Below are 54,832 nucleotides of genomic sequence, written 5' to 3'. Positions count from 1 at the left end.
CTCCTAAATGCGCATCTCTGTGTTGTGGTTTCGTGGTGCAGGTTGCACAAGTTTGTTTTTGTTGCTGTTTGCGGAGCCTGGGCTGTCTACAGAGACCACGTTTTTTTACAGAGGACAGGCAGCTAGCGGATACTGAAATGTTTGCTGTATGTGACAAAAAATGTTTTAGCCTAAAAAACGCTTGGAGCACCTTTAATAATAAAACAAAAACAAGGCAAAATTTTTTTGTATTAGACATGACATTCATTACATGAAATAGCACTTACATTCTATGGATCAGTGCTTCCCACCTGCTGCCCATGTGAAAACCTTTCCAGAATACATTATATTTCATTTATAGGCCTGTGTTTTATGTAAAACAGAACATATTCATAAACTGTGATAATTATTGTGACTTCTAAGTGAGATACAATCAAAGGTGTCAGAATAAAACATTGACTTTATTCATCCTTTTATTTTACATATTATATTGTTCTTAAAACAAAAAAATATACACATTTATTGCACATGAAATAAACTCTGAACTTCTTAATTATTCATTGAGTGAAACGCAAAACTGACATGCTGGAAGTACAAAGTAAAAGTACTACAAGTGTATTACACAATATGTTCTCTTTACATTGGATCAAAATGCCTTTTTTACATACAATTTCGGGGAAAAGTCAGGCATGGTCAGTGAAAATGTATTTTGTAAAATTAATTTTCACAAAGTAATGCCACACACTTCCTCAAACACTATTCACATTTTGAAGTAGTAGGATGATTTAAGAATGCTAAGATTATTTAACACAATATTGTTCTGAATATAACCATCATTACAAGCATCTGTCAACAGAGGACAACATACCAGACAGAAAAGAAATGCCTTTTTTTTAATCAGTGGAAATAATAGTGACCTACCTGTGCTTTATCTCCATTTACCAAGACTCATATGCATGAGGGTTATAATGATTTATATGACATCTGGTAGATGTGGTGCATTCTTTAATTGGACAAGGGCATTTAATCATGAACTTTTCCATTAAAACCTTGGGGATTGACACAATGCACCACTGGGCACGGCCAAATCATATTTTACATATGTCAGTAAAACAGACATGTTTTACAACCCCCACCCCACCCTACACACACGCACGCACGCGCACACACACACACACGCACGCACACACACACACACACGCGCACACACACACACACACGCACACACACACACACACACACACACACACACACACACACACAATAATAAAGATAATAATATTGCTTTAACAATGATTGCAAACTATACACAACTAAGATTCCAGAATATATAGTGTCATGCTGGATTTCAGGACGAATGTTTTTGTTGTTGTAATTGTACTTTTGTGACTTTGAAATGGTGCTGCTGTTACATTCCACATAAAGAGCCTTGATATACCTCAGTACATGACATTCCTCTGATGACGGGTATAACAGGTGTGGGTTCATTGCCCACATTCACTATTTTTAAAAATAATTAAGTCTTCCCAATTCCCAGTTTGGCTTTCTGCAGAGTAAAACAGGAAAATACAATGTCTCAGAATAAACTAGTATTCAATTTGCATTAGCGTAAAAATAACGAAATAAAAAAACTGCTATGAGAAAAAGACTCACGATTCCAGAAGCTTGTTTGGGTTTGACACTATAAGTGGCCTTCTCCTTCACTTGCTTGAAGTGTTCCTTTTTCAGTTCCTCTGCAGCTTTCACTCTAAAGGAAAACCAAGAAAAACTTAGTGATGGAAGGAATGTAGAAGGAATGTCTTAACCAGCAGAAAAAGAACATAAAAATGATTACCGGCAATGTTTCAAGAGTGAGACATTAGGCAGGGTTCAATGTTTTTAATCATCAATTGGAATATCTCCATCAGCTCTGCAGTGAATAAACCTTCTTGACTCCTTAATGGACATGCGATATGAATGGACATGTGGTAGCACCCATGGGGTTTTAGCCTCCCTGCTAGCATGCCTGGCCCGCCTCCCAATCAGAGTGGTGGTCCAAACAAGATCACAGTCATGGACTATTCTAAAACTTCCAACTTCAGACAATTACTAGGGAGGCCTCCAGCTATATATATATATATATATATATTAAACCTCAGCATAAGCAACCACAGGCCAAAAGATCAGAACTATGAGAGGAAGTAGAATAAATATGCTGTAACTACAATTTGAGTCTGTGAGCTCCCATGTGCATGTCCCCAGAGTGTAGCACTGTAGCTGCCTGGCTGCATTAGCTGATGGCTGTAGCAACTCAATCTAGGTACTCGTGACCTCGAGAAACGGATATCTATGTGAAAACTCAGCGGATAGCGGATTTCTCCTTTAACTTTTAAGATAAGGACCTGGTCTACTGAGAGTTAACATTTCGATGCAAGTCAATTTTACAGAACATGAAAACAAACACGATCTGATTACAATAAACACATTGTACACACACAAACACTTACACATTCAAATGCTTATTTATCGCAGTAAAACATACGAGTAGAAAGCAGAGAGAAAAGGTTGACACAACTTGTTGATCTCCCCAGATTTAGTTTTGACCGGGTGTAAGTTAATTACTTTCTTTCTTAATTTCTCCAAGGCCCTGTGTACATTTTTCAGAGAGACAGACAACTATACAGGCTTTAATTTACCTTCAACTAAAACAAAAGCTGCCAACCTCAGATTGAAAAAAGAGATTACATGATCACTCTACATAATCCAGATAGATGCAGCAGGAGCCAATTTATTTCACACATCAGCAGGGCAAAGCTAAAGGCATCTTAATTTTTTTTGACAACATAAACAACATACAAACATATTACATATTTAAAGCAACACACAGTTCTTTTACCTTAACATAAAGGCTTCAAATACATTTTAATGATACGGTGACTTCTAAATGGTATAACTGACTAAACTAACTAATGGTAAATACTCATGCGTCCACAGAAGGCCTGGTATCGCTGTGATAGTATATTTTTACTACCATATTTCTCTTGAGACTTAATCAGGACGATGCAGGTCAGAATCCAGGCTTTATTCTTTTCAATGAGGGGCCTAGTGCCCCTCAAGGGAGAAAAGTACATGTTTGTGTCACCCCATCATGGGTTTCACCAGATTCTCAATATTTTCTTCTTACTTCTCTGACTAACAGAGACCATATTTAAAGTTACACACAAAGAAGGAGTGACCTCTAGGTCCAACCCAGTTTGAATATGCAATAGAAAGGGAGGATGAGGATTAGGCCTTCATCAGGTCTGGTCAGCTTCTATTATCTTTTAATTAAAACTACCCCCTTTCCTGGGAAGTCCTTCAGAGGCTTGGACACATGCTGTTCTACAAACATTCACACCTTGGTGATGGGCAAAAGGCATAAACAATGGATACACTGGATACAGACCAAAGACACACACACAGGGTACACATGGGTACACAATCACAAATGACCATAAGAACTATACAGTCTTCAAGTCATAAAGACTTGAATCATTAAACCATTCACATAAAATATGAATACAAAATATTCCCTTCAGCTGGAACATGATCCTTTTCAGTTCTCAACGAATTGGATATCCCATCAGGATGAAATGGGTCTAGTACATTGACGACGATGGAGAAAAGGGGAATTCCTACAATGTGGTAATTTAAGTCATAGTTTGGAGGAGTGGATAATTGTAAAGATACAAAACAGTATCTGAATAGCAGAACTGGTATGTCTCTTTAATGCTATGAATACATAATCCAGAAAACATGCCCCAATCCAGAGAACATGCTTTATCCAACTTATCAACTTTGAGAAATGAGTAAACATGCCAAAAGCAAAAGAAAACGTTTATGGAAAATGTCTGGCTCAGCCGAGGTCATCACTGGGGTAGGTTGCCATGCACAATGTATGAGAAACATGATATGGAGGGTACATCTTGAGACAGATCTGCAAAAGATAGCTATGGTCCAGTGAAGACGGCAAATTAGTAGAAAAGGAGAATTTCATCTCTTTTTAGGAGAACACATAATATATTTGTTGACTCAGTCTTATCAGCAAACCACATCGAACCACTGGAAGCTAAAGGTACCAATTAAGTATTCATTATATTACCAGGGTTAGAAAAAGGTTTAGGTCATTTCACCAGCTATCTCCACATTAAATGACTTCCAATTTGACAGATATAATCTAATATTAAACATATGGTGCATGTTCAGAGAGAAAAAAAAACTTCTGACAGAAGCAGCACACAGCAGGCAATGTGCAGTACTCAGGGCTTAAGCAAGCTTTCTTACCTAAAATGTTTTTGTTCAGAGAAATACCATGATACTAAGCTACACTTATATGCTCAATATACCTGCTCAAACAAAATACAAATGGAATATATTAGAGACAGTTTGGGGGTATAAGCAATGTTGAAAAGTATGAACTACTGTTACATGCAATTAAATCAGTAGTTTAATTTCAGTAATGTACAGGAAAAAAGGCTAAATTCCTGGTGCTATTATTGGTTATGGACTTCTCACAGCTGCTGATCGATCTACAACCAAGCCTAATTAAAGGCGCAGTCAGGGATTTTACACGATTTCAAGCCCATAAAATGTTTTGTCACATTCAGCAATAATTTCCTAACGACTGCTAGCTGCCCATTCCGTGATTACACTGTAAAAAAAACAGTTTCTGTTTTCAGTTTTCAGAGCCTGGGTTGCCCCCAAACAAAAACTAAACCCTGCGTGGGATTTCTCTGGGAATGCTGAAGGTAGGGGTGAGCTACCTCTCTGGTGTGTTTCGTTTGGTCCTTGGTTAAAATATACCGGTAATGTATGTTTTTTGCAAGCATCTTCTAATGAATGTAAACACAATCACAAACAAATGTGACTTTCTGCAAAATCCCTGACTGTGCCAACAACTGTGTAACAACATAACACAGGATACAACCAAAAACAACTGGCTGGTGGCAGCCACAACGCCTGCTGCATATTGTACCTGTGATCCAAAGGCCCTCCTTCATTGTACAACCAATATTGAAAGATAGTGTCCAATTTTGCTACAGTGTCCATTAGCATTACACCCAAATCAGAAAAAGTTGGGATGTTGTGTAAAATGCTAATAAAAACAGAATGCGATACTATAAAACTCTTGTAAACGCATATTTTGCAGCAAAAAGGAGATAGACATATCAATGTTGTCCACTGTGCTGCTTCCTCTTCATCTATCTATAAATTGCAGGAACATTGTTTGGATAAGAAAAGCAAAATATATCCGTAAAAGGAGCACACAGTGGCTTTCTCCGCTCTACTGTTTCCACTCCCCTTCATACACAGCACTGTAGGCTTGCATATCTGTCGAACCGTTAGTCCAATTGATTTCAAACTTGACAGGTGTCTTGCTACGGGCACGAGTAAGTGCAGTGCCACACAGCACAACGCAGGAGAGAGTCAGAGACAGGCAGTAGGCTAAGTAGGGTAAGCAGAGCTTTGGGAACACTAAATCACGGGTCAAGATGCAAAATGTTTGGATGATTATCATGTCTTACACATCAACAATAAAGACTCCCTGTATGCCGTTTGCTTGCATAAAATGATTCTGCGGATTTTGCAACAACACGCCAACAAACATGGGTATGCAGTGGCTATTCAAAATGACGTAAATAGTTGTGCAAAAACCTGTCAGATCTAAGTATTATTATGTTTTTGGTTAAGTTATTATTTAACATGATTCTTTTTTTATAATTTATTATTTTGGAACAAACGAGGGTCTGTTTAATCTGAACGCCGGCTCCCAGCTGCAGGTTCTGCTTTAGAGCACTGCAGCGCTTAATATCTTCAAGTTTAGCCTAACTGAACGTCCAGTTTAACTACCACAAGTTATTCTTCTTGTAATAAAGATCTCATTGAGAAAAAACACTGCAGTATTTTTGTATTTTCATTTTTAAATTTATAAAAAGTTAAATAATTAATTTTAATATAGGCCTAAAAATATTAATGATTAATCGCTAGTCGATCGTTCCTGATTCTCCCGACGATCAACTAAGAAAATTTAATCGAGAGCCCATCCCTATGCCCTACCATAACATTTATTCCTTTATTTATTCATTTATCAGACACTTCCAAACTCTTCACTGCACTGTAGGCAATTAACTGCATGACACTAGTCTATTTATATTTGTCTGTACAATAAACACATTTATTTGTTCAACTTTATGCAGCAGAACTACGCACTTATCACATAGTTTGCACATGAGAGAGAGAATGATAATTCACGTACACAAGCAGCAATTACTGCAACAACAATGTTTAGCTAATTCAGTAACTCGTACGCGTACCCCCACTATCCTATTGACGCATTCCAGGCATCATGTTTAATTAGCCGTCCTACATGATAACAAATAACAAAATCAAAATGTGCAACTGGTCTATGAGCTCTTACACGAAAACAGTGTGGAGAACATTATGAAACACAAAGAACAAAGAGAACATAGGCTTAAGATTAACACCTTTCCGACATTGCCCTTTTCATCTCGCGTAGTACGCGTACCCCCTAGTGGAAGCTCCCGTACCACCGGTGATACACGTACCACAGTTTGGGAATCCCTGCACTAACTTAACACTTCAAAGCCATCATATAAAATGTTTTTAAACAATGAAAACAGAAACGATGGAGGCCGCAAAGGTAGAAGAGGAGAGAGAAGGAGATGGTCTGCACACTGCACACTGTATATGGGCTCCAAGAAATACTTTATTTATTCTAAAATGGCAACGTTTCGATCTCAACAGATCGTCATCAGGCAAAATAAGAACAGTTCTGAGAGCTGGATTATGGTGCTGAATGAAGCACAATGCTTTACTGTTAAAGCACACATTCTGTTTAAAGTCATACACAACGGTAAACTAAAGGTAAATGTAGCAAAGGTGGCAATAGGATATTGTTGCAGGTGAAAGTATGCTACTATGGCATTTTTATTTCAAAAGCACCCGCCCCCCTGTTTTTTTTTTTTTTTTCACAAATTACACCCTGCATAAAAGTGTGTTAAATTATTGGTTCCAGTTAAAAAGGATTTCTTTAGCCTAGCCATAATATAATAACCTTTTGCCAATAATGTTATCAGTTATCACATTATTGTGATATTGTGACATTATTACATTTTCAGCTTTATTATATTGAAAAAGGAGAAACTTATTGCACTACTGGTGATTATTACATTATTGGCTGTTATTACATTATTAGCTGCTACAAAGCCTTCTCCCCAAACATAACAAAATTGTTCCAGCCAATCACTGAAAGGGGGGAACAGGAGTTTGGGGAGGGGACTGGTGAGTTCACTCTCTGGTGTTTTGTTGGTGTTTGGTTCAAACATCAATGGATGTGACACCATCCAGAATCTCTGACAGTACCTTTAATCAATTGATTGATGTAGGAAATGAAACCCAACCCATAAAAATAATACAAAATGATATAAAAGAAAAACTGAGGGAAACTTGCCTTTCCTGTAGCATTACTGTGGTCTCCTTCTTCCAGTGACTCTTGAAGTCAGTCGAAAACTCATGCCAAATTGAGAAGAAGGTATTAGGCGATACCTCCTTTTCCCCAGATTTAGGCTTCACCAAAAAGTAGACCGTTAAATCTAAGAATCTGAAAAAGATTTTTTTTCCCCAAAATGAATCCATTTACAAGTATTGGTAACACTTTATATTACAGAACTCTTGTTACAGTATATCTATACCATGAAGTAATAACACATATGTTGTACATAAATAATGGAATAATGGATATTCTTAGTACATGTGTAATAGGACACACTGCAAAGTTAACCAGCTTATTGAGGCTGTATCCAAATGTAAAGGGAAAATGAAGAAAAGGTTCATGGACACACGCTTGCATTAAATGCAGTGTACTTTGGCAGAGTAGTGTCGAAAACATTTCCTGTTATGGGTGATTCCTGTTTTGGATCAAATTTCCATGTCCCAATGATTTCCTTACTCTTATTATGACCGCCGCGCAGCGAAGCTTTTTTTCTTTTTCGCATGTCCAAATTTCCGTCAAGGATACTGTAAGACCGGGGTACACGAAAGGACACTGTAAGACCGGGGTACACGAAACTTGGTGGGCATGTAACCCCACATGGATAGCATGGAACCTCCTGTTTTCGTTTTGATCTGTAGCCCCCCCGCTGGACTGGACCCCCCGAAAGGAGGGTAGGGCAGACACAGTTTTCTGTGAATATCTCGAGAACCGTAGAGTTTAGGAGGACCATTTTTTTTTGTATATTGATCTCAAAGGGCCATGTCAACCCATTCCATAACCACTCATTTCATGTATAGCGCCACCTAGTTAAACACAAAAAAGTAAAAATGAGGTGTTGTAATCACAGGTATCTGTGACCTAACATAGGCAAAACATTAGGTGTTTTCATCACAATATCTTTGGCTGACATGGTCAAAACTGCATGAAATTGAAAGTGTAGGATCATTATGACACCCTCCGAATGCATGCCAAGTTTCGTGGACTTTCGTTCATGGGGGGCCTTACAATAAAATCATTTATGTGTACATTTAGTGACCGTACACCAACAAGGATTCCCGGGACACTGAAAGACCGGGGTACACGAAACTTGGTGGGCATGTAACCCCACATGGATAGCATGGAAGCATCGCTTTTCGTTTTGATCTGTAGCCCCCCCGCTGGACTGGACCCCCCGAAAGGAGGGTAGGGCAGACACAGTTTTCTGTGAATATCTTGAGAACCATAGGGCCTAGGATGACCAATTTTTTGCGTTTGTTTGCCTCCAGGGGTAATGTAAACCCATTCCATATGCACACATGTGCATAAACAGATACACACGCACACACATACTTTCACAGTAATCCTACGTATGACACATACTCACACAGTAGACATATATACGCATGCATGCACATGCACACACACAGGCACATAAACAGGCAAACACACAAGCACATGCACGCACACACACACCCACACACACATAAACATAAACATGTACACGCACACATGCACACAATTCAAGAATTTCTCAGAATTATGAACAGGCAAGATGGGGGTGGGGTTGTATAAAATGTATATTACATATGAAATCGATGAACTAATCATGTTTTGATACTTGTTGTCTAGCAGATACCAGTGAGAATTGAGTGTGCATAATGCAATTCAGTGAGACAGTTAGAATCATATATGCCTTTCAGCGTGTCTTAGTTTTGTGGAAAACATGTGCTGGACTGGGCGGCGGTCATATTTTGTACCGCTCTGCGGTACATCTAGTTCTTTGATAAAGTTAGATAAATATTTAACAAATCAATTTTATTATGCTTTTCGTTGTTTTCTATTGCTTTACATAGATAAATGACTTTTTATGTCTCTTTAAGACACCTTTTTCTGTGGTATATGCGTTCAATTCAGCATGTCCACAATGCAATGTACCATAATTTTCCAACTATAAGCCGCGGCTTATACTGTACATTGACTTTGCAAAATTTCTTCAGCTATGAGGTTAATACATAGGGGCAGTTAAACCATTAATATGGTTTTGTTTCTTTTAACTTGCATTAAACACTGTCCTGCGCCTTACACAGGAAAAGGCTCAGGACAAATTGAGGATACAAAATCAGTTAAGTTTGCTTCTGTTGCAATTTGTTCAACGTTGGCCCCTATTTTGGCTTAAGAAGACTGGACTAAGTGTGTGAATTGATTTCATATCTATGGAGTAGGCCTAAACACTCGACGCAGATAAACTGCTAGAAGCTGGGGAAAAGCTAGCGACCAAACCAGACCAAACCCTCAAACTCTGGTGTGAACCTGGGTGAACGCTTTCGAATATCGAAACGCCTATAACTATCTTTTGTGAGCCTTGGTCTGAAGATCATCTATACAAAGTTTTGTGAAAATCGGACCAAATTAGTGACCTGTGAAAATTTAGTTTTGCTATCGATTAAATCCAATATGGCGGAAGGTCCAATATGGCAGAAATTGATGTTATGGGGTGCGTTGAACTTGCCATCATCAAAAGATTCCAAATATATCTCAATGTTCTGGCCTAAAAATCTGGGCTACGGTTCAAACATTAACCGCATGGATGTAATGCCAACTTTGACCCATTGGTGGCGCTAGTGCACTTGAGGTGCATACATGAAACTTAGTGAAAGGAATCATGGGACTGTCCCCAATCAGTGTGCCAAATTTTCACCCGACGGTTCTATAGGCTGCCATAGACTCCCATGGCAAAAGAAAGTATAAGAATAGAAACACAATGGGGTCCTGCACCTTCGGTGCTAAGCCCCCAGTAGCTTGAATTGTCTGAAAATTGCATCCAAAAGAGGAATCACCCTTATACAGGACCTGTATTTTTTATGTTGGTGAAATTGCATGTAATTTAGGTGGCCAAACAATTTGTGGACTGTAAAAAAGAAGAATAAAGTATTTGTATGTTGCTTCCTGCATGAGGCCCAGTGACTTAAATTGCTTTACCAAACCATAAATATGTGAAAATGACCGTCTAGTTCTATACACATGACTTCATACATAATATTCCTTGTGTTCTGTACACATTTCAACATTCTTTATAACATTCCTTACATCTTATGAGTTTCTGCCAGCTGCATCTCTTGAGCCTCCAAGTCAGTTTTGGCTGAAAAGAAAAACATGATTGTCAGTGGTCAGTGAGATTACATTAAGTTTCATTACCATAACAGGCCTACATGCAACAAATGCTAAATCTATACAATTGAGTGTATTTATATGGCTGTTATATTTCTCACAATATCTATGTCCATGCTTTCCCATGTCAACTTAAGTTAAAGTTGATTTAAAGTGTTTAAAATGCCTTGAAAAAGCCAAAAGCTTGAAGCACCACAACAATTTCAGAGACTTTTGAAAGTATTACATGGTATCATCAGCCCTGATACCATGTCATTTCCATGAGAGTAAATCTAAGAGGATGCTAAGAGGGGATTGATTTTATCGGGAAATATTGGGCGAACAGCGGAGGGGTCTTGTTCCGGCCTGAAGGGACCTATTTCCCGATAATGACTGGCGTTCTATACATTATCCCACTTATTACACGGCTACTTGCCAAAACGAAACAATAAACTCCCCACGATATGACTCTTTAGCCTACATAGCCTAGGCCAGGGGTCCCCAACCTTTTATGTACCATGGACCGGTTTTTTTCCTTTTTTTTTTCACGGACCGGCGGTGTTGTGCATGCGCATTACTTGAAAAGAACTAGCTCCAGTTATGTAGGCCTATGAACAGTGAAGGTAACGATCTCTTGAAAACTTGAAAAAGGGAAAATTGAACAATATGAACTATGAATATTGAACAACTTGAAGCTACATCTATAAGTGTGAACATGCTTAAAATATGGGAACAAAACATGGGAACTAAACGTGCATTACGAATATAATCAGTGGGAGCCCTGTGCTTGTTTCCCTGCAACAAGAAGGTTCCATCTGGGGTGATGGAAGTCAGTGACACCCTCAGTGTGTTTGAAATGTCCAGTCGTTTGCGCAATTTGGTCTTAGTTGCAGTCATTGCCGAAAACCCGATAGATACGTGGAGGGAAATGGTAGCAACGTTTTCAGCGCTTTTACGGCTATCTCGGGATATTCTGCTTTGGTTTTGATCCAAAAACCCGCCAGAGAGGTTTCCTTATACACACTCTTAAGACCACAGTCATTTGCAATTTCGATCAATTGCTCCTCCTGCGCTGACAAGTTAGGACTATTCAATATTGACAAATGGGTTGCGGACCCACTCATTGGTTTGCCGTGGATCTTTGGAGGATGGGAAGTAACGCTCAAACTCATTTGAAAGTGCAACAAGGTGATCGCGCACCAGCTGCGAGAGAAAGGGCCCTGCCTCAGTCTCAGTCTCTCCCAAAACTACTGTTTGGAACATATCAAATACACCCCGGTCCACTCGTCGTCCCCACACATCAAGCTTGGCTTTAAATTCAGCTACTTTATCTGCCAGTTTAAAGACAGTCGTCATTCTCCCCTGAAGTGACAGGTTGAGGTCATTAAGCAACCCGAATATGTCACACAGGTAAGCGGGTTTTGACACCCAGTCCTCATCATGTGCAGCTGACGGTGACTTTTTTTCTGTAAGAAATCTCTGCAGGTGTCAACCCGGTGGTTGGGGACCGCTGGCCTAGGCTATAGCCTATTTGATACCGTTTCATCGTGGCTTTTGCTGAGAAACAAATAGTTTGCAACAGCAAACGCTGAACTTGAATCAAACATTCTTTAGAAGCTGATCAACCGTCTGCTTTCACTTTTGAATGAAGTTCCAGTACTTGCGTAGTGATATGAAAGACGTGAATTAGAAGCACAAAACCCATTTTCCTTGACAGCGGACTGTTATATTTAGCAACGGTCTGTTATCGAGAAATAGCAGACCACAGAACGTTGGGAAGGCCCATTCAAGTGAATAGAGTATTCTTCAGCATTATAAAGAGCCGTGTAATAAGTATTGTTGTAGAGCACCAAAGCTATACAACTTTTAATGCTGTGCTGGGAGAGTGAAGTGAGCATTGACAGATGCTCAGACACAAACTCACCTTTGAGTAGGAAGTCCTCCATGTTGTTCTTGAAGGGTTGTAGGTGTTCTTCTGAAGATATTTTGCACACTGATTCCATCTGTGTTGTACATGCTAAAAAACACATAGAACAGGGTTGGAATCTAAGACTCTTTTCCATGTGAAAGATTTTAGGCCTACTACTATTAGCAAAAGAACAAGGATACACTTTAATTGGGGGCTTTTAAATCCTTTAATCTGACAGGACAGTGGAGAGTGTGACAGGAAGCAAGTGGGAGAGAGAGATGAGGTGGGATCAGGAAATGACCCAGACTAGAATCTGGGTTCCCGTGGGCCGTAGACCCGAATATGGAGGTACAGCATTGTTGATGATGCTGACGAAAAAAAATGTGTAAATGCAAACCCCAATCAAATAAGTAAACTGTTGATACAAAAATGTTTTCATTACCAACAAAGTCTTTTCTTAACTTGGAGAGATCCCTTTTAAAGTCTTCAAATTTCATCTGGGAGGACTGAAAAAGATCCTGAGGCTCGGGAATAGGATATGTGCGTGTGTCCTTGTTGGCATCCTGAAACCCAAAAACACACATGCAATCATTAGAGTACCAAAGACATCAAAATAATGCTTTGAAAGCTTTGGGTAGTTGGATTTTGCTAAGGAGAGAGACTTTTTTTATTATTTCATATCAATCCAATGATGTTCGATCATGTAGCACTTGAAGTGAAAACTAAGCCTAAGTTTACAACTAAACTAAGTTTACAACTCTGGCAGCAGGAGGTAGGTGCAAACAGTTCTTTATCAAAACAAGTATGCACAGTATGTAATCTTCAACAACTTTATTGACATACATGATCAAGTAGAGTATCTCTGACTACAACAATATGCCTGTCAAAGAGATTATCAGAAATTAGCCAATATCTGCACAATCTCTTCTGATCTGACAAGAGCCATTCATTTAATATTAGATGCCGCACATTTAACACAGCAATAAAGCAGTGTTTGAAAAGCTGTGTAGCTACTGTATAAGTCACCTGATACTGCACAGCCATACAGTTGGCAACATCATTGGCACGAATTAAAGCTCACTGGCTTGGTAACTAATTTATTGTAGCAATATACTCAGCGGCATCAACCTGTTAAACTGTGCATTTTTATAGGATATCTGACCACATAACACAAGTGATATAGAGACCTATGCAGAGTAGAAATTAGCAGCATACCTCATCAAGGTGCCTCACGTAGTAGGCCACAATATAAGATAAGAGACTTCCTTTATTGTCCTAAATAGGAGGGAGACATTTGATTAATTTAAAACACAATCCACACTACTAAACAATCACACAATGTATGGGATACAACTCCTCTTTCTCTTCAGTTTCCTGCTTCTTTTTATCATCATCAGTAATATTGCATCCTCATTTGGTGTCTAGGCTACATTTTTCATAATCACATGTTCAACTCAGCCATTTATTTAGAGCAAGTAAATTGCAATAGATTGTAAATAAGTTATTTTACAAATTAGAGATGTATTTTCTGAAAGAAATAAAAGTGCATGCACAGTGGTTACTAGGATGTTGGTAGGGTAATTGAGGTGGTTGCTAGGGTGTTGCTAGGGTGTTGCTAGGGTATCCTGATTTTAAACACGCAAGAGTTCAGACTACAATTTAAATGGGCATCTCAAATGCCTTTCCCTTTTGTTTCCATTTCGTAAACTCCATGTGGTGCAGTTAGCTCATTATATTAAGGCAAAAGTCTTGTTATATTAAGTTACATTCTTACAACATAGCCACAACACAACACCAGTATGCCTACATAGCCCGACACGCACAAGTTTAACTCGAGAGAAAAATGCAGATTTCACTTTCCAAATAAAGAACCCTCCACAAATAGCCTACAATGTAACAACTTGAGTTATTTGCATTACATTACATTACATTTGGCTGACGCATTTTTAGCCAAAGCGACTAACAACATGGTTAACAGTTTAAGTTTTAAAGCAATTCTCAACAATTTTAGGACAATTTAAAAAAAACGGTAGAGTACAGTAAGAATAAGTGCATCAGTGAGTGCTGTTTTTAACAGTTACGTGTCAGTTCAAGACGGCTGGTGAGTGCTAGGATCAGCAAGACTTGTTGTAAGTGGTGCTATGAGAGATGTTCTCTAAAGAGCTGGGTCTTCAGGAGTTTTTTGAAAATGGAGAGGGATGTCCCTGCCCTTGTAGGAACTGGCAGTGTGTTCCACCAACGAGGAACAGATGAGAAAAGTTTGGATTGACCTGAGCGTACCGGTGGTAGAGCTAGACGTTGTTCGTCTGAGGAGCGCAGCGGTCTGTATGAGGGCATTCAAGTAGGTGGGAGCAGAACCGGAGACTACTTTGTAGGCAAGGGTTAGTATTTGCACCAGACTATGTTTACATAGGAATTGTCGTCCACGGTGTTATGGGTTCATTTGTCTGCAACGGAACATACAACTTCTCTCTGGAACACCTTATTGAGCTGGTTCTTCAAAAGTAAAAGTTTGAGAACTCGTGTACAAGGCTACTGTACAGCTATGGACTATTTCTATGGACTTTTTTTATTTCACTAATTAATCAAAATGAACGTATTTTTTGACAGCCCTAGTATAAAGATTTCATAAATTAAAAAATACATTGTTCACATGCCCTCTCCTGTGTATATCTGAAATCATAAGTTATTTGACTGTAGGTCTAGTAATGTATCTACATTTTGACTATCTGTATTTGTCATTTTGAAATGTTACATTTAAAAACATTTACATACTATAAAACTGACATGGTCAGTATATATATTTTTTGTATCCTTTATTTTACCAGGTGATGTCCCATTGATATATTCAAATCTCTTTTACAAGGGAGCCCTGGGGCAACATACACAAGTTACACAGAAACATTGATGACAAGACAGACTAATAAGGACAGAATAGCATAGAAGAAAGACATCAGGACTAGACAGACCAAAAAAAAACAGCGACACAAGCCAGTGTCACAACAAACAAAACAGATTTACAGTACATGTAAAAACAATTTAAGAATGACATAAAGGGGTAATTGGAAACATGTGCACTGTTCACATTTGGATCGTTTAAGTGGGATCGTTTAAGTGGGATAAAAACAGCAAGCTTCAAAACTTTTTGGAGCAAATTCCAACACCAAGGAGCAGCATAACTAAAAGCAGTCTTACCAAATTCAGTTGTTATATATGGGATATTTAGAACCAGAGTGTTAACGGAGTGGTGATTGTAAATGGAATGATTCCAGGTCAACAGACAAGTAAGATAGCTGGGTAAATTACCGTTACTAGCTTTATAAATAAAAATGTGCCAGTGGAACCATCTACGCAGACCTAAAGAGCTAAAACCAGTTGTGTCAAAGACGACAGTGATGAGTACGTGACTTGGCATTAGTAATGAACCATAGTGCACCATGGTAGACTACTGTGTCAAGTGTGTGCAGTGTGGTAGAGGCAGCATACTACAGGCGGTGTACTACAGGTCTCATGTAAACCACATAGGCTCCCATTATTACATGGAAGTTATAATACACTGATATGTGATAATTTAATATTGTATCTATGCAGCAGTCTGTCTACTCACACTCGTCTTCACATCCTTCAGTTTTGGGAGGATGTCCAGGGTAAAACCATCAGCTTGGCCTCGACTCCTATTTCCTCCATTCATGTAGTTACCAAAGACTAACACAAGACCCAAAATCTTCATCACACCCGAACCTTTTTGTAGATTCTACATAAAAAAACAGCCATAGAAAAATAGATGCAATTAAAAGAGAAGATACACTTGAATGTATACTGTGTATTAGACAGAAAATAAAAACTTACTGAGCAGACTCTCTGCAAAACCTCCAGCTTGCGATGAATTGAAATGACACTTTCAGTAAAAGTTGACTGAAAGAGGATACAAAACACCCTTCCTGAGAAACTGGGGATTTGGGACAACTGATAGAGGAACCTAAAATAAGGATATGAAACAATTACTTACATTTACAGCAAGATCTGATAGCAGTTCATTAAAATGGAATTTAAATAGAATATAAAAAGTGCCATTTTGAGGTTATTTAGTAATAAAAATGCTGGTGAAAGTTTAAAAAGTCATCCATTTTACTTCAATGATCTACCAATGTTGCTTTAGCACAGGAGCCAATCAAACTTAAATTAGCTGCAATGCTAGTCTGTGTATACCTGTATATCTGAGAAAAACAGTATACTTAAACTTAAACTCTTTCTTACTGTTCTGGTTTATCCAAAGGTTTAGCGCTCTCTTTTCCCTTTGTTGACTTGATGTGCTTTTCAATTTTATCCATCTCATCTTGTTGGGCTCTCTGAGTGAAAATTACAACATTAAATTACAGCATGATATATGCTGGTGAACTCAAATTATATTACAGAGAATAGATTTGTGAAAAAACAACAAAGAGTCAGACTTTGTTGGTGCAACCAAAGAAAGATAAAAGCTTTTGTAATAAGTATAAGTATAACTATATATACTTTTTTGATCCCGTGAGGGAAATTTGGTCTCCGCATTTAACCCAATCGGTGAATTAGTGAAACACACTCAGCACACAGTGAACACACAGTGAGGTGAAGCACACACTAATCCCGGCGCAGTGAGCTGCCTGCTTCAATGGCGGCGCTCGGGGAGCAGTGAGGGGTTAGGTGCCTTGCTCAAGGGCACTTCAGCCGCGGCCCACTGGTCGGGGCTCGAACCGGCAACCCTCCGGTTACAAGTCCAGAGTGCTAACCAGTGGCCCACGGCTGCCCACAATAGCAGTAGAAAAAGAAGGTGTTGTGTGTATGGTGGGTTATTATAATGATATTAATCACATACTGTATCTTTAATAGAATGAATGTACTGTATCAATGGGATGACCAATCCAATGATTTTGACCAATATTATTTGCAAACAGGTGTGTGTATGTTTTATATTAATGTATGTGTGTGTGTGTGTGTGTGTGTGTGTGTGTGTGTGTGTGTGTGTGTGTGTGTGTGTGTGTTACTTTCTCCTTACATTTTCAAAGAGAGCTTGCAAGGTTTCCGTGTCAACCACAGTGTTGTCTAGGTTCAGTATTGCTGTTAGACAGGAAGGACAGAAAAAGCAATATGCTTAGTAATCTGACATAGGAAAAATTAGTATACTGATGGCTAGTAAACTGCCAATTTTTCATGCTGCAGAGAGATTTTGGCCTAATTCTAACAGCACCAAAATATCCAAATATAATACCCAAAAAAGACACTACAATTTAATACAATTTGTTTAACATTCCCCTTCACAGCTTTCTGATGCAAGAAAATTATGAAAATACAGAAAGAAAGAGAACCAATACCAAGTAAGTAAGGGATAATGTATAGAACGCCGGTCATTATTGGGAAAAAAGTCCCGACAGGGCGAACCGGACCCGGACGCGCAGCATTGTGAAGAACCGTGTAATAAGTAAGGGATAATGGCCGCCGAGGTGTCCTGTTATACGGAATTAATGGACGAGGGCGAGGGGCAAAGAACTCCCCGACGCGCAGCGCAGCATTGGCTGTTCGATTGATTATCCATGTAGCAGCTGTCACAAATATCTACTTATTTTCTCCTATTTTCTTTACTTATGAGTTCATAGGTTCATAACAGTACCTGGTCCCTGTGGCGTGGGGGAGTGACAAAATTGTGCTTAATAAATATTCCTTCAAATCATCAATAATCATGATCTACATTTATTCTGTATACATTATTTTATACAAGATTCATATTTAAAATTCAAGATTACTATATTACACCTCATTTCACTTGTATAAGAATACAAATCTTGGGTTTCAGTTTCTCAACATTGCAGTAATAAAATTGACAAATTGGTAGCTACTTTTTAGGAGCCTAATGATACTTTGCGAAGGCCCTAGTTTGTAAAATCAATGGATAATCCACAGCATATAGTTGGTAAAATTAAAGGACCAGTAATAGTGGAAAATAAAAAATTATCACCATATGTCGTCAGAGAGTAAGGAAACACGATGAATTGAAGTAATGGCTTATTTGACAACATTATTATAACCCGTAAAACCCCGTAAAACATGTAACAAAAAATGAGTTACGGGGCGGAATCTCTTGGAATTTTCGTTTATGTTTTGAACGATTAATTCTAGAATAGTGTTTTAGCCTACCCACCGTGTTGAATGTCCTTCATGTCTAGGTGAAGGCTAGACATCAAGATGCCCACTGCCTGAGAACGCTTGTTGTTCAAGAGTTTCACCACCTAAGAACACCAGACAGGGCAGAAAAACTTCTGATAAATGGCTGTGCAATTAAAGAATGCTCCCACTAAGGATTGCTTCTCCCAGTCATATAATTTGTCTTCATAACTACCTCTTATTACATGCATAACTCTGAGTTCAACAAATATGTATTGTGAGTATGTAATGTATTGCATTTGTAGAACATTGTAGCCTACACATATAATTGAAATATTGAATACTGTACGTACATGACATAGAAGTGATAAAATGTGGTTTTCATAATGAATAATAGAATTGAAAACAACTTGGGCCTGGTCTACATGTATATTATACAGAGGTATTGCTTTTCTTAGCATTTGGGCCTTTGGCGTGTAAAAAATGTACACTAAAAATGTATCCTTTGCACTACTCCATCCAGGGTGAAGATTTTCAGAAATCCATTTTCGACTCATAGACAGGACAGTTTTTGGCTTGGCTCTATCTATTAAAGCTTTTTCAGGATCCTGATTGGCCAACATGCCATCTGTTTACCACCTGTGCTTTGCAGAAAAGGAAAAGAAAGCTCCAGGAGAAGAAAGCTCCAGATTTTAAGTAAGGGATAATGGTCAGCGAGGTAACCCAATATACGAAAAAAATGGATGCGATGGAGGCAAAGAATCTTCTGCCAAGTTCATTACTTCCATATATTAACACCTCAAAGGTTTTCGATTTTAGAAATTAGGCCTACATCTCAATCTCAAACTTTGAACTCAAAAGGTAGAATCGGCGTCCGTTTGTTTTGAAAAGTGATGGGGATTATAACCATCAACTTACCTGTGTTTTAAAAAGTGATTGGGACAATGACATTTTTATGTTTTCAAATTTTGGTAATTTTTCAAGTATATTGTATATAAATAATATATTTCGAGTCAACTTTCTAAGCAGTCTATTATAGGCTATTTCACATCATCATCAGTGCATGGAGAACTAGGCCTTGGATTTCAAAGCTTGTTATAGGCTATTGCTGGTTGTGCTTTGGGATAGGGTTAGTGAGTAGACGAGGCGAGTGGCAATCACACTGATCCCGCAACAGGAGATTCCTTCACCTTTAAGCTTCACTTCTCTTAAAAAAGTCTCTCATATTCATAGGTTTTAAGCCTTGCCAGATTGCAAGCTATACCAGGCACTAACAAACACTAATTTCTCGCTCGCACTATGCTCCTAAAGCCACTTTAAATGATGCGTGTGCTTACACTCAAAACTTAATTTAGTATCTCTATCCCTATCAAATACCAAAGGAACAGTTTAAAAAGAATGGGTAGGCAATACCCATCTAAATATCTGCTATGCTCAACTAAATTGATCAACTTTATTCTGCCTTTAAAATAAGCCATGTCACTTTTACTGTGCCTTTTAAAATCAGCAATGTCAATTACAATTGTGAGTGGTATGCTATTCTATACAGTAAGTCACATAATGAGCGTAAAATAACTAGCTATATACAGTAGATGTTCTCAGAGATGTCAGAAACCATGATGGCAAGAATGGACCTAAAAAAAAATTAACCTGTTGGAAAAGGGGTGTCATTACTTGAAAACATTTGGGGCTTTAGCCCAGCATGTGACGAGGGATGAGTCTAAATAATTCCCAGAACCTAATTATGAGCAGTTATGGTAAAAAAAAGTGGCACATCTGTATCATTTGTGAATAATTTGCCCACTGCCCAAAATTTGAAACCAACTTGGGGTTTGAATATATGCAAGTTGAATATTTCAGTTTTATAATGCAATTTATATTAACAAACACATAATTTATTTTGCCTTTTGGAAATGTAGCAAGCACATATGTGTAAAAAAAATACTGATTGGGAAAATATGTGGCAGTATCTTTTATAATCAAATGTATTTGGAATACACCAAACACTGTGGTTATCAAATGCAATCAACAGTGTGAAATCAATCAAGAAAGTAGTCAGAGTGGACTCACTTGTTTGGTTTTGGATTTAGTAATGGTGTCTGAGAGTGGCTTCTTCTTCTCCTTCACAGCACTTTTTGAGAACATGTCCACAAATTCATCAAAGTCCACTATGGGTTCCTCAATCATGTCCCACACCAGAGGACTTGTTTCCCTGAGAGTAGGTATGTGGAAAATGGATATCACAATCACATTAGCAAATTGCTTCTTCGAATTCAGTGAAAGACTTAGTTTGTAGTTCTGTCATATCAAAGGAATTGATATGAAGTCTTCACATAAATGTCATGCTATAAATGTCATAAATATAATCAAAAAACAAACTGTGAACTCTCCTGCTTCAGAAAAGCAGGATATCTATGGAGAGAGCAAAGATGCAATGAGGTAATAAGTAGGGAAGCATGATATATCGGCGGCCGATATATTATTAGCCGATAAGTGAAAAAATGAAAATATTATTATCGGTCCGATAACAGAATTCTGGCCGATAATTTGCGCCGATATTTTTTAAAGTCCTAATTTAGGCCTACATCTGGCTACACTGAGCTACTTGAGCTTGGTTGGCTATACTTTTTCCTCAATATAATGTCAGCGGTGTGAATGTATTTCACCACTCTAACAAAATCTGTGGATATGCGTTCATTTGGGAATCTGTGCATCTCAAAATCCTCTCGTGAATGATCCACCATTTAACCTTAACAGAGCGGAGCTCAGCCCTATCTAGAGCAGTCTTGTGCTGGTGTGTTTGCACTTTACCGCGCTGGTCGGGGAAACAAATAAACAAACTCGTTAGTGGGACGAGTACATAAGTAGGCCTAGTTCTAAGTTGTGTTTTAGTATTATATTTGCATTACTTTAGCTTGGGTTTTGTATTATTACCTAGAAATATGCTAACCATTCGTGCTTCAGTTCCAGACAGGTCATCATAATAAGTTATTAAAACCTTCGGGGCTAACTCCTTTCAGCAGGTTGTGCGCAACAGAGTAGACGGACATAAGATACAGTCTGAGGAGTTGCAGCTTTATTCAGTTACCCGCAGTTGAAACTAAACCTATGTTTCCCTCACAAACTCTGATTTGGTCGCTATACTGTAGCTTATTCCAAGCTGAGCCGTTTAAGAGCGTTTAGTCCTAAATGAAAACGATTCAAACTCTCTAGCCACTCACTCGCAATTCACTGACGTCAGGTTCACTTAAAGGAGCCCCACATACTGTAGGGCTAGGCTACTGTTATGTTGTTGACTGCCGTACTATTGAGGACTATTATGAGTTCTGTCCATCATTTGGTGGTAGGTAAAATTACTGCAATAAAATTATGCTTATTAAATGCTTTCCCCAAATCACTTTTCACAATTTTTTTTCAAGAGTAATATTATCGGTTATCATATCGGTATCGGCCACAACAAACCAATAAATATCGGTTATCGTTATCGGCCCTAAAATTCCATATCGGTGCATCTCTAGTAATAAGGTATACCGGTTTGCCACGGCAGCCGTGGCCTACTGATTAGGGCTTCGGACTTGTAACCGAAGGGTTTGCCGGTTCAATCCTCGACCAGTAGGAAAAATGTGGGCGGGGGAAGTGGTTGAGCACTGCTCTCCCATGCCCACATCCACGGCTGGAGTGCCCTTGAGCAAGGCACCTAACCCCTCACTGCTCCCCGAGCGCCACTGTAGCAGGCAGCTCACTGCGTCAAAATTAGTGTGTGCTTCACCTCACTGTGTGTTCACTGTGTGCAGAGTGTGTTTCACTAATTCACGGATTGGGATAAATGCAGAGACCAAATTGAATGTTATTTATACTTATATATTAAATACAGCCTAAGTGAAACATAGTCTTACACTATGTTAGGGTCAGTGTGCTTCACTAAAAGATGATGCTGTAAACTTTCATCAGGTTCTTGAAAATAATGGTATACATTTCACGACCTGCTGTATCTCCACCATGATGTATTCATGCTATATGAGGTCAATACTATGCATACATATACCATATACATACACTGCTCACAAAAAGTCAGGGATATTCGGCTTTCGGGTGAAATTTCAGGATGTACCTAAAATCCACTATAACCTTTACAGGTGAACTTAATGTGACCTTCTCTAAACTTTTGAATCTGCATGTCCAACAGTTCAATCCTAGAAATCTAGACGCACCCTAGCGGCAGCAAATTTAAATTGCAGCCAGGGCAGTCTAGCAACTCTCCATTGGCTTGCGAGCTGGAAAAATTAAACTTCTATCAGGCCAATCACATCGTGTATAGAGTCGGCGACGGTTACACGTGAATTTCCTGCTACTTGAAAACAGAGAAGATGGATGCTGTTGCTGACGAACAGCAATCTTTGAATCGCTTTTTTTAAATTGGCAAAAGTTTGATCAACTAGCAACTAGCTCCGCTGGTGGGAAAATGCATGGGACTCATGAGTTGTAGGCCTATCGATATCCTATTGCGTACAGAGGAAATTTGAAAGACAACCATTTAACCCGCATCTCGGATTGAGCAGTGCCAATGGATAGTTCCCAGACCCTACATCTTGATGTGGGTATGGCTCGTCAGGCTACTGAAACATTAAATTTCACCCGAAAGCCAGATATCCCTAATTTTTTGTGTGAGTAGTGTATATGACTTTATACTGAATCCATCGAGCTATTTCCAGTTCTACAGAGAACTGTCATTAAAAAAGTGGGAAAGAATTGTTTTAAAAAATATTACTTTTTATCTTGAAGTTGTATTCTTGTCCAGTACAGAGGCTTCATGGGTCTCGGTGGTTCCACTAGACCCTTGCGAGGTGCCTTGTCCTGCTGCATGGCCAATGCATACATTCCTGGAGGTAAAGGTGGGGGTAGAGATCCCAAACCAATGGATGGAGTTAGGTTGAAAGCCCCTGGGGGCAACGGCAATGGTGCTGGAGGTGGTGGTCCCATCCCTGTTAAAGTTGGGGGAGGTGGAGGACCCACTCCTGGTAAGGGTGGGGGTGGTGGAGGTGCAACCCCTGGAAAAGGTGGAGGTGGTGGGTGTCCCATCCCTGGTAAGGGTGGGGGTGGTGGAGGGGGTGGGTGTCCCATTCCCGGTAAGGGTGGAGGTGGTGGAGGGGGTGGGTGTCCCATTCCCGGTAAGGGTGGAGGTGGTGGAGGGGGTGGGTGTCCCATCCCGGGTAAGGGTGGGGGTGGTGGAGGGGGTGGGTGTCCCATCCCTGGTAAGGGTGGAGGTGGTGGAGGTAAAGTGTATCCCTCCCCTGGTAAGGGTGGGGTGGGGGGTGGGGGGGGGTGTCTTATCCCCACTAAGGGTGGGGGTGGTAGAGGTACAGCGTATCCCTCCCCTGGTAAGGGTGGGGGTGGTGGTGGGAGTGGGTGTCCTATCCCCGGTAAGGGTGGGGGTGGTGGAGGCAAATGGGGTCCAATCATTGGAAGAGGAGGGGTTGCTACACATTCTGGCTGAGAAGAAGGTAACGATGGAGGAGGTGGTGGTAATGCTGCATTAGACAGAGGGCGTGATGTGTCTGAGAGGGCAGGCAAGGAAGGTGCTTCAGAAGATTGCAGCAGATTATTCTGTTGCTGCTTCTGCTGGCACTGGCACAAGATGCCTGGTGCAGATGTGGGTAATTGTGGTACTGGCAGATTAGGGATGTTGGTATGGTCAGAAGGCAACCCTGAGGGAGGACTGGTCATGTGGAGCAGAGTGGAGTTTGAAGGCACTGTAAACTTTAAGCCCTCCTCCAATGGTGATGTTTGTACTGATTTGGCTTCTAAACAACTGGTAAGTTGTTGACTGGAACCTTCATCAGTTTGCAGGTCCACATCACACATGTCCCTCAAAAGTCCCTCTTCCCCACCGCATTCTTGATCCTTCGTGCTGATGTCCTTTTCCAGTAGAGGATACTGTTTCTCTAGCTCTGCTATTTTGGTACGAAGGTCTTCGATAGTCTGTTCAAGCTGCTGAATTACATTCACATGTTCCTTCTTCAGCCGAACAGTTTTTAACACTGATTCCTCCTGAATGAGAGATAATGGAAGTAAATGAAAGTATGGAGGTGAACTTGGGGGGCCACTCCTCCCTCTCTCTACTGTGCAACAGAGGAGCAGGCTGTACTTGAGCGAGCAATACATTCATTTAGTGAAACCCATGTCAGTTGTCACGTCAAGTCATTTCTTATTTTAATTTTTATTTTTTTGACTGGTCTGAATGTCCAAAGTATTCCTAGGATACATCAAGCTGACATTGAGAATCATATCATTATAGGGCTGGGCGATATGGCTAAAAAATAATATCGCAATATTTTTAGTCTATTTCACAATATACTGTATATCTCGATATTTTGAAATTTTCTTAAAAGGACTTGTCACCCTGTGCTAGGATAAGTCATACCAGTCCAATCCCTGCAAATTATATCCGTATTAAAACATTCTAGTGTTATAGTAGTGGTCACCCGTGTTGTTCAGCTAGTTAATCTAAGATAAACTGGTTAACTTGGTCATTGAATTGAACATCTATACATGCTATATCTTCCCTTTTCAGGACAGTCTGGGCTACCCATATCTAGGAAAGTATGATGTGATAATATTTTCATATATATCTTATGTCAGCCTTTATATCAAGAAAAACATATTTGTCTTAATTTGTCTTGATTTTTTCCTTCATATTTTTGCATTAATGTCACTAGGAAGCATGCCAGAAGAAATATATATTCATCTGTGTAAGTGGGATTGTCTGGAATCTGGCAATATAAGAACCATGATGGTGGGATACTCTGGCTAAGCAACTTACAAAAATGTTTGTCCTGACATAAATAGTTTACATGAGAATTTAGAGACCATGTAGAAATTTGTTGCAATTTCAAAACCAGATTGGACTTGGAAACTGCTTATTGTACAGATGTGTGCTTTATATCCTCATATTCGGTAAGATCTGCTGGTTATTGCTATGCACAGTTTGAGTAAAGAGTTTGTGAGATATTTCACCTAGAGTAATGGGCGTGCAGATCTGTGTGCAGAATGCAAATGTGATTAAATTTCATGCAATGTTAATTTACTTGTAAACTATTTATAACAGCAACGGTGCTAATATAATTGGAAAGCTTAGATTCCGCTCATTCACGTGATGTGCTGTATGATATCTGTGTGATGAGTACTCCGCATGCAATTTAGTTGATCCTGGACTTGAGGTTTTACTGGGGCACAGCAGTTCAAGTAAAAAGGGTCTAGTGATGCCACAGGCTGGTCTAAAAACATGAATACATTCAGGGAAAATGCTGGATATAAGCGGATATTCACTCTGATGGAAATAATGAATCATTAATATAGTGGCATCAATTGGAATCTGTGGTATCCATGTGTGAAAATGTACAATGAACATTATGTTCTTGAAATTATTAAATTATTATAAATAATCATATAATTAACTATTATCTTGAAAGTATAAATTAATTATTCAATAATTCAAAATGCTGCTGCAGCATAACTGGCATAAACTGGCATGCCAAATACTAATATGTTGCCCTCTACAGGACATTTTATCACACAATATGCTATCGTTATGTAATATCACTAGATATAAGTAATTTCAAGTCATCAACACGTAGCTATCTGATACAAGTTTACTTCTTTAATAGAGTACAATGTGCAGTACCTGCAGTTCCTGTATATCCTGCTGCTGCTGTTGTTTCAGAACAAGAAGGCCCCCCTGGTGTTCTACGACACACAAAATCCACACTTAAACGAGATCATCAGAGGCCATTATGTACAGCATTTCTACCACATAGCTTCATCTTACAATAGTGAAGTAAATACAGCAATGGAGCTTCAAACTACAATACCACCAGGTATAATGACAATGATAAATACTAAGATATTAGGGAATCCTCTTGATTTGCACTGATTATAGACCAATAGAGAGTAATGAGTCATTGAGAGTGACATGAAATGACAAAAAATCTCTGGCTTCCCTAGATCCACATGCAGTGAAAATATGTATACTGCACATAATTAAATAAATGAAATATTCTTGATGTCTGAGATATCAGCCACCAACACTCCCTGAAATCTCTCAACATGCAAGCATCAGAAATGCCAGAAACTGTGTCATCATTAGGGTTGGGTATCGTTTGGGTTTTATCCGATACCGGTGCTAAATCAATACTTTTAAAACGGTGCCGGTGCCGAAACGGTGCCTGAACCGGTACTTTGTTTTTAAAATGTTTTAAATTAAAATGGTCTAAAGCATGAATTGCTTTTTTTTTATTGATAAGACAAATTTGAACATGAAATTGAACTGTTATATTCAATTTACTATCAATATCTCATTGCTCCTATGAATAATACATTTAAATGTTTAAAACAGCTTGCCATGCATGCACACACAATGGTGAGCTCTGCTTTTAAGTTTACCCAGTGTAGGCGGTTGGTCATAATGTATGTTAAAACCGCTTGCCATAAAACTGCCAGGTCATGGACAACGGCATTTGCAAACAAGCTAATCTAACAGGCACTCTATTTTCCAGTTAATTCAGTGTGTTCCCAAATGCTTCAAGAAATTTCTTGTCTTAACCCATAACACGCAGTAGTTTTGAACATGTTAGGCTACATGTCGGTGTTGAAGTGTTTAGATTCCCAGCGCTAGCCTAGTATTTTAACAGCAACTATGGCTTTTCGCTAACACCGGTCAGCTGAGTTTAATTAGCGATAACGTACGGAGATGGTTTCGTAGCCTCTTTGACAGCTCAGTGACATCAGGTATGTAACCTACATATGTTTTTGCCAGCTAACTTTTAACATGATCTTCATATTCATTGTGATGCTATTTGGGCCTCATGCACATGAAAGATTAATATCATGCCATGTTGTTTAACACACCGTGAAATAAAGTTTTCACCTTACAACTTTGCTGATAACATTTCAAATAAATGCCAGTTAGCGCATTAGCGAGGATATTGTGTAGTTATACTGTTGATGTTGTTTCATAGCCTTTTGCTTGTGTGTAGTTAGGCCCACTGCTAGATTTTGACAGGAGCTCGCATGTCGCTTTAAAGTAAGCTACTTGGGCTCACTCAAGCTGTCAAACACTGTCCACTCGCCTATGTGGTGCACCCCTCTGGTATACATCCAGTGTTTATCATATGTTAGCTAACTGTATCTGGATGTGTAGCTATCAGAGCAAGACGTTAGAGATGGCGCATGACATGCAGTGATGCCTCGTATAAAAAAAATAAATAAAAAAACGATATTTAAGCACCGAAATGAGGCACCGAAATCCACGTTGTTATTCGATGCAGTTACTACCGTTTGTGTCGGCACCGGTGCCATATTAGAACCGTGTTTCGGTGCCCAACCCTAGTCATCATATAGAAATTTATGAAAGAGACATTTATTCATTATTAGTATTATAAGTTGCCAAGCAGCATTACTGTATGTCTGTATGCAAAAATAAAACAGATCACAGTGGGTCATACAAAAGAGTTTAAAACAACTAAAAATACTCACCTTCACTATCTTCTACAAGAGCATGTATAAAAGGAGAAATACCCAGTTTATAAACATCAGGAGGGAAATAATCAGGCACTTTAAGAAGGCAGTTTATGAAGCATTAAATTAAAGTGAATTCATAAGAGGGACAAAAAAAATCCCACAACATCTGTATGTTCAAGGTTTTTGTCACACCTGCCTCTGTGTACTTCAGCCCTGGCTTTTCTGCTTCCATTCGGCCTGGAGGCCAAAGGGTTTTAAGGTGTCCAGGGAGACGGCCCTCGAATCCCTCCAAAGAGTGGGGCGGCTGGCTAATAGCAGCCCAGGTGTACAGCTGGTCTTGCTAGGGAAAAAGGTAAGTATCAAAAGCAGTGATAATTCCTTACAGTTATTACAGCATTGTCTAGCATTGAACCAGTGCAACATCATATTGTATTACATAAAGAGTGAATAAGAATAAGACACTTCATAATTAACAAAAAGACTGGTTATTGCATAAACATAAAAGTTAGATCTAATGTTTTTAAGCTATATACAGGGTGACATACAATTGCCACAATCATAAAAATTGGGTTTGCACCCCATGTTGTCCTTCCATAAGGGTCATATGAAGTGAAACCAAAATTACCATTTTGACTCCCTCAGTAGAATTTTTTTTATATTTTCCAACTTCAGACATGTCCTGAGGGGATGGTAAAAGAGAAGAGTTGGATCTAAAATTTTTTAGTTGACTACAACGTGGCATATTATTTCAAGAAAAAAAAAAAGTTTTGCATGTCATTCTGAGAGAGTAATAAAGTTGGTGTTTTAAAGGGAGAGGTCACCATTTAGGCCAAATTTAAGAAAATACAGCATTTGAATAAAACTGTTTAAAGACAATCATGCTTTGTAAGATAATGGAAATAAATCTAGCGAAGTGGGGATTGAAGGGGTTTAAGCAGTTTTGCACCAGTCACAACCAATGTTGGATTTTGAAGTGTGGTTACAGAACACTGCAATTTGTTGAATTGTTGCTTATTGTGTGTGTCAAGTTTGGTAAAAATTGGTCCTTTACAGGAGAAGATATAGGCAAAAAAAGCATAATGGGCCACATCCTGACTGACCTGAAATTTTATTGATGCTTAACTTTGAAACGGAGCAACAAATCAAAATCCAAAAAAGCCAATTTTGCTGCCAGTGTCTTTAGATGGTGTGTACCAAATTCCGTGAGAACTGACTGGACAACCTTAAGACTAGTTTGTTTTACTTTCACTGTCAGTTTTTCAAAAATAGTGGGACAATTTGGCATACAGAAAAGGATGGAGTATGGTGCCTTGGATTAGGGCTTCCAGGGAATCAGAGGTAAAACCCATTGGCGGCCTGAAATATGAGCCAAAACGTAAATTGTAGTACCCCATACAGGTATGGTGAGGTCATTACAATTATGTGAGATAAGTTAACGGGGTCCAAGCAACATGGCAGCAGTGGCAACAACCCAGCAGCAATCACAATGATTTGGAAGTGGCAGTTACGGAATATTACAATTTGACAGTTGTAGGTGTAATTGATTTGGCAATTTATGTAGAATCTGAGGAAACAGGTTTGCATGCAGTTGATCTGAGCTAAAACATTGAATGTGCATATTATCGGTGACCCCTTATGCGCGATTTCTTTCATATTTGGTACATAGTACTATGTGTGATTATGAAGTTTCATGAAGATCAGCCATAGAAAGAAGGCCAGGCATAAATGCTCCAAATTGATATTGACATTGATATGTTGCAGTTATAGTGCCCCCTATGGACAGACTTTTAAAACATTCTATACAATATACACCCTTACAACTGCATAAACAAACATGTGCGTTCCCAATGTATTTCCAATGGCACAGAAAACAACACTGAGCCCCTTGATTTTTACCTTTCCTCAGTTCATCCAGCTGTTCTCTGAGTCTAGCGATGCCACTTTTAGCTCCAACCTAGCATAGATCATTGAATCGGATTAGACCATTAGCATCTTGCCTGCTAGCATCACGTTTAAAAGTGACTACGATTTCTGGTAATTTTTCTATTCAAAACTTGTCTCCCCTCGAGTTGGAAAGTGTAATAAGACCAACAAAAAATGAAACGTGGCTATTTTCTAGGCCGATTTGACATGGAACTATACTCTCATTCAGGGGTAATAATCCAATCACTAACCAATTTGTCTGCTGCAGCTCAACCTTGTTGCTGGAAGTTAGCCTACGGGGACTATTTTCAGATGCTGCATGATATCATTGTGCTGCTGCGCCCATGGTGTTCCTTGATTATCACGCTGGAATGAGAATATAGTTCCATGTCAAATCAGCTTAGAAAATCACCATGTTTCATTTTCCGTTGGTCTCGAGAGGAGACAAGTTTTAAATAGAAAAATTACTGGAAGTCTTAGTCATTTTTAAACGTGATGCTAGCAGGCGAGATGCTAATGGTCTAATCCGATTCAATCATCTATGCTAGGCTGGAGCTAAAAGTGGTATCGCCAGACTCAGAGAACGGCTGGATGAACTGGAGAAAGGTAAAAAACAATTGTTTAACTCAAGGGGAGGTGGAAAATGAGTAATTCCCCAAACGGTGGAATATCCCTTTAAAATAACTATTTTGATGGCGCATGAACTCTTAATAGGGCAAACTATTATACTTTGAGTGAAAATGTACACATTAATTATTTTTATTATGTTTCTCAACTGCTATTTCCATTCTTATAAAGAAAATATTAAGGTTGATTATTTTAAACTTGTGTTTATAGTCTTGTGTAACTAGTTTGCTGTTTCTTTGACTGTGTATTATTCTTGTTCCATCCTAGTAAAAGCAGCTGACATACAGTGCTGTATGTGTATTGCTCCCTTCCCGATTTCTTGCATATTTTGTCACACTAAAATATTTCTGATAATCAAACTAATTTTAATTTTTGACAAAAATAACCCGAAGTAACCGAGTAAACACAAAATGCAGTTTTTAAATGATGATTTCCTTTCTTGAAGGAAAAAAGCTATCCAACCCTACCTGGCCCTATGTAAAAAAGTAATTGCCCCCTTAGTTATTAAATTAACCAACTAACTAAATTTAATTGATAATTGGATTCAACTTCACCAGACACACCCAGGCATGATTACTGCCAGCCCTGTTCAATCTTAACATCACTTAAATAGAACCTATCTGGCAATGTCAAGTTGGCTAAAAGGTCTCAAAAAGTAGCACATGATTTCCGATCTAAGGAAATTCAAGAACAGATGAGAAACAGTCATTGACATCGATCAGTCTGAAAAGGGCTCTGAGAGTCATTATCTACAAATACAGAAAGCTTGGAACAGTCATGAACCGTTCCAGGAGTGGCCGATCTACCAAAATTTCTTCAAGAGCGCATCAACGACTTATCCAGGTCATAAAAGAACCTAGAATAACATTTAAAAGAACTGCAGGCCTCACTTGCCTCAGTTAAGGTCAGTGTTCATGATTCCACAATAAGAAAGAGACTGGGCAAAAGGCGAAAACCACTGCTGACCAAAAAGAATGCAATAAAATAAAGGCTTGTTTCATAATTGTAAATAACATCTTGATGATATATTTGTAGGGCTGTAACGATACACCAACCTCACGATTCGGTTTGTATCACGATTTTTGACCCACGGTTCGATACAAATCTCGATTTTTCTTTTTTTTTTTTTGGGGGGGGGGGGGGGGGGGGCTAGACATTTTATTAAATAACATTTTAATAGCCTCCCTTAGAACACCAGAGGATTACAATATAATATCTATTATTTTATATCGTGATATAAAAATTTTTTCGGAATGACTGATATTTATGACCGCACACTATGCAGATTAGCCTATAGCCTAGGCCTACTATTTTTTATTGCAACTCTACCTCTTTAATTCAGCTGTCTGGTTGAAGCCTGGAAATATTGTAAACAAAGTAGCATAGTTGGCTAGCTTAGCCTATCATAGTCTACTGATTGGACTGTTCAGTTTCCCCATGTGTGTTTAAGTTTCAAGGTAATACTTGTTCTCCTTGGGACAGGCCCTTTTGGGAAACGTTGGTATTGAGATGATCAGTCAACTTCCATGCAAGAGTTTTAAACAAATATGTGCAGCATGCTAATGATGCTAAGCGGATTTAATAGTAATTTAGCTAGTCGTCTTCTATGCATCCTTGCTTTCACGATTGTGAATGTTTTATTTAAGTCGCGCGTGTTCATTGAGCAGGAGAGGGAGGGAGAGTGAGAGGGAGGGAGCGCGAGAGAGCGGGGAAGGAGAGGGGGTTTACTTCTATAGTGTTTGGTAAAGTTGCACACATAGTCTACAATGAAAGCAAGGAGAGGTATGACATTTTTTATTTATTTATTTATTTATTTATTTATTTGTTGACGTTAAACGTAGGCTACCGATAAGTAAAGCGGGAGATGTGGGTTGCTTTTGCAGCCGCGTAAGCTGCAAAGCACTGCGTGAAACACTAGAAATTGGGTGTGTCGCGATTCTGCTTTTTCACACTGCAGAGTATCGCGGATATGAATGTCGCGATTTCGGTTTCGAATCGTATATCGTTACAGCCCTATATATTTGGGATAATATTCTGTGGACTGATGAGTTAGAAGTGGAACTTTTTGGAAGACATGGGTCTCGTTACATTTGGCATAAATCTAACACAGCATTCCACAACAAAAACATTTATACCAACAGTCAAACGCAGTGGTGGTAGTGTGATGGTCTGGGGCTGCTTTGCTGCTTCAGGACCTGGGCAACTTGACATACTGTAGTTAATGGAACCATGAATTCTGCTCTCTACCAGAAAATCCTGAAGGAAAATGTCTGGCCATCAGTTTGTGACTTATAGCATGTGCAGTTGGGTTATGCAGCAGGATAATGATCCAAAGCACAAGGGTGGCACAACCAGTTATTAGGTTTACACTTATATCACTGACAACAGTTGTCCGGAGAGGATATTGCCATTTAAAAAGTGAGGTTGCAGCCCTCAACTAATGTTGATGTTGTGTTTTGTCATGTCATGTTGTGTTTTGGCCTGATGTGCCACCCTCTACCTACTAATCACAAAGTCAGTAGTGTTTTGGCATCCAGGTTGGCAACCTCGAGTCAGGGGGGAGGGGATACACCGCTCTACAGTAATTTGAAAGTGATTGCAGTACCAGTTTTGGCCACAATCTTACATATGGTTCCTTTAACCTTTAATAAATGAAATGATCATTTAAAAGCTGCATTTTGTTTTCTTGGTCTTTTTCTTTCTTCTTATATTACAATTAGTTGGATGATCTGAAACATTTGAATGTGCCAAATATCCAAAAAAACAAGAAATCGGGAAGGGGGCACATACTTTTCCACAGCACTGTATGCTGTGTTTCACTTTAAGAATGGACTTCTTTGCATAATTTAAAGTAGACCCGTATGTATACCCGATGGTATGACTGTCCTTTCAACCATCATTCAGAATGCCAAGCCTAGACCAGGGTTCGACAGGAGACCTCTAAACATGGGATGCTGAGTGGCTAACCCCCTGCACCATGGATATAAAATTACATTTGGTAAAGCGGAGACCATTACAAGCCAAGATATAATCATGAAGTGATAATGGACCACTTCCTAGACATCTGTTGTTATGTGGAAATTTGAAACAGAAATCCAAAAAAGTCAATTTTGTCAGTACTGCAGACTGTATTTGTAAAGGTTTTGTGGGGAATCCACTGAACAGCCTAGGAGGAATTTGTTTTCCCTTCACGTTAGAATTTTTGAATATTGTGGAAAAACTACATTTTTAGAGTAGGACACAAGATTACAGCGGTGAAAGAATATTGTTTCTAGGCCAAGCCGTTGTTTAGATATGTGCAAAAAAATTACATTTGATACCGGCCCTGCCTAAGGGTGCAGTACCCCATAGTTCTGTATCTGAGTAGTTAAATTTCCAGCCTGCCTGCTAATTTTTTGAGTTTCTAGGTTTTTGCTGCCCAACCACTTTTACCAGAGAAGAAGAATATGAAAAATCTGAACAATGAAAAATAGGGTTTCAGCAGCTGCTGTGCTTGGGCCTCTAATAATCCTTACAAAAACAATAAGGATCCAGCAGCTTTGCTGTTTGCATGGAGAATTTGGGGCTATACTACTAATATGAAGCAATGTTACTGGCTTATCCAGGTAACCTCAGGTGTAACTGCAGATCTCAAGAATATGCCCCTTTTGAGAAGCTCGGCGCAGTGTTCTTTTAGAGATCAGCAGTTACTCACCAAGTTCCCTAGATACATCAGTAAGCTTGCTTTGTAGTATACCCCTTTGGTGAACCCCTACTTCTACTTTCCAACAGTGATCCTTTTTTGTTTCTCTTACCATCATCCTCACTGTGATTAGGTGCTTGTCCAGACAAATTTGTCACAGTTCCAGTTGATTGGAACTTTATAATTATTGCCTTACATGTGCAGTCAGCGATTGTACACGATTTCAAGCCCATAACATTTTTGTCACATTCAGCAATCATCTCCTCACGACCACTAGCTGCCCATTCTGTAGAGTAGGCTACACTGTAAAAAAAAAACGGTCTGTGTAGGCAGCCCAGGCTCTGAAAACAAGAAACAAAGAAAGTGGGGGCAGCCTGTCCCCCAAACAAAAACAAAACCATGCATTGAGTTTGTCTGGGAATACTGAAGGGGGGGTTAGCTACCTTGCTGGTGAGTTTTGTATAGAGAGCTGTCTCACTAGACATGACTTCGGATTGAATGCATCTTTTAAGAATGAGTGTAGCACTCTAGAATCTTTGATTAACACTACGGTATAATGTTAGCAAAAGCTGGTACGTTAAACTAAACTAGCTTATGGAAGCTAGTATGCTAACAGTAGCATTTTTTTTTACATACGGCACATATATAAGACCAGAGGCTGTCAATGGTATAATCAGATAGTACAGTATTTATTTCTGGCTAGGTCTTGACAAATCTAAGCAAAATAATGTGAAACAAATCACATTTCAACAGATTCAGCAGCCATTACCAGTGTCATCCGCCATCTTTGTTTACTTTTCACAGCTGATTCAGACGTTGCTGCTTATGGGATTATGGATAGTAGGGAGCATGGAGGATGCATCAATGCTGCCTTCAAAAATGACTGTTATTTGGGTAATTCTAAGATATCTTTTTTTTTATTTTTCAAACCGCACTTGCTGCCTCGCTCCCTAGTTAGATACCTTAAAAGGCAGCAGTTTTTATTGTTTCAAACAGAGCCATTGTGTGTTGTTTAGGACAAAAGCATCAGCTAATACATTTAAATATATACATAAACATAGATAAAGCGAGTTCCTGCGCAATTGCTGACTCCAGATTTAACTGTAGTAACATGTGGCAACATTTTTTAATTTTAACTTTTAATAATATTTCCAAACTTAATACACTTTTCTCTTATTTGAATTTTGTATTCGCACCATTATGGGGCTAAACATGGACACTCCACTACAACCAAGACAAATGTATTTGTCAGGGGTTAATTTGACATTTTTGTTGTAAAAACTTTATAATGTGAGATTATTATTGATAGTATTATCATGAGATGATCAAGTGATCTTGTCAAAACAATGTGTAAACTTTCTATGTTTAATATAGGTACCTTGTGGTAACCTGCTAATCCAATACATTGTCATTTTCAAAATAATGTTTAATACCAAGTAGCCAGACAACTTGTTGGTGTAGAAAGCAGGAAATGTTTTGAGTTCTCTGTATGCTATTATAGATCTCCTTCTAGCAAAATAAACTGGTCTACTGGCACATTAATGACACATGATGTTACATGCACGTAGATGCAAAATATATATAATAACATTAAATTGAGTTTAATAGATTGGCCCCACTGTCAACAATGCCCAATACAGTTATTAGTGTCACTATCGGACCAATATCTGATATCAGTATTGGTGCATTCCTAGCTCAGATCGAGCTTTATCCGATCATATCTAATCAAAATATTATTTCAGATACTCAGTGGGGAGGGGTGTAATTAGCTGTTCAACTGAAATATCAACAAACTGCACCTCAAACTGTATGATATTATTAAATTCTTCTCACATACATTCTTCTCTCAAGAGGGATACTAAATGCCTGCATGTCATAATATAAGTAGGACTTGTAAACCTAAAAAGGTGACAACAAGATGGACTCACATTGAACTTTGGAGTGATCTGAGAGGTGCTGCTGCTATACTGTTCGCGGAAACAATCGCCAAAGGGTAAGAGAAGGCCCATGGCAAGGATACGGGAGCACAACTTTTCTGCTTCCTCTGGCTGAGCATCCTCCTGCTGCTGGAAGAACTTTTCCAATAAAGTACGACCTGGAAAAATTCAATAAATGGCGCCGATTACACATGAACAAAATCATTACAAAACAAATTAACTGTGTTAAAATGTAAAAAAAGGATTAATCAATTGGGCTACCTGTCTCTTTGGAAGCTTCTGACAAATAAGAGATTAGGGAATGACTACTTTTAATCAGTTTTTTTTTTTTATATTTAAAATTTTTTTAATTTTATATTCTACCCAATGATTTAGAACCACTCTCAAAGCGCCACATGTCCTTGCTAACCTACACAAAGACAAATATCTTTTAAACCAATCCAGAGTGACATTTCTTTTCCACACCTACAATTCAAGTTGATAAAATGACCTCTGCTCACCTGAGAAGACATCTTGAAAGGTGCTAGTCTGACCACATGAGGATCGGCGGGCTGTAGACAAAGGCTGGCTGCCACCATGCAAACGCTCTTCCAAACCTCTATATTCCAAATAGTCAGCAGACCCAGCCATTGGAGTCAAGGGACGGTTTTGCAGTTCTTCAGTCCAGTCAGCAGAGCGGCTAATAGGACCAGTTATACTGTGAGAACGTTTCCGTTTCCTATGCCACTTCTCTCCTGGCCTGTCCTCTTGGTGACGCCTAGAAAATAAGGGACTGTGTGATGGTGAAGGAGCAGGAGAACCGCTGGTCGAACCACTGAGTTGGCGTGTGGTTGTCCTAATGTAGTATGGATGGATAGGAGGATAAGGTTTCACCTGTGGGCTGGAGACATTAGGTGTTGTCAGTGTGGACTTAGGCACCTGACTAGCCAGAGGACTCTCCTGAGACCACAGGGAATCTGAAACTATGCTTTTCCGCCTCTTGAATGCTGGGGACTCAAATCTCTGTCTCTCCTCCACAGTAATACAGTCTGTATCCAAAATATTTGCATCATGTTCCTCTGGATCAGAGATAGCCATGCTACTTCCTACATAAATATTTTCCACATCCAAGATGGTGTCCTTATGGCTCTGACTACTTATTGTGCAGACAGAGTTCTCTTCAGAGTGTTGAGGTGTAAGGGTTGGGCTGTTATCAAGCTCCTTTTCCTCCTCAACTTCCTCAATAGCCTCGACTGCACTCTCAAATGAGGCAGTGAGGTCAGGAAAGCTGTTAATGCTGGTTGTCTTAGCAACCAAGCTGTCATCTCCCCTGTCTACGTTGCTTGTAGTGGTGGGGGGTGGTAGCGAAGCAGTCACATCCTCACTACACAGGCCCTCTCCCTCTTTTGTCCCTTGAGGGAGTATAGCAGCTGCCACCGGTGCAGACTGAACAACACAAAAGGCCTTAGAACTGCTTAGCTCTCCATTCACAGCAGCCATAGAGGTTACACACCTCTCCCCCTCCTCCTGCTGCTTCTCTGCTATGACCAGGGAAGGCAAATCCACCTCAGCCAAGAGCCCATTTTCTGCCTCATGTAACGGGGGAGGCTCTGTTTCAGAGGTGGGGGATGCAGCAGTCTTGGTGGCAGTGGTCTTTTTAAGCTCCACGCCATTAGTCCATCTCCGCATATCCTCAGTGCTGGGAATAATGACCCCCTGCTGGAGCCTAATAGCCTGCTCGATATCTGCGAGTAAATCATCCTGCTCCGTCGCAGAGTGAAAACTGTAGATGTCCGTGTCAGACCCTGAGCTGCCTCTTTGTTGTCCCCCCTTTTCAGGAGGGACTGTTGGCTGGCTCTCCTTAGGTGGCGGGCAGGGTGGCTCAGCGTCGGCATCAGAGTGTCCTAGCTCATCGCCTGAGAGGCTGAGCTTGGGGGTTTTGTTGCGCAGTGACTGAACACTGTCCAACTCATCCTGTGAATCCAATATATCCTCTTTGGAGCTTGCAGAAAGGCCCTTTTTAAGGTTCTTGCGTTTGCGTATGTTTGAAAACACAGATGATTTTGACTCTGACTTGGCCTTCCTTTTGCCTGTTTCTCCTCCTTTACTGTGCTTACCATGATTCTTCTTCCCATGAAATCCTTTCTTTGTGCTGCCCTCTGCATCACACAGGCCTCCATTGTCCACAGTCCCATCATTTCCATCCCCTGTGGTGGCTGCTCTCTTTAACTTGCCGTCCTGGTTTCCCATGGTTTTCATAAAGCGTACTCCCCCTGGGATCAAGCCATGGCTGAGCCACTGACACAGGCTTTTCTGCGTGTGTCGTTCCAGTGAAAAAGATGCGGCTGCTGTTGCTGCTGCTACCGAGTGGCTGGGTGAGGGAGGCTCACTCTCCCCTGATGATGTCAGCAGAGGAAGGGAGGATGCTGATGCAAAGGATACATACTCATGCCCCTCCTCCTCCTGCAGCAAGAGACAATGGTGTTGGTGGTTATACTGACACTAAACTGACGTAATCTAAAAGATATGGTAGCCTACAAACATCACAAAAATCATTCTTAATTATTTCATATGCATTAGTCCCTCGTGGGCACATTTTGTGAAGTGTAGACAATGTAGACAGGCTTTTAGGTCAGGCTTCTCTGTCTTACTCTTAGCAATACTCTAAAAGGCAATTAATTAAACGCCAAAATATCAAACTTAATACACAAATAAATTTATTACTATATTTATTATTATTCATTTCATAAACCTTTTAACAACAAAAAACATAAATAGGCTTGTGAGATCACTGCTGTTTCAATCGAATTCCCATAATATCTGGGATGGGCTAGGCTTACTCTGCATTTTCCCTTCCCGTCTCAAATAGATGTTTTTCTTGATGGTTTATAGGCTCCGACGCCGTAATTACCATATACAATGGGGGTGGGGGTGGGGGGTGATATAAAAATATATAAATAAAGAAAAAATGCTATACTACAGAAAACCAATAAGCACCGCCATCTGAAATGGTAATTGGTAAACGTAATCATACACAAATTAGTAGCCTAGTGATGGTTCCAGAGAGAGTACACCCCTGAATGGTTTGTCCTGGTGGTTTCCCATTTTTCGTTAGTGGCATACACTATCAAAAGCTTCCATTTACTGCACCAAACTGCAGTGCAATATGTCTATCAACAATATCGCAAAAGCTACTGGCAGGCCTACAATTCTCACAAAACTTGGTGGAAAGGTGTAGGCTAGCACAGGCTAAGGAAACCCCATTAATTTTTGGAGCCGATATGACTCAAAGGGAACTTTTCCATATTGTAAGCCTCTTCTCTCGCAGTGATAGCAAAATAAAACCTACTGTAGTGCCCTTTCAGTTTTGAAATGATGAATTTGTGCGTAGTGCCAGTGTCATTCATTTCTTTCACATGTCTTACAACATAAATAATACATTCATAGTCAGTCTAGTAGTAGCCTAATGTCAGAAATGAACCTGTCTAGGCCTCTTAGAAATCATAGGTTGTTCCATGTTAAATTTAGATGTGCACTCAATCGCGCTTCCATGCAGGCGAAAAGAAGGACTGGTAGGTTAGTAACGTATGGAAGCCCATTTTCAAACTACAAACTATTTCATATTTGTGAGGTTAAAACTCAAAATTATGAGATTTAAAGTCATAATTATTATGAGTTCTGAAGTCATCATAATGAGGTCATAATTATGAGATTCAAAGTCATAATTATGAGATAAAAAAAATCATAATTATGAGATAAAAAGTCATAATTACGACATGTCATAACTATGAGATTTTAAGATGTGATTATGAGATTTAGTCATAATTATGAGAAATAAAGTCGTAATTATGAGTTCAAAAGTCAAAGTTTCGACTTTATTGGTAGGTAGACTGCCCTGACCATAATTTCCTTCGAGTTTGAAAGTGATCACGCATATTCATCACGCAAGGCGGACTTGTGATCGGGAAGTTCGGGACATGTTATATGGATATTAGGCTATGCAGATGCAGCAACATGGCTGGTGTGCATATGCCACTTAAAACGAGAGTAGCCTACATAGACAGAGATTAGATTCAACTTTATTGTCATTGCACACTTTATTGTCATCGAGTACAAGCAGAGACTTTCTAATGTGGAGACACAGCACTCAAAAAATCCTCCATAGAAATGCATGGGGCTAGTTTGTAACGCCAATATGGCCGTTGTCTACGCATATCCCACCCCTTCCTCGGCAAAACGTCGACATGTGAATACATTGAGCCAATCATGTGGTGTGATGTGAATACATTGAGCCAATCATATGGTGTGTTGTGAAGACATCGTGCCAATCATGTGTTGTGAACTCGCTGCTGGAGCAAGATTGGTGTTGTGAAGCCTTGCGCACGCGCATTTCTGCCGAATAGGATGCCCGATGAGTGCCCAAAAAGCGTTGCAATATGGCCGCCAAGTGGAGGGACTTCCCTAAAAGGACTTTGGTACAAGCACATAGACAACGAAATGCAGTTTGCGTCCAACCAGAAATGCAAAAAAGCAATGTGATATACAAAGTATAGACAGGTGGTCACGAGACAGGACAAAATATAGCGGGCAATGTAGACAGTAGTATACAGTTGGTTTACAGAAGGTGGTTTACAGTAATATAAATTAAATATAAATACGTGCAGTGTATTGGCAGTAACCTTATAAGAGCAGAATAAATATGTTTATGTACTGGAGTATGAACAATGTATGAACAACATGTACAGATTATGTGCAGTGTAGTAGCAGTAACATTATAATAGTACTGTAGTAAGAATAATATAGATATGCAGTATATATTTAACATTCAGCGTATACAGAAATCCTGAAGTGAAATTCAATACCTTATAATACCTTTTTTAATACCTTCTCAAAAAAATGTAAAACCTCAACACCACAGTGATTTTCATCGGCGAAACCTTTCTTAGCTTAGTTATTTAAATATATTGATTGGGGGTAGGAAATTAATTGATTTTGAATTTCAGCTCATACCCACCTGATCAATCGGATTCAATCCTATTCGTACAGACCTATGAAGTTTGCCTACAAAAAAGCTGTCATCTTCATCTAACAATAACAGATTAATGCTGTTGTCAAGTTGTCTTTTTACCACCTTAGAATCGTAAGTAAAGCCAAAACTATGTTTTCTTTCAAAGACTGAGATATTGATTAATGCCTTTATTTCATCCCGTCTGGACTACTGTAACTCTCTTTATTTTGATGTCACTCAGTCCACTCTATCCAAACTTCAGATGGTACAAAATGCAGCTGCAAGGCTGCTCACCAAGTCTAAAAAGACACAACATATTTCTCCAGTTTTGAAATCCCTGCAATGGTTACTAGTGAAAATTAGAGTAGATTACACAATTCTTCTTTTTGTCTTTAAAGCTTTAAATGGACTAGCTCCCCAATACACGTGAGCTTGTACACTTTCACTGCCCTCCCAGAACTCTGAGGTCCTCAGATAAACTACTGCTCTCAGTACCTCAGAGTCGTCTAAAAAATAAAGGTGACCGTACTTTTTCAGTAGCTGGGCCCAAGTTTTCACATTAGATCCACACCAACTATTGGTGCTTTTAAAGCCAAGTTAAAAGAACATATGCTGTCAATGGCTTTTAAATGAAGTGTGGAATGTAATTAATATTTTGAATAGTTTTATTTTCCTGTTATAACGAGATCCAGGTACTTGCGATTTTTCCTAACATGGGGATTTTGAATAATCACACCTGTTAAACTCAACCTTTTGGCATCTGGCAATGTCATTTTCAGTCAGAACAAACATATTGGTCAAGAGAAAATCAACATTACATCAATATTTGCCAGGGGATGAATAATTTTGTTCTTAACTGTAGTTCTTGTATATAGTTCTTGTCCGTTTCTGTGTGTTTGCATGCTGTATAGTTATTTTGCAATGGATACTCAATTCTTTAATCCGTCCGTGGTTACAGCTCCTGTCTCTACATACCTCCTGAAGCATAATACGCAGGACTCCCACTTCTCAGGGCCAGTTTGAGCCATTACAAAGTATGGCAGGGTGCCTGCCTGTATACACCTACCTATGCTTAATTAGATAGATAGATACTTTATTGATCCCCAAGGGGAAATTCAGGGGGTCTCAGTAGCATACAGACATCACACACAACATGCACTTACAGCAGAAATGGTAAATATAAGTATAAGTATAAACATATAACCAAACTCCACTGTACAAATAAGACAGTAGGAGATAAGAAAAACTAACAAAACTAAATGCTAATGTAAGGAGTCCTAATGTTTCTATACTGATCAAACTCCTGATCATGTGAACTCTTGATTAATTACCCTACCACATGATGGTATGACCTCATGGTGGGCCCATTGTCACATATTGCTGCTACAACAACTTTTGATTATATCTCTAACCTTTGCCTTTTTCACAGGAGAAACTAACTAGGAAGCAGGAAACGTAATTAATGTGTACATTGTCATGTCTTGATTAATGCACTCTCACTACAACAATGGTCTCAAGTCTCATCAAAGTACTTCTCATGTGACCCAAAATCAGCTGACCTCCAACCATGTGATCCCAAATCAGCTGACCTCCAATCATGTGAATGTAACCAACCACAAACTAGGTAGCCTATTTAAGTGAAGTTTACAGAGCATTCTAGGAGCCATTCTGTAGTCAGAATCTCCCGCACCACTAAGGTGTGTAGTCATCATCTTCTGAGCTGGTATGTTCATTCTCTGATTGCTTCATATGGTTTCCTAAATGTTCCTTTAACCTGTTTTCGTAGCTTTCACATTATTCATTTAGATGTACCTTCTATAATGTATTGGATGAATAGCTTGTATCTGACAAATAAATTGTTATGTTCTGACCCACATAGCCTTTCTATTGAACTTGTAGTCCAGAGTAGCAGTTTAGGTAACGTTACTAGCATAATGGACGGTTGGGATTAGTTATCGCCGCCGTAGAAACTAAATCACCTGGGAGCTGGCATGTTATTATGAAATGACCAAGCATTACACAGCGGTGGGCAGTTTGTCAGCGATGGTCCTAGATTGGTCGCGAAAACCTAGCACAGCCTGACCCCCTGTAGCATAGGAATCGGCAGATGGAGGAGACCTATAGTATATATTCCTAAGCTTGAGCGCGTGTCACAAGAAAACGAGTTAGGCATTCTCATTAACAATATGTATTGTGGGCGTATCAACCCACTAAGGATAACAATGTTACAATGAACCGAAACTTTTCTAATATTGAGCGGAGTCAGATTTATTAGGTTTAACAGGGGTTTATAATCAATTGATATATTTCCAACAGCGCGCGGACAGCTTCACGATTTCCTTCGACCACTCCCAGTTCCCTCATTGGTCCTGACGAGTGACGTCTTACACTAAATATACTATATAAATTAAATGTAAAAAAATCCAGTGTGCTTGAGGGTGATCAAGAATGAGATGCTTGTACTGTAGTGACAGGGCCTGTAGTTCTGTGTGCATGGTGAGGTGCTCAAGAGAGTGAGTGTCATGGTGAAGGTGCAAAAGGTGCAAATTAAAGAGCTTGTTGGGCATTTCACTGCAACACCTGCCTTATAGTCTAACCACTTCAATAAAATCAATCATTTTCTTCATATGGGCACAATGAAGGCTGGAATGGTGTAATAGGTCAACACTGCCTCCTGACCAGGGGCCGTATTCACAAAGCCTTTTATCTTACCACTAGGAGTACTCCTAAATCGCACTAAAAGATTTTAGCTAGGAGTTTTCTCTTAAAAGTTATTCACAAAGCCTTTCAGACCTACTCTTAGTAAGGAAAAATGACAACTCCTAAACTAAGAGTGAGTCTTCGTTGCTATGGATGACGTCATTACTCATGTACGAGCTTGACTGAAGTGACCACCTTGATTGGCTGATGATTGTAACGCGGGAATGATTCCAAACACCTCCCTTACGATGATGAGTGACATGTGACAGGTCTGAGAATGTGTGCGCTACACAAGTAGTGCGAAGGACGGAAGATGATGAATAACTGAATAAAAAGGCCTAGGCATAAAAAAAAAAAAAAAGGTTTGGTTCCTGTTGGTTGTCAGTTGAGGCCATGGGTCGGTAGGGAATTTTTTTTTTTTTTTTTTTTTTTTTTCCAGTGGCAGTAAGGGATAGGTAGAAAATCAATCCCACCAGGATTTCGCGAGGTTTTTTGAGACTGTTGCGACCTAAAATGCCTGGATGGAAGTTGCGGTGATTTTAGCTGTTTCTTGTGGAGAAATTGCGGGAGGAAGTGAAAATTGCAAAAATAGTTTAAATTTAGGGCAATTAAGGTTAGTAAGACCAAAATCACACTGATAATCTTGATGCTTATTAAAAAGGATAATCAAAGGTAAACAGTAAGGATTACAGAAAATCAAAGTAGGCCTACTTTATTTGTGAAAATGCTTTGACTGAGGTAATTCACAAAGCATTATAGTAGAACTGTCCAAAAAAGACAGTCACCTAAAGAGATGGCATGTCATATGTTTCAATACATTCATATATTTTGTAATTCATATTAAGTTCATATCTTTTTAATAATTCAGTCTGTGGCCTGCATAATTACTAATATCCAAGTAAGTATCTAGTAATTTCATATTGATTTAAACTATTTGACTACACTTCTGTTTAATGTCATTACATTGGTGGTGTACGTCTAATTGACTGTCTGCCCCTTTAAGGACGTGAGAGTAGCCTAATTACATTTCTGAGTGGATTGGAAGGCTTGCATCTCACTGTGTTCAGCTATGAGTGTAAATCACTTTTTGCATAGTGCATTACCATATGTGGATGCAAGTGGGAATGTCTTCTATGTCATTAGTTAAAATAAATGTTAAAAAAAAACAACTCGAATGAAATCATTCTTGGATCATAGAAGAGGTAAATGTCAATTTTATTAATTTTTATGATTTTGGTAGCACTACTCAAACTAAGCCCACAAGCTAGCAAACATAAGCTTGACATAAACATGACATAAGCTAAAAGGACATATCCAGGTAAACGTTTGCCAATGGGTTGCATAGCCTACTCAAATGTCAGTAAAACAAGTAGGCCTTAATTAACTTACTTTCATAGCCTAGGTAGGTTAGCAACACCAGGTTGAGAGATGCAAGCAGATCGTTAACGTTAGCCTTCTATTTATTGTCATCAAAACTGCAGAGGAACGAACACTTAGGGCAGTCTTTGGTGTCATATGCAGAAGGTGCAGAAGTAAGTGTGCCATCTGGCTCAATATTCTGCGCGAGGGACTGTTGCGGTAGGTGACATTTCACAGTGAAACTACGATGACAAATTTGCGAAAAAGTTGCGGTGTTTGGACAAAATTGCGAGTGCCTTGGTAAGTGACGAAAACAATCGTCTTCGTGAACTGTGCATAGGCTACTTTGTAACAGAGAGAATACGCTCATCCCTATACATAACGCAAGGGGTAATTAATGTAATTATAGTTTATTTGTGGATTTATTTCATGTAGCCTAGACTATTTAGTGTTATTTCTTCCCCAAGCTCATAACATAAATTTGGGTCGCACATAAATTGACAGGGTCGGTCGGAAACCGTTTTTTTATGCCCTAGCCTAAATGAATAAAGAGTAAGGCAAAACAAATAGCCTAGTAGCCTAATGAAACATAGGCCTACGGATTGATGCAGTATCTTTGCAACATTATTCAATTAATCTGTCACCATATGCCTACGTCTGCAAAGAGGAGAACATTTTTAATTTTATTCACAATGAAACGTTACATTTAATTTACATGTTAACAATGAGTAGTTTTGGTTGTTGTTTAGGCGTTATAGCATCCCTTTTATGCCTAGGCTACAATGCAAAATTGTTCCCTCGCAATTGTAAGCTCCTGTTGCCGCATACCCATTTCAAAACATTGCAACGTGAAATGCCACAAAAAGCTGTTTGTGAATAGGTCTTAGTGAGTTAGGAGTCCTCTTGACTTCTTTTAAGCTGTCCCAGACTTAGGTGCTACTTTTAGGTCTAAAATACTTCGTGAATTACTTTTAGTGAAAAAAATTAGTCCTAAAGTTAGGAGTGACACGCCCATTATTTTTTAGAGTTGCTCCTAAATTCGCCACTTAGGAGCTATTTTTAGCCTTAAAATTCTTTGTGAATACGGCCCCTGATTCCTTAAAGGTTTTCACCAACTCAGACCCCCATGTATACGTGTTTTCCCTTGGAAAATCATTTTGAGCCTGGCTTTACACACAATCTAATTTGTTGTTTGTTCGCAAATGAGCGCATATTTAAACATTAAAATAGAAAAAATATGCGATGCAATACATTTTACTCAACTGAGGAAGTTTCATGGTGATAGCTATAATTTAACATTTTTACCCTATTCACCTGTAGTGTCTCGCCTTAATTATGTTATGCTAATAATGCAAATTTCCCAAAGTGCAACTTTTAGTAACCAAGTAGTAGCCAAGTAACCAACGTTCTTAAGGGTGACATTTAGTAACCAAGATGAAGTTGAATTCCATCCACTAGGCCTATAGATGACATTTCTGCCATAAAACTTTAGGGTACTCAACATTTCTGGGTTTATTATTGGCCCTATGGGGGATGCAACTAGACTAAATACCCCCCAGGTTAGTTCTGTGGCATAAATTCCCATTACATGGCTCTTCATAATGCTGCAGAATGCTCCATTCACTTGAATGGTCCTTCACAACGTTCGGGTGGTCTGATATTTTTCGATAACGCCCTAAATAACTGACTTGACTAATGACTTGTTTGTGATTTTTAATTATCAATAAATTTTGACATCATACAGCCTTAGGCTCCGTAATCTCTGGCAACTAACGTTACAAGTTTTATTGACATTCACCTATCAGTTCATGTTTGACATGGGTACACTGAAAAAGTGTTGCAGCCTTAGTTGAAAGTTTAAAGTTTAAAGTTTAAAGTTTTCCACATAATGTAGGCCAGGGGTGTCAAACATAAGGCCCGGGGGCCAGATCAGGCCCGCCAGCAGGTTTCATACGGCCCCCAGATGTTTTAGGTAGGAAGGGAAAATGAGAAAAAAAGATATTCACATCCAGTTGTCTTCAACAATGTGTAAGCAATATCTCTATGATAATGGATAAACTGATTAAACCTAGCACTACCCATCCTCAGGAAGGAAGAAGTGGAAAAATGAACATGGAAGTAGGACATTTCAAGAGAGAAAGAGCCATACCAGTATATGACAGCAGTACATTATTTGTACTTGTTTGCTCATAAAATCATCAAATGATACTCTGATACACATGCAGAAAAATGATAATGACCATGACGGCCCCCCACAAGGTCTCATTCCAACAAACCGGCCCATTACCTAATATGAGTTTGACACCCCTGATGTAGGCTAACCTAAAAGTAAAGCCTCTCTTTACTCATGATGACCACAAAATAAGTTGCTCACCTGACGGCAGCCAAGGCCTGACTGGCTGAACACTGGATGATCCCTTCTTTTTCGCTATCAAACGTCACCAAGAAGATAGGCTACCACCAACAGTCTCATCCTGCTCACTTGAAGTTAACCAAATAGTTGCATATCCTACTCTGACAATTAGGTGTGCCATTGTGCCCAGATAACCTAGGTTAAGTTGAAAGGAAGACGCAGTTACAACTCCGAGCTAACTGACCAGTTCATAGTATGAAAGTTGCCTGCTAGCGTTGGCAAATTTACATCGCTAGGAAACATGGTAGGCCTACAAACCTTGCATATTCAGAATGTCAAATGTGAGTTGCATGATACCAATGGCTATAGGCTATTATATGAAATACGCGACAGTGATTTTGCTGCTTGAATTTGTTTTCTCTCGGTGACTAATGTTTTTAGTAGACACAGCATTCCAAGTCATTGTTACTTTAAAACCAGGCTAGTCTGTGGCCGAAAACAGCAAAAAATTTTTTAAATTGATTTAGAGTAGGCCTGGGTTATGGGGGTCTCTAATAACTGGGGCTGAATGGTATGGACGATAGGCCGATACTCACAGATTGCTGACTCCATTTTTCTTCCATGGTTTGATTTCCCCCGGGAAGCCGTGCCCCCATTCGTGTAAGAGGGAATGCAACCATGCCACATCCACATGACTTAAGATGTCGGTGTTAAATCTTTTGTCACCACAAGGTCAGCCATTTTAATCACTTTAAAGAAATATAAATTAATATTTATTTATGTATTTTTATTGAAAAATGTGATCATATGAGGTCATGGGCCGTGACACAAAGGCTCTACCTACTTAAACAATATACAACAAATAGGAGTGTGGGGATCTACACAAACATCCACACAACACCTATATCACATGATGTCTTGAAGTCACATGACTAATTAGGAAGTGTTTGCTGGCTGCAAGTCAGATTTTTTTTGTGTTGGTGCTGGACACTATTGTCCGAGTTGGGCTCCCTTTTCATGCAGGTACTGTTGGTCATGGTAGAGCATGTTTAATCACTGCCATTTGAATTTTAATACTTATTTATTTCATTTTATCAGGGTAATTTCTAGAAGGTTGTGTCTACTCTTCACGGAGGACACAGGCTTCTGCATGGAGTTTTAACATTTGTGATCACCTCATTGTGACCTGGGCTGCATTGGTAAATTTCTTAATATGCACATTTTCCATTGAATGTTTTATACCTGCATTGGAACATGTCTTAAACTACTTTCTCTGTCCGTAGCAACGGAACATTCGCCTTTTTGCTCTCATGTGTCAATGAGCTGTGGACAGTTGAGCATATTGAAAAGTAGGCCTATATTTTCTAGCTATGTTTGAGTGGACTGTGCTATGTTGTTTAATGAGGCTGGCAACTAACATGCTTGTTCTCTCCTGACAAGGGACCAGTCCAGCCACTGTTTTCCTGTAATTAGTACGCATTTCTTTATTGCGTTTGTTTGTTTGTTTGTTTATCTGACTTTGCCTCTGGGCCTACCACCCATGTGCCCCGATCATAGTATTGTACATTAACAAGTGGTGCTATTGATGCTGGTGGTTTTCCTCCCTAACTATGTCCTTTGCTTAGGCTATCGCTGTACAAGGCCGGATCCACACTGATGCTTTGCCCCTTCTTGCCAAGGGACCACATTGGGAGACACTGTCTTGGTGTGTACTTATAACTACAACACGGTGTGATATTTTGTAGTGGTATCGAAAGACCTTAAGTGTGTAGTGCTTGCTGCAACAGGACACGTGTGACATTTTGTAGTGGTATCTGAAGATCTTGAGTGTGTAGTGCTTGCTGTGTTGCATGCTTCGTCTGGTGTTGGGTTGCTGTCTCCTGTTTTTCTGTCTCACCAGGGTCCTCCTGAGCAGGGGTTTTGCATTGGCTGATCCAACCTTCCTAGACTGAGGAAAATCCACCAGTTTATAGCAGTATTTTAAGATTTAGAACTTTTCTACTGCTTTTGTACTAAATTGTAATAAATTTGAAATACATTTACATATCTGCCTCTTGTCTACTGTCCCTTTGCGGGGAACATATAGAATTAGCCACACTACATTCAGGGAAAGATCTGTGGGTCCTCCTGCCCATCATCAGGGGGTGGCGTAGTCAGACTGTAAAGAAGGTATACCGCTTGATGGGTACCACAGGAGGTAAAGGTAAATAATCCTAACTTGGCTAATTGAAGTTGTTGATGTCAGGGAGATGGCTAAATTGCGTATTATTATATTGCTTATTCTTCCTTTATTCAAGTTGGCCTAGGCTACATTCAAAAAGAGCTAAAATTTATTTTTGCTTCACTAATGGATTTTAGTCAGAACCCACTGATGGTAGCCTATAGCCTGGGGCCTCATTTATAAAACTGAGCGTAGATTCCATCCTAAAACATTGTGTAGCCTACGCCCCAACCTTGAAATCTGCGTAGGCTATGCACGAAAATATTCTGATTTATAAAACCGTGCGCGTGCGGCGCACAATTTTACGCAGGCGGCTATTATAAATACCAACCTGCGTTGAATTGTCCGTGCGTACAGGAGCATCATAGTCCGGAGGGGTATTTCACAAAATCTAGATAAGGGATTAAGCTGGGATTTTTAGGTTATCCTGTATGAATTTAGCCTTGACTTGGTTTCACAAAAGAGATGGCACATAAATTACCATGGGGATTTATTCTCTGCACCTAGCCTGGTCCCGACCAGGCTAACAGCCAAGCTAAGTTAATTCTAATAGTAACTAGAAAAGCATTTCCTGAAGGAAATACAGTGCATGAAAATGCAAAAAATATGATGTAAAATATCATACAGAGTAAAAACAAACTATATTGGTTGCTAGGTAGATGGGGTTTAATATAGTTGGAATGACTGAACAGTTAAATAGGTGGATAGTTGATATAGTTAAATGATTTGCTTGGTAGATAAGGTTTAATATAGTTGGAATGATTGAACGGTTAAATAGGTGGATAATTTAAATGGTTAAATTATTTAGGTAGATAATTGACGATAACTGACAGTTGGAATGGCTCTAATGTTTGCTAGCAGTTATGCTAACTATGTTATCAAAAATAATAATGTTAACCAAGTTACTTAACTTAGCTAATGTTTTCATTTTTAGTAGTATGCTAACTATGCTAACTAGCATGCTAACATGTTAAGTATGCTAACCATGTGACTTAGCTAACGTAGCTAATCATTTTTAGCAGTTATTTTCATGCACTGTAATTATGTCGTCTTATTGGTTCAGCTAGTCATTCACATCAGACCTCTGTGCTAATTTTTAAGGAGCTTTATTCCATTTATAAACTATTTGCTAAATGTATTTGCTCGCAAAACAAAACAAATAGTCTGCCTACTACCATATGGTTATTATTTTAATTGGGATAGCCTTATAATTATTAACATAGGCCTAGGTACTCATTGTTTGCTTATTTTATTGATGGACGTTTGATGAATAGCCTACTGTAGTTGATTGGAAGTGGAGGGGCAAGTTTTCGAAGGTATTTTCAACTATAATATTAAGGTATATCATACTATGTGCATATTTGCAGTGGCAAGCGCTTTCTTAATGACGTTGCGTGCCGAGACAAGGAAGCACTCACACGTGGGTGCATATGTAAATTTGCATTCCGTTGGTCTACCACGCCTACTCCTGCTGTTTTACAGAAATAGCCGTGATTCCCCATTCCACAACTTTACTTCATTGTTATATCAAAAGCGGTTGTTCACTTTGTGTGACTGACGCTATTTTCGCATCTTTTTTATTCCAACCGTGGGCACTTTGGAGCAGAAACGAGAACGCGCACACATCCTGATTTACTTACACCTGGCTTACATAGTCGCTCATCCTGGATTGGCATTAGTGAAACGAGTTGAGCTAGGATGACCAGACAACGCTATGTCAAACCTCGCTTTATCACATCTTGGATGTCTTAATTCTGCCTTTGTGAAATACCCCTCGGGCCATGAATTCAAAACCCTGTAGGCATTTTTGAGGAAAAGTGATCGATCATACATGATATTGTGGTGAAACTGACCCGGGGGGATTATTGGATTATTGAATGATTGACTGCTGTGGAATGATTGACTGTTTGATTGACATGTGCTGGATGTAATTGCGCTCACCTGAGAGCGAGGGAACAAGAAGGGGGGGGGGAGACGCGGGGGCACGAGACGCGGGGAGACTGTTTGTGACTGGCACTCGGGGTGGGTGCTGTTCGTGGCTTTTAGTGTCACCGGCAGTGAAGCAAGGGGACGTGGGATTTAGTAAGTGCCTTACGGTCATACGTTCTGGTCTCCGCGGCCAAAGACTGGGCCTTTGCTCCGCGGCTATCTGCTACTTCCTCACCCAAAGACTGTTTTGCTCCGTTTGTTATCAGCTACCTCTTCCGACAAAGACTGTTGCTCCGCTTGCTATCTGCTACTGCTACAAGGACCATTTGCTACTGTTACAAGGACTATTTTGCTCCGTTTGTTATCTGCTAGGCCTACTTGGCCAAAGACTGTTGCCCCGCTCGCTATCTGCTACTTCCTCTGCCAAGGACTATTCCGCTCCGTTTGCTATCTGCTACTTCCTGGCAGTGTTGCCAGATGCCAGCAAGGTTTTCCAGCCCAAAACCTCGTCAAAAACCGCGAGAATGCACAAAAAACCGCCCAAATTTGCTTTTGCTTGTTTCTCATTTAAGCACATTGAAATCATTAACAAGCTTTAAAATTACCCATTTTTCGACTTAGCCTATCCAATTTCAGAAACAATATTCAATCAAATGAACGCAAAAGTAGGCTACACGGACCTCAGTCAGACTATTCTTCTATAAGCTTATGTTACGGAAAATAATGCAATAAACGTAGACTATCAATGAGTCTGTTTGTGTCAATAGACGCTTGGAACAAAAGCATTCAGTAGGCTAGCCTAACATAAAAACATTGAGTGGATATATGAACATACAAAATAGCCTAACGCACAACATTTCAATTATTTATAATAGCAACATGACATGCATATTCATGTATAACATTAGATGAAATCGCATTGATTATAGAACAGGGGTGTCGACTCTTTGCAGTGCGTTCATAACTGGTGGGCCAACTCTAGGCTACACAAAAAATATTTTCATAGGCCTACGCCAAATGTAGGCTAAAGGCTTGAGTTAAACTTGAGTCTGACACCTGTGATTTAGAACAATTAATTAATACATAGGCGCTATCTATTCCCTGAGACAGGCAGTTAGGCCTAGAGTTTTCATGAAAATCGCGCTGAACATAGGCTATTTAGGACAGTGTCAGTGCGCTCTTTGCAGAAGCAGTGCGTTCATGCATGGCAACTCTATACACGCAAAAAATATTTTCATACGCCAGATATAGGCTAAAGGCAAACTTGAGTTTGACACCTGTAATTTAGAACAATTAGTAGGCCTACCTGACAGGCAGTTAAACCTAGAGTTTTCATGAAAGTCGCGTTGAACAAACAGGGGTGTCAGTGCGCTCATGCAGAAGCAGAACTTCATGCATGGCGGGCCATCTCTACACAAAAAACATAGGCCTATGGCCTAGGCCCTTCGTGAAAATTGCTTTGAGCAATTGTTATTAGGCCTAAAAATAATTAAAAAGTTCTAGTAGGCTTTGTCAAACTTCCTCAACAACTGTCGGGCTGGACGGAACATGGGCCATAGTCCTATGTCAAGCCATTCGCGCAAGACCTGTGCGTACATCCATCAACCCTGAAAGAAGGGGAAAGTCCATCCTGTCTAATCTTTCAGCAGTGTGCACCCTCATGAAGAGGGGACGAAAGGGGGACATGGGGGACGAAAGAACAGCTTAAACTGTGCCCCGATCATAGTATTGTACATTAACAAGTGGTGCTATTGATGCTGGTGGTTTTCCTCCCTAACTATGTCCTTTGCTTAGGCTATCGCTGTACAAGGCCGGATCCACACTGATGCTTTGCCCCTTCTTGCCAAGGGACCACATTGGGAGACACTGTCTTGGTGTGTACTTATAACTACAACACGGTGTGATATTTTGTAGTGGTATCGAAAGACCTTAAGTGTGTAGTGCTTGCTGCAACAGGACACGTGTGACATTTTGTAGTGGTATCTGAAGATCTTGAGTGTGTAGTGCTTGCTGTGTTGCATGCTTCGTCTGGTGTTGGGTTGCTGTCTCCTGTTTTTCTGTCTCACCAGGGTCCTCCTGAGCAGGGGTTTTGCATTGGCTGATCCAACCTTCCTAGACTGAGGAAAATCCACCAGTTTATAGCAGTATTTTAAGATTTAGAACTTTTCTACTGCTTTTGTACTAAATTGTAATAAATTTGAAATACATTTACATATCTGCCTCTTGTCTACTGTCCCTTTGCGGGGAACATATAGAATTAGCCACACTACATTCAGGGAAAGATCTGTGGGTCCTCCTGCCCATCATCAGGGGGTGGCGTAGTCAGACTGTAAAGAAGGTATACCGCTTGATGGGTACCACAGGAGGTAAAGGTAAATAATCCTAACTTGGCTAATTGAAGTTGTTGATGTCAGGGAGATGGCTAAATTGCGTATTATTATATTGCTTATTCTTCCTTTATTCAAGTTGGCCTAGGCTACATTCAAAAATAGCTAAAATTTATTTTTGCTTCACTAATGGATTTTAGTCAGAACCCACTGATGGTAGCCTATAGCCTGGGGCCTCATTTATAAAACTGAGCGTAGATTCCATCCTAAAACATTGTGTAGCCTACGCCCCAACCTTGAAATCTGCGTAGGCTATGCACGAAAATATTCTGATTTATAAAACCGTGCGCGTGTGGCGCACAATTTTACGCAGGCGGCTATTATAAATACCAACCTGCGTTGAATTGTCCGTGCGTACAGGAGCATCATAGTCCGGAGGGGTATTTCACAAAATCTAGATAAGGGATTAAGCTGGGATTTTTAGGTTATCCTGTATGAATTTAGCCTTGACTTGGTTTCACAAAAGAGATGGCACATAAATTACCATGGGGATTTATTCTCTGCACCTAGCCTGGTCCCGACCAGGCT

At 39.5% G+C, this 54,832-nt stretch overlaps 1 protein-coding gene and 1 long non-coding RNA gene across 2 annotated transcripts; one reads left to right on the top strand and one right to left on the bottom strand.

Moving 5' to 3' along the window:
- Positions 1-1,495: 1,495 nt before the first annotated feature.
- On the bottom strand, positions 1,496-42,342 carry fmn2b (formin 2b). Its single transcript, XM_076298840.1, has 20 exons — positions 42,331-42,342; positions 36,869-38,810; positions 36,360-36,526; positions 28,392-28,539; positions 28,215-28,226; positions 26,365-26,426; positions 23,452-24,731; positions 20,754-20,895; positions 18,721-18,808; positions 17,581-17,642; positions 16,803-16,894; positions 16,395-16,524; positions 16,153-16,299; positions 13,761-13,820; positions 12,988-13,108; positions 12,561-12,653; positions 10,577-10,628; positions 7,469-7,618; positions 1,633-1,726; positions 1,496-1,525 (listed from the first exon to the last, which is right to left on the bottom strand). Exons 1-20 carry the CDS (start codon positions 42,340-42,342, stop codon positions 1,496-1,498), a joined length of 4,884 nt encoding a protein of 1,627 aa, XP_076154955.1.
- A 654-nt stretch (positions 42,343-42,996) lies between these two features.
- LOC143138623 (uncharacterized) lies at positions 42,997-49,811 on the top strand. The gene is made up of 5 exons (XR_012990268.1): positions 42,997-43,078; positions 48,412-48,499; positions 48,866-48,966; positions 49,051-49,116; positions 49,393-49,811. It is a non-coding gene; the product is annotated as an uncharacterized LOC143138623 (long non-coding RNA).
- The last annotated feature ends 5,021 nt before the right edge of the window (positions 49,812-54,832 follow it).

The sequence above is a fragment of the Alosa pseudoharengus genome, unplaced genomic scaffold (genome assembly GCF_046254945.1).
Source record: "Alosa pseudoharengus isolate Yale_2024_CS ecotype anadromous, Long Island Sound unplaced genomic scaffold, YU_APseudo_1.1 YU_APseudo_1.1_scf_21, whole genome shotgun sequence".
NCBI lineage: Eukaryota > Metazoa > Chordata > Actinopteri > Clupeiformes > Clupeidae > Alosa > Alosa pseudoharengus.
This window is presented reverse-complemented; position numbering and strand designations above follow the sequence as displayed.

What these genes read in the sequence shown, in the direction of transcription:
- fmn2b (XM_076298840.1), bottom strand. An exon ending in AGATCACTCCAAAGTTCAAT is followed by an intron (nt 28,540 to 36,359) that starts GTGAGTCCATCT and finishes CTTTTTCCCTAG; the next exon opens with CAAGACCAGCTGTACACCTG. An exon ending in CTGGCAGAAACTCATAAGAT is followed by an intron (nt 7,619 to 10,576) that starts GTAAGGAATGTT and finishes AATCTTTTTCAG; the next exon opens with ATTCTTAGATTTAACGGTCT.